Source organism: Musca domestica, unplaced genomic scaffold (genome assembly GCF_030504385.1).
Source record: "Musca domestica strain aabys unplaced genomic scaffold, Musca_domestica.polishedcontigs.V.1.1 11, whole genome shotgun sequence".
NCBI classification, from domain to species: Eukaryota; Metazoa; Arthropoda; class Insecta; order Diptera; family Muscidae; genus Musca; species Musca domestica.
The window spans coordinates 6341693-6413781 of record NW_026712133.1 but is presented as its reverse complement, the minus strand read 5'-3'; the positions used below and the strand labels follow the sequence as shown (position 1 = coordinate 6413781).

At 33.5% G+C, this 72089-nt stretch overlaps 1 long non-coding RNA gene across 1 annotated transcript; it reads right to left on the bottom strand.

Annotated features, from left to right (window-relative positions):
* Nucleotides 1–34776: 34776 nt before the first annotated feature.
* Nucleotides 34777–47182, bottom strand: LOC131806284 (uncharacterized). Its single transcript, XR_009343993.1, has 2 exons — nt 43766–47182; nt 34777–36425 (listed from the first exon to the last, which is right to left on the bottom strand). It is a non-coding gene; the product is annotated as an uncharacterized LOC131806284 (long non-coding RNA).
* Nucleotides 47183–72089: the final 24907 nt, after the last annotated feature.

Below are 72089 nucleotides of genomic sequence, written 5' to 3'. Positions count from 1 at the left end.
AAGATAAATTAGTATTACTCTAAATATAATTTATGCTTTATTAGGTTTCTTTCTTCTCATCGACAAATTACCTTTTGGTATGTGATAGTGGCAACAGAGGCCGCGTGTTTATGCTTCCGTTTCTACAAGACAAGGAAACGCAATGGTTCTGAGTGACCGCTGAAGGTCCCATGTCTATCTACAACTACATATACAAATACAGACAAGTGAACGCAGAGGTTCTATGTGATCGCAGATGATTCCTTGCCTCTTTTATTATAACTACTTCCAATGAGAGCAAACCGACAACAACCAATGCCCAGCGGCGATCCCCTCACTACGGTCACCGCTGAGGGAGTTGTAGAGGAGATGCCGTGCGCCAGTCAGCATCCGTGATTGATCGAGCAAGGGAAGTTGTGGTGGAACGTATCGAACTTATACAGAGGCCGTGATTCAGAGGCAGAATACAACATTATGAGTGTTAATAGAAATCCATTGTATAAAATTTTTATCAATATTAACGCAGAAGTCCTTGCAATTCTTATTGTGCGGATAGAATTAAAAATAATAAATCTTCTGTGGAGTATGCAGTAGGGTTCTTGTAAATAAATATTAAAAAATTAAAGAAAAACATAAAATCGGCATATACATTTAATATGAAATTTGGTATGGATTCTCCGTTGTAGTTTGAGTTTGAAAAAAGAAAAGGACTTGGATATGTTTACTAAATAATAAATGCACTAAATATGGAAATGGGAATTGAACCCGAACAGTGTCCAAAAATATTGGTATAGATGTAATTTCGAGTTGAGATTAGATGTAGTTTCGAAAATATGTACAATAATTGTTCGTATAGCATTAATTTTTGTACAATTGTTATTGGGAAAACTATAGAGTTAAAAGTATAAAATGTAATAGAGTATTACATGCTATAGGGTGGTAGTTTTGAAAATTCGTCCAACAAACACTAAATTGAATGCCCTTAGCATTTGATGAGTACATCATGCATATTGATGGTGCGATTTCTGAATAGATACAAAAGAAAATGTTTGTTGAATGTGAAAACACATATACATATATATATATATATATATATATATATATATATATATATATATATATATATATATATATATATATATATATATATATATATATATATATATATATAGTAGTTTTTAAAACATAATACTTCACAGATCTGGGTCACATAAGTCCGTTATATCATCGTGTTTAATTAGATTTTTCAATTCTCAATTATCAGTATTATAAAGCAAGTCGTAGCAATATTTTCCAATTCAAAAGTAATTTAGAATTCGTAACTTTTAGAAGATCATGTTATAAGGTATCTAGTTTTTACCAGTCGATTAAACTATATCTGTCTATGTATGCGGCCATTCGTTGAAATCGCAATAAAGGCGAAATATTTAGGTTAATCTTTGAACTACAATATTCCTAGTAAGTTAGAATATACCAGTTTCGTTTAGGTATAATAATACCACTAAAAATCCGTCTTTTTGCATATTTTTGTTACAATTTCTACCGAATTATATAAAACTTGACATTTAAAGTTTTCGGTATTGTGAAATCAATAACTGGCTACTATCGTTTCCCCATTAGGCATAGCCTAAATTTAAAAGTACGGTGAGATTTTTAATGTTTTCATGCTTTGAAAAGTATTTTTAGTTAAAATTAAAAATTTTGGTTTGTCAACCATATAACGGCATGTATAGAAGATATGCAAAATTTCTCGATTTTTTCGGTATTTTCAATAAGAAATTTAAATTCCAAAAGGCATTTTGAAACAATTCTACACACAACTCCATATCAAAATAGTTTCGTCAGTCAAATCGGCCCAGCCATTCTCAACTAACTTGTTACTATCCTTTTTTAAATTTTTACATACAGATTTAAAGAAGTAGGTGTGGGCAGTTCCTCTGACCCCAAACAGATACCTAGGGTTGGAAGGAGAGTCAAGATTACGTCATATACTAACTGTGGAACAGATATCCTCATGATTTTGGCAAATATTAGGATATTAGGTAAATCAAAAATATGGGCGTAAAATTGGGCGTGGTTACTTTTTCTTTGAACAAAAACCTAACTCGGGGGTAGAACGAATATTTAAAAAAAAATTATCCATATCCATATATATAGATTAAAAAGTAGACGTGGCCAAATAAATGCTTAGGAGCGGCCAAATAAATGCCTAGGACTGGATGGAAGGTCAATGGTATCTCGTATAATATTTTTCAAGCCGATGTCTTTATTATTTGGCATATATAAGGATTTTGGATGGATCAAAATAGTGGGCGAAAAAGTAGTCGTGGTCAATATTTTTTTCTTAAAAAACCTAACTCGGGGTATGACGAACGTTTGTACAAAAAATTATGCAAATCGGTCCAGCCGTTCTCAACTGATTCCATTACCAACGAACAACAACTGATTTTTATATATATAGATAAGATATAAGATATATACATAATTATACGACGCCAAAGGAAAATTGCCTTTAAAAAAATAAAATAACAAGGATGTAAATTCTTTGCAACTTAATTTATTCACGATTGAGTAAATGTTCCTATGAATCTAGACTGTGTGTTCTTGGCTGTTAAATCAAGACTGTCTTTCCTGGATGTTAAATCAAGACTGTCTTTTATATAATTACATTTTAAATCAGTACTGTTTTTTGGGTTATAAATCAAGACTGAACTTACTTAAAATCTAAACATATATTTAATGTTTCGCCGTTTATAGCGCCAGCTGCTTTTCCTACGCCTTCAGCAATAACAACGGCAAAGTTTATGAATTTGAGTTGATTCTTTCTTACTTTTGTGCTTACATAAATTTGATTCTTTGGAATTTAGTTTTGAGATTTGATTCTTTCTTACTCTTGTGATCAAATAATAATGCCTAATTCTTATTTTCTATGTTGTGTATGAGGCTGGATAAGTTGCTAATGATAGTGGATATTCCCCATCCTTAAGAGAATTGCATGTCCTCGTGCGGGTAATTTAGGATATAATGTAGGATATCTTGATTTTTTTTCTATATAATTAGTAGCTGTATTAACATTATCTTCATTGTCTTTAGTCTGTTATGAATTTAACAATAAAGTTTTTAGGTATATTTTTAAACTTATATATAACGAAAGTTAAAATAATTAATATGGTAATTACCAGTGTTGTTATTGTTATATTTTAAAACAAATTACTCTGTCTTTGTTTCTCTTTCGAGACGAGCTTAAGGATCTGAAATTTGCAGTGAAAAGGAAAGCCAGATAGACACTATCACACACTCACCACTATGTGATGCGTTTCGCCGTTGGTTAAGCGGTTCATCAGGTATATTTGGTGTGGATGATGGCTTACAAGGGCCGTTCTCTGGAAAGTAGTATTTATTTCGAGATTATTGTGATTTAGCATATGCGAATTAAACACTAGAAACTCTCCAATTTCGACTCAAATTCTATTAGCAGATCTTTTTCACAGCAAAGTTTGTTCTTGTATTGATGGATTTTTTGTCCACAACAACTACATTGCTTTCAATGCATACACTTGTTTAAGTGCTGCTTTAGGAAGACGGGTTAATGACTCAGAACGTTGAGACGGCAACTTCTAGTTGGCTGCATACCGAGAAAAAACAAATAAATTATTCTTTTCAATATGTGATTTTTTAATTTCCTTTGCTTGTACATATTCTAGAGGTTCTAATTTTATTATATATTTACTGAAGTAAATCTTTTGCATGTGATCTAAATGTGTGTGAGAAATTATTATTTCATTTATCTGAATAGTACAATTGTTGGATCTTATCATATTATTTCCTTCAATAATTATAGTTCTGTTTAAACAATCTTGTTTTAATATGGTTTTTGGTATGTTCCAGGTTAAAATTACATTTGGTTTTACAAATATGGTATCATAGTTTTTATTTGTTTTTAAATACATGCATGCATGCTTTCTGCGTTTGATTGTTGTAAAATTCCTGTTAAACATTTTTTATCAATTCTTTATTATGTACAGAATATACTTTGTTATCAAGAAGAAATTATTTATTATTAGTGGCTTCTATTTAAATATTACTGTTTTCATCTGGGTATGGTATTATTTGAAAAATGTGCCCTTCTTTACTATTTTTGGGTATTTGAGAAAAGATTAGAACTTCATTATTGTCTATTTTTAACCATGTTGATGTTTTTATATTTAATAATTTGTCTGATGTAATATGCTTTATTTTGCTTGTTTTAATAATTTTGGATTGGATATTCCCAATCTAGTCAGTTGCATTCCTAATTCAATATCTTCTACATATTCCACGAACTGTTGTATTTGAAAAATTAACAAGTTTATTTTGGGTTCTGTTTATTCTTCATCTTTTAATCTATTAATTTTATTAATTTCTTTGTTAATATTATCAATTATATGATTTAATTCATTATTTTGCATTGTATTTTCTCTTATATCTTCAATTTTGTTTTGTAGTTCTATTTTGTCTTCTTCGTCTAAAGTACCAAAGAAAAAGTTGTACATTTTACCTATGAAATGTATTAGTCCTCTCTTATTACGTTTAATGATTCTAATACCATTCATTTCTCTTTGTAATTTTCCGACTAACATTTTAATTTGTGGTAAAAACCCAAGTTCTTTTATTTGTTGTAATAAATTGTTACATGTTTGTTCCGTGTAACTTATATTTATAGTAAGAAAATGGTATTCGTAATCAATAGGAATTTCCAATTCACCTGTTTTCGAAATGAGGTATCCATTTCTGGCTACAACTGGGTTAATCTCCAAGTTTTGGCCTTGAAACATTTGTGTTAATATAACTTTGATGATAGTCATTAAAGGGTTAATCATGATTTTCCTTATTTGGTTGCTGGTCAGAGCTGGAATTTTTGTATTTGCTTATATTATTCTTCTTTTTCTTTTTAAACTTTGCTTTGTAGTGAAAAAATTTTGGACCTCTATTAGTTTCTTCAAAATGCTTGCTCTTCACTTGTCTTATATTATTCGTTTTCATAAATGGGTTAGTAATTTTAGCTTCCCTATAGTTAGTATCTATTTCGAATTCACTTCGTTTTTTATACAAATTATTAATTTTATCAATCTTATTTTCCTGTGTGTTATACTAAGGTGTTCCTGCATACATAAAAATGTCTGCTGGTGTATTACCTGTTGTATTGTGCTTAGTTTTTAGGTTGTCAATATAAAGAATTGTTTCAAATTTGGTCAGTTTATTTTCTTCATTATTATCTTGCTATTATCCTGAGTTTTTCATTTACGGTTTTGTGAAATTTTTCTATGTCCGAAATACCAGTTATGCTGGTTGTGGCTTCTATTTTCACATTTTCTGAACTCAACCATAATTGTAAGGCGGCACACATAAAAGCGGAATCTTTATCTGCTTTTATCTTAATGGGTTTTCCCATATCATTAAAGATTTTAAGCATCGCTCTTTTAGTTTCTAGCCAATCCCGACTGTTAACTTCTACCAAGGTGGCATATAATGCTTTGTATTAATTGTTGATAGTCTGGGTAATAATATTTTTCTTAAAAGAATAGTATTGACTTTTCAATACATGGATGCAAAAGGTCAATGTGATTCCTTATTACTTCCTTAAACTCTGCGTAGGACTGACTGTCAATCAAAGTTTTAAATGACCTCATTATCTTTGTTTTAAAGTTAGCGTTAATAATTTCCTTGAACGCATTTTGAAATAGTATAATGTCAGAATCGCTTTCGAAATGTATTACGCTGGTTTTTGTGCAAATATATTCTTTTATTAATTCCTTTGCATGTGCTTCAGTCATTTCCTTATAAGTCATTGTCAAATTGGGTTTATGGAAATACTGTAAAGATTCTACTTTGTCGTCATTCGTTTTATAAATTGCATTTGTCTATTAAAATAGTTTATCGGTCGTTTTGTTATTTCTATTAAGTTTCAGATGCCTAATGTACAGTAGCTATTGTGGCTATTTCAATACATGAGGATTCACCTAAGAAATTTTCTTCTATCAATGCGTCAGCTATGTGATTTTCTTTGCCGGGTACGTACTTGACATTTAGCCCAATTTTCCACCTTTGCAATTTCATATTAGGTTATTTTATATTATCTAACCAAGCTAAGGATCTCGAACTTTCTACCAAACAGGTAGGACCTAAAATATTTAGCTTGGCTTGCATAACATATTGGTTTATGTCCCTGCGGGAAAAAACAGCACCGATTGCTACGTTACCTGCATCAGTAGTCAGTGAAAATTGCTTATTGAAATCCTGGTAAATTAAAATATGGACAGACATTATTAATATTTTTATCCTCTCAAAGGCAGCTTCATACTTTTCCTCTTGGTTATCAACTATTTCTCCTATTTTTAGTTTCTGAGTCATGGGTTTTGCTATTTTGGCAAAATTTGGTATAAATTTTGCGGTAGTAACCACAAAGACCTAAAAATGACTGTATTTCTTTTGGATTTCTTGGGAATAGGAAAGTTTATTATGGATGTAACTTTAAAGTGTTAATTTTTATATATTCTGTCGTTATTACGTGTCCTAGGTAATTATTAATTTCATTATTCCCAACTAAATATTAGCATCATTATTATTAAATTAATTAGTTTCAACCACAATTATAATTTATTATAAACATCATTATTATTTACAACATTTTTATAAACACCAAAGAGCTACATTCTGATTGACATGTTATCGATTGCGTAATTGTAGTCGATGTAATTTGGAATATATGTTGTGAAACTTGACAAATTTTGGGTAATTATGAAATTTATATATGTATAGATAAAAAAGTATATGCAAAAAAAAAATAAAATGCATAAAAAGTATCAATCAGAATGTGAATAAAAATATTATGTTTAAACAAAATAACAATAATAAGGAGTACTTTTTCGAAAAAGAGGACAGCTATAAATATTTTGGAAAATTTCATTAACTCATCAGAAATATTGAAATCATCAGAGAAATGGGTTGAAAAGGTTACACCAACATCTCACAAAAGAAGGAAAACATAAATAACTCCACTTCCAAGCCAAACTTTACGTAATCATTTGTGAACTGTTATCTTCTAAAAATGTGCATTAAAGGGAAGGAAACGAATAGTGAAGAAGAAGCGTGAATTGGAAGATAGGAATAGAGAAGTAAGTAGGTTTGTATCCACGGTGTAATTAGCATGTCGTCCTTAGCCATTTTAAGCTTCTGGCTAACTGAAGAATGACCGCTGGATCGGTTTCGGATAGGGTAGACAAGTCGGGTAGAATTTGCCCAGTAGCCGCTATCTCACTCCGTTCTGTTGAAATCTCCCAAGATAATTTTTATGCAGTATTTGGAAGAAGTGGCATAAGGGTGGCTTTACTGAACTCTCAATCTCTAGATCTACTGACTCAGATCCGCGTCAGGCCAATTCATCAGCCGATTCATTGCCAGATGTGTTGCAGAATCCAGGCACCCTACAGATTTTAACAAACGACTTAACCTTTTCCAGAGCATTCCTGCAATCGAGAACTTGAATGTAAAGAAGGATTTGAATGTAAAAGAATGTAGAGCCTTCAGAGCCGCTTGACTATCGATATATATAGCTAACGGTATATCCAGTATCGCTCGCTCCTCGATATTCCTCTTCCAGTTTAGTTTCCGGTCTAGGATAATACGGATGTATTTAGCTACGGTGGAAAGGCTTGGCATAACACCAGCCAGCATTGGTAGCGGAAAATCTGAGATTTTCCCCTCCTTGTAAAAAGTACGAGCTCAGTTTAAGATAGGTTCACGTCAAATCCGTCATAACGTGCCCATCTTGAAAGTTTACCTAGAGCTCCCCGCATAAGGTCTGAAACCGTTTGCGGAAAGTTCCCAGCAATCAACAAAACCACATCGTCAGCGTACGTAACGACCTTTGTTCCGCCGTGTTCCACCTCGATTAAAATGTCATTTATCACCAGAAGCCAAAGTAGTGGTGACAGAACCCCTACTTGCGGAGTTTTCCTAACAGAACAATCCCCGATGCTTGAGTTGATGATTCTGCTGCTGAGCATAACATCAATCCATTAAACTAGGAGTTGTGGTATACTAAGCTTTGTAAGAGAACTATGAATTGCCTCGAGTGTGACATTGTTGAAAGCCCTCTCTATATAACCCACGACGTCGTGTTGCGCTGTTTCAACAGATTTGCCTTTCATATAGGCATGTTGAGCTGTGCTCAACGAGGTCAGGGGTATCATAGATCTAATCTCAATGTCTATTAGTCTCTCCAGCGTTTTCAAAGAAAGGACGAGAGACTGATAGGCCTGTAGTCCTTTGGAAGTACATGACTTGGTTTCCCAGCCTTGGGAATATTAGTGACTGTAACTTCACTCCACAGTAATGGAATGTGAGAGAGACGCAGACGAGCCTTAAAAGTCACCTCCAGGAATGGTATTATTACCGTCGATGCATGCTGTAGCATGTCGGGAATAATGTCATCCGATCCCAGTGACTTGAAAGGTTCGAATGAGTTTATAGCCCACAAAATCTTGGGACCGCTTACAATCCTCTCAGTCAGACTTACATCCTCCGCCAAAGTTGCTGACTCACCTTATTTTTGAATATATTGTGTTCCTGGACAAGGCCTATGTCAATTTCAGGATTGCAATGATGCAGATTAATCTGCAGCTGCTGCTTCCTGTCTCCAACTGCAGCGGCGTTAGACGGAATCTCATCCACCCCGTACCGAAATGCAGTTTCCCCTCACGAGCCTTAAGGTATTAATGGCTAGCGGTATCAATGGATACCTTGATGACCAGACCTCCTCCTTCTTTACTTGAACGGACTAGTCGCTAGTGGTCCGTACTGAGATTGGGATTTTGCTTTCCCAGTATTATTTGCACACATGCCGGGTCCACCGAAGGTGGTGGCACCCATGCTGATAATACCTTTCTACTGGGTATATCCTTCAGGGATACAGCCGCTATCGGGCTTCCTACCCAAAGTCCGCGAAAGCCAGCCATGGTCATTAGGTCTTTTTCAAATTAAGCGAGTATCAAATCTGCATGTCCCCATTCGTTATCATCAGCTGCCATCTGGTCATTGATTTGGCCAATTGTGATGCCATAGTACATATTTCCTGTTCCTCTCCAAATGAGGACTTGCCGGCGGGAACATGTTCATGTCGTCAAACTTCTGAGTAAAAACAACTACACACAGGTCACAATTTGGATAAAATAGCAAATATCTTTTTATCTCGAGAATCTTCTAATCATCTTCACACCATTTAACTTCACTTTCGTCAACCATGGGGCATGTAATATCGCCCTTTGCATCTTTCCACGGCTTATTGTATATATATATATATATATATATATATATATATATATATATATATATATATATATATATATATATATATATATATATTTATCTATTTATTTATTTATATGTATCTGCTTTGAATAACCTCCATCGTGTGGAAGGAATTTAGAAATACTCAAAAAAATAAAATCCTTAAAAAATTCTGTTCATTACCATATTCAAATTGGAAACTTGAAACTTATATTATAAAAATATAGTATATAGGGAGATACTATTATATCGGAGCTGTACGAAGACCTGGACCAGCATAGCCAATATTCTGTGATAGGCTGTAGCATCCATTACAAACTTCAAATACGACATCTGCAGCAATTTCGGTGGGTATTGTACCTAAACTCGTCAAAATACCGAATATAGGGATATTCGGATATGTGGGGCCTATACCTGGTCCTGCATAGACAATTTTCCCTCACAGACTGTAGTTCCCATTACGAACTCTATGTACGTAATTTGAAACAATTCCGGTTAATAATGTAGCTAAAATCATCAAAATACCGAATATAGGGCTGTAGCGTTATATGTGGCCTATATGAAGACGTGGACCTACATGGACCTTTAACGAATAAAAATGTGTGCAAAATTTTAGCCTTCTCTCTAATTTCGTTCGAAAGATAGCGTGATTAAAACAGACAGACAGTCGGACGGACGGACATCGCTAAATCGACTTAGAATTTGGCTGATCAAGAATATATATTTAGTTTGTTGGGTCTGAAAAGAGTATTTCGAAGAATTACAAACGGAATGACAAAGACCATAGTATGGTGGAGGGTATAAAAAGTAATATGATATCCTTACTCGAATTTTTGGAAGAGTAGAGTCACCAGAGAAAATGAAAATGTTCCATCAAAATGCATTAGAATTGCTCTTTCTCACTCTTCAGGTAGAACCCATTACGAACTGAGTACAGAATTTTAGACAATCCAGTGTAAAAATTTTGTGCATACCAGACAACGGCAGGTAATGTTATAGGGGTGCTATTAGTAAATGTGGATCTATATAGACAATCTCCGAGTACCAAATTTAAACATAAAACGCGATCAAAACTGTTTATATAACTGTTCCCGAAGATAGAACCTGTTCAAAACTGTGAGTACCGGATTTTAAACAATTGTGTTAAAAAAGGAATGAAAATCATCAAAATACCTCATATGGGATGTACTGTAATATTGGGTATATAAGAAAACGTGAACCTTTATGGACAATGAGGCGGAATCCGTTGCAAATCCTGAATACTGAATGTAAAAGAATAAAAGAGGACAAAAAAGTAACAACCAAAAAACAAAAAAATTTGCAAGAGAACAAAGAGTTTCAAACGAATTTTATAAAGGTCTTTTGATAAGTAAATTAGATCAAAAAGAAAGCTTTTTAACCTTGGCAGATTATTTCTGCGCAACATTTGCATCGGCTAGTCAATTTCAAAATGTTCGACACGTGAATATATACAAAATTTTTAAAACTACAGCAAAAGTTGAAAAGTTTTAATATTAGAAAATCCATGAAAGTTCAGCAGCAGTGGAAAAAATCCTCGTGTTACCGCATAAATTAATGGCGACGAGTTCACAGAGCTGTAAGTCGAACTAAAATACTTCAGAAGGGGAAAATGAAGAGTGATTAAACATGGAGCTTTGAACGACAGTTCAATTTCCATAGTTTGGAAAAAGTAGCACTGGAAGCTGAGGAGTACAAAACTTGTATATCCTACATTTGGTTCGACAACAAATCAGATGCCCCCAGAAACAATAAGCCGTGGAAAGATGCAAAGGGCGATATTACATGCCCCATGGTTGACGAAAGTGAAGTTAAATGGTGTGAAGATGATTAGAAGATTCTCGAGATAAAAAGATATTTGCTATTTTATCCAAATTGTGACCTGTGTGTAGTTGTTTTTACTCAGAAGTTTGACGACATGAACATGTTCCCGCCGGCAAGTCCTCATTTGGAGAGGAACAGGAAATATGTACTATGGCATCACAATTGGCCAAATCAATGACCAGATGGCAGCTGATGATAACGAATGGGGACATGCAGATTTGATACTCTCTTAATTTGAAAAAGACCTAATGACCATGGCTGGCTTTCGCGGACTTTGGGTGGGAAGCCCGATAGCGGCTGTATCCCTGAAGGATATACCCAGTAGAAAGGTATTATCAGCATGGGTGCCACCACCTTCGGTGGACCCGGCATGTGTGCAAATAATACTGGGAAAGCAAAATCCCAATCTCAGTACGGACCACTAGCGACTAGTCCGTTCAAGTAAAGAAGGAGGAGGTCTGGTCATCAAGGTATCCATTGATACCGCTAGCCATTAATACCTTAAGGCTCGTGAAGGGAAACTGCATTTCGGTACGGGGTGGATGAGATTCCGTCTAACGCCGCTGCAGTTGGAGACAGGAAGCAGCAGATGCAGATTAATCTGCATCATTGCAATCCTGAAATTGACATAGGCCTTGTCCAGGAACACAATATATTCAAAAATAAGATGAGTCAGCAACTTTGGCGGAGGATGTAAGTCTGACTGAGAGGATTGTAAGCGGTCCCAAGATTTTGTGGGCTATAAACTCATTCGAACCTTTCAAGTCACTGGGATCGGATGACATTATTCCCGACATGCTACAGCATGCATCGACGGTAATAATACCATTCCTGGAGGTGACTTTTAAGGCTCGTCTGCGTCTCTCTCACATTCCATTACTGTGGAGTGAAGTTACAGTCACTAATATTCCCAAGGCTGGGAAACCAAGTCATGTACTTCCAAAGGACTACAGGCCTATCAGTCTCTCGTCCTTTCTTTGAAAACGCTGGAGAGACTAATAGACATTGAGATTAGATCTATGATACCCCTGACCTCGTTGAGCACAGCTCAACATGCCTATATGAAAGGCAAATCTGTTGAAACAGCGCAACACGACGTCGTGGGTTATATAGAGAGGGCTTTCAACAATGTCACACTCGAGGCAATTCATAGTTCTCTTACAAAGCTTAGTATACCACAACTCCTAGTTTAATGGATTGATGTTATGCTCAGCAGCAGAATCATCAACTCAAGCATCGGGGATTGTTCTGTTAGGAAAACTCCGCAAGTAGGGGTTCTGTCACCACTACTTTGGCTTCTGGTGATAAATGACATTTTAATCGAGGTGGAACACGGCGGAACAAAGGTCGTTACGTACGCTGACGATGTGGTTTTGTTGATTGCTGGGAACTTTCCGCAAACGGTTTCAGACCTTATGCGGGGAGCTCTAGGTAAACTTTCAAGATGGGCACGTTATGACGGATTTGACGTGAACCTATCTTAAACTGAGCTCGTACTTTTTACAAGGAGGGGAAAATCTCAGATTTTCCGCTACCAAATTGCTGCAGATGTCGTATTTGAAGTTTGTAATGGATGCTACAGCCTATCACAGAATATTGGCTATGCGGGTCCAGGTCTTCGTACAGCTCCGATATAACAGTATCTCCCTATATACTATATTTTTATAATATAAGTTTCAAGTTTCCAATTTGAATATGGTAATGAACAGAATTTTTTAAGGATTTTATATATATATATATATATATATATATATATATATATATATATATATATATATATATATATATATATATATATATATATATATATATATATATATATATATATATATATAGAAGTATAGAGCAAAATATTTGAGGCCCTTTGTGTTTGTTTAAGCTATATAAAATGGACCCAAAAACATTTGACCCGAAACCTCTTTTTGGGATTTTTATTTACCAACCAAACATTTTTCTAAGTGCAATTTCCGGCAGTGTAATTACTGACTAAAGCGCATTATCGTTACATGTGAGTTTAGGTTACTTTTAAGGTTTCGGAAGAATTTTGTGAAGATATGAATCCTTTTCTTTCTAAATTTTCAATTTGCTCCACTATTTGGTATAGTCCGCATATAACAGTGTTATTCATATTTGGTATTTCACTGATTGAAGTCCCAATGAATTTTGCATTTTCAGTTCTCATTGGATAGATTATTTCCATATCTAGTCAATTTCTTTCAGTTCTGGACTTCAGAATCGATAGTAATTCCTACATTGAAATCGCGGCAATATGACTTTAATTTAACTATCATAAATAAAGTTTCATCGATTTATTAAAGTTATGAACACCAAAAAGTATGTTAAAAAGTTGAAATCTTTATTGATTAAATTATGTCCGTGAGCCTCTTCATTCACCATCTGCAATTACTATAGAAGTCACCAAATTTAATATGCGTTTTTCAAACTTTGCAAAGCTTTTTATATTATTCGTAGAACGTTGGTCTTAGCAATATTTTCCAATTCAATAGTAATTTTAGAATTCGTAACTTTTAGAAGATCATGTTATAAGGTATTTAGTTTTTACCAGTCGATTAAACTATATCTGTCTGTGTATGCGGCCATTCGTTGAAATCGCAATAAAGGCGAAATATTTAGGTTAATCTTTGAACTACAATATTCCTAGGAAGTTGGAATGTAACAGTTTCGTTTAGGTATAATAATACCACTAAAAATCCGTCCTTTTGCATATTTTTGTTACAATTTCTACCGAATTATCTGTAACTTGACATTTAAAGTTTTCGGTATTGTGAAATCAATAACTGACTACTATCGGTTCCCCATTAGGCATAGCCTAAATTTAAAAGTATCTATCTAATTAAAAAAATGTTTGATTCATGAAATATATCATTTGATGTTTCTTTCCTTTATAAAAGTTTTCGTTGCAAATTTTCATAGAACAAGAATTGAGGTCGTGACGCGGAGTAGTTTGAACTGGGTCAGTAACGGCAGTATAATGTCGAGGGATACGTATTTTGATGGATGAACATGATTTGACTTTATTTAGTTTGATTCAGCTTGTTTATACTTAATATCAATTTACACATTTGGGTAACGGACCACCGACAACATGAATGAAGTCAGACTGATACACGTACACCAAACCCTCCCCTTTTTAGAAGAATGATGATACAAAATGAAATTGGATTATCATTCTTTAACATCGTTCTTTATATGCTTGGTATTTTAGTTGTATTGTATAGATTTTCTTATTCCTATTTTGCTTGATATTAACGTACATATATCATATTTTATTATAGTTAACATTTATATTTAAGGTATCTTGTATTTATTTTTTAAATATTGTTCTCATTTTTACAATACATTTTTAAAATAAATATTTTTAACATATTTTGAACACATTTGATCAAATGTGTTTTGTTTTTTATTTATTGAATGATTTTAATCTATCTTTATGAACTAGTTGTTGCTTTACTTTACTATTCTTCATTATACCCTACAACACTATGTGTTGGGGGTATTATAAGTTTGATTGGGCCAAAAATTATGTAACACCACGAAATATTGATTTCCCACATAGGAAAGTATATATGGATCTTCCTAGCTCGCCGAGCTGAGTCGATCTAGCTGTGTATGTCCGTCCGTCCGTCTGTCCGTCTGTCCATGTTAATTTGTAATCACTCTACAGGTCGCAATTATGGTCCGATCTTCACGAAATTTAGAATGGAGGTGGGGCTAGGGTCAGAATAGAACCCTATTTCTTTTGGTGATGATCGCATAATATTTAGGGGTTGAAATGGACCAAAAACTGAAAAAATTCCTGATTTTGCACATGCTATACAGGTCGCAATTATAGGCCAATCGACGCGGAATTTCGCATGTAGCTAGAGTTTAGGGCTGGCAAGAAGCCTACCCATTTGGGTGGTCATCGGATAATATTTAGCGGGTAAAATAGACCATATCTTTTTTGTTGAAAAAATTCAAAATTTTTTATTAAACCGCGAATATTTTAAATCCCGGCGAAATCACAAAGCCATGACAAGGTTACTTCTGATCTTTACATTGATGTTAACATCCAACAAAACGGATATATAGCAAAATATGTGCGATATATATGTTTATCAAAGAAGATATGCTTGAAAAATCTCTTATATGTCGAGAACGGCTGAACTGATTTCGACAGTTCTCATTAATTCAGAATGGCCTCTTGGCAGGAAACATAAAACGTCGAAAAAAATCGCATAAAAATATCTCTCTAAAGATGAAAATATTGATTTTGTAATATTTTCTCATATTTCTTCAATTTTGTCATATTTTTGGCATATTTCCATTTTGAATAAAACATTTGGTAAAATTTCTACAGCTAACAAAACTAAGTAGTTAGGAAATTAAGATATCATATACAGATCGCATTTGTGGCCCGATCCTAACGAAATTTTGCATGGAGATAAGATGAGGGTCAGAAAAAAAGCCTATTCTTTTTGGAGATGATCGCCATATATTTAGGGGTTGACATGGACCAAAAAACTGCAAAATTGTCAGCAGGTCGTAATTATGGGGGTTACCGGACATTGCAAAAGCCAAGCAGCTTTGGATGGCCATCCAAAAATATTCAATGTGTGAAGGAGTTTGCCAACTTTTATAGACAAAATACGAAAATGTCCATTCCAGTGACTTTTTGGAGAATTCACAAATACAGGAAAGACGCACTTCTGACTATTTCGTTAACGCTGATTTCGTTGAAGAATATAGTCAAATGTCTGTATCTCATATAGATGCGTTTCAGTCAAAAATCAATAATAAATATTAATCTTTTGCCACTTCTGAGAGATTATAGGTCTTTGGGAAATATTGGTTCCAGATCTAGAAAGACCATTTAAGTGCAACATCTACCAATAAATTGGAAATGAGCAAATTAGTTTAAGTTGCTATTATTCGAAAATTAGAGAACGAAACCTGATGGTTTTCTTTTATTATTTGTCACAATATCTTGTGGAATTCTTTCGAGTATCTCGCCTATATAAACTGTATCGTTTATTATAGTGTTGTAGGGTATTCAACGGTCGGCCCCGCTCGACTGTAGCCTTTGCTTACTTGTTTTTATATTAATTCTATCATTTACGTCAGTAACCGTATATGGTCCTAAATATTTACTCTGTAATTTATGTCCTACTTCATTCCTTAATAAAACTAAGTTTCCTATTTCTATATTAAACACATTTGTTGTTCTATCATATAAATTTTTCTGTTTTGTTTTATAATTGTCTATTATTAATTTTGTATGCTGTTTGCAATCTATATATAATTTCCTTTGCATAGTCATCTATATTATACAAAGCATCTACATTATCTATTTTTTCTAAATTTATTAATGGTTTATGGATTTTTCCATACACTAGTTCAAAAGGACAGTATTGGTGTACTGTTGATGGTTTTGTATTGTAACAATATTGGGAATATTTCAACCAAACATCCCAATCATTAATTTCTACAGATATATATGAACGTACATACTCGTTTAATGTTCTATGGCTGCGCTCTACTGTTCCCAGGGTTTGGTGGTGATGAGCGGTTGATGTCAACTTATTAATTTTAAGGTATTTACAAATATCTGTCATTAAAGCATTTCTGTATTTTTTACCTTGGACCGTTATGAACGTCTTCATAGGTCCGTAGTGCAGAATAAAATTTTCGACTATTGCTTTCGCTACCGTTTTTGAACTCTTATCACGAACTGGATTTGCTACAAGGTATTTTGTTAGATCACAAATTAATGTTATGGCATATTCGTTACCATTTTCAGTCATTGGGGTTTTTGTATGAGTAATTGTTTTCGCTGTTTGGCATTTTTTACATAATTTCTTATATCTTTTGTCATTTGTGGCCAGTAATAATATTTTCTTATTTTCATCAGGGTACGCTTAATTCTCGAATGGCCGCCTTCAATTGGATCATCATGGTATTTTGTCAGGAATTTACTTATATTGGACTTGTTATTCCTGTCTATTAATGTCACGTTTTGTAGTAGCGCTACTTTTAAATTTATCAGTATTTTATTTAAACTTTAAACTTATTTAAAAAGGCAGTTTCGAAAATCTGCTCGTTTCGTGACATTATTATTAATGACTTCATAGACATTGGGCTTATTATCATTATACTGTCCATTAATTTCTTTAGTATTACCTGCGCAGGTTTTTTATACCCTCCACCATACTATGGAGGGTATATTAACTTTGTCATTCCGTTTGTAACTCCTCGAAATACTCATGTCAGACCCAACAAAGTATATATATTCTTGATCAGCGTAAAATTCTAAGTCGATTTAGCGATGTCCGTCTGTCTGTCTGTCTGTATGTTGTAATCACGCTATCTTTCGAATGAATTGAGATATATGGCTAAAATTTTGCACACATGTTTATTTTTCCAGTAGGCAGGTTAAGTTCGTAAATGGGCTATGTAGGTCCACGTTTTCATATAGCTCCCATATAACGGTAACCCCCTATATTCGGTATTTTGATGATTTTAGCGACATTATTCACGGGAATTGTTTCAAATCTGGTATTTGAAGTTCCAAATGGATACTACACCCTAAGACAGAAAATTGTCTTTGCAGGTCCACGTCTTCGTATAGCCCCAATATAACGGCACCTCGCTATGTTCGGTATTTTGATGATTTTAGCGACGTTATTCACCGGAATTGTTTCAAATTTGGTATTTGAAGTTCCAAATGGATACTACACCCTAAGACTGAAAATTGTCTGTGCAGGTCCACGTCTTCGTATAGCCCCCATATATCGGCACCTCGCTATGTTCGGTATTTTGATGATTTTAGCGACATTATTAACCGGAATTGTTTAAAATTTGGTATTTGAAGTTCGTTATGGGAACTACAGTCTGTGACAGAAAATTGTCGGTGCGGGTCCAGTTTCGAATTTGAATAATGGCTTATGACAAACAATGCATATGTATGTCCACGTCGTATAGACCCCAATATAACGGCTATATTCGGTATTTTTAAAATTTTAACAGAATTTTTTAAGGATTTTATTTTTTGAAAATTTCCAAATTCGTTGCAAATGGTGGAGGGTATTAAAAGTTCGGACCGGCCGAACTTACTGCTTTTTAATTTGTTTCTAATTTTTAGACGATCTTGTCATTATCTTCATGATATTATTTACACATTTTACATTCAATTCAAAGTTATGCTTATATGTGTAGCCTGATTTTAATAGTATATTAATTTTAATATTTAAATTTAATAGTATTAATAGTATAATAGTGCACGCGTGGTGGTTCATATTGCAACAGTCCAGAGTGGACGCGTGCCATACGACACCGAGAGGTATTTGGGTAACGGACCACCGACAACATAAATGACGTCAGTGACCCATCGATGGGGAATAATATCAAAATAATATGCGCTGTTAACATTTTGATATTGAAATGGATGAAGTTAAATAATATAGACATATATGATGCACGTACACTATTGCAGAACACTACATTATGGGTGTTCATAGAACTCCATTGTACAAGATTGTTATCATTATTAACGCAGAAGTCCTTGCAATTCTCATTGTGGAATGGAATTAAAAATAATAAATCTTAGGTGGAGTATGAAATAGGGTTCTTGTATATAAATATTAAAAAATTAAAGAAAAAAATAAAATCGGCATATAAATTTAATATGAAATTTGGTATGGATTCTCTGTTGTAGTTTAAGTTTGAAATGCCCGTCCGTCTATCCGTCTGTGGAAATCACTCTAGCTTCCGAACGAAATGGAATAGGTTGATAAAATTTTACTCAAATGTATATTATGTCCGCAGGACTTTTGGTATTGAAAATGGGCCATGTAGGTCCACGTCTTCGTATAGCCCCCTTATAACGGTACCTCCCGATATGCTGTATTTTAATGATTTTAGCGAAATTATTCACCGTATGTGCTTCAAATTTGGTATTTGGAGTTCGTAATGGATACTACAGCCTTAGACAGAAAATTGTCTGTGCAGAATTTTTAAGGGATTTTATTGTTTTTGAGAATTGCCAAATTCGTTCCAAATGCTGGAGGGTATTCAAAGTTCTCGTTATCGTAAGACATTCAGAGTTATTAGAAAACTTGTTGTGTGTAATAGGAATGTATTAAGATTTTGGGGATTTTATTTTCAGTTTGTTATTTGTTAGCTCTTTCTAAACATCCATTACTCTCAATGCCCTGCTTTGCTAATCAATTGGATTGAGCATATATAACTGACATGATATGCATGTGTTTGTAGTTGGGAATGCTTCAACACTTCAGGCAGATCATTTATACAAATACAAACAGCAACGACACAGATCGGATCTTTGGTGTAACAATAATATATACGGGAATAGCTGTTTATTAAATTTATATAATCCAATATCCAATACGGAAACAAGGGACTCAGTTCTAGTTGAATGAACATCTGAAATGAAAGCCTTATCTAGGCTAGACGAGAAATGTCAAATGAATATTATAGATCGAATTAACGCAAGAGACTTTGGTTTTTTGTGTTGAAATGAACACCGAAAATTATTAATTATCTAACAACCTTTGGAAACTCTAATTTATTCAAAAGACCTAATAATTGACTTACGCATTTGAAAATTTGCCTCATAGGTGCTTGGATCTGAAAGTCGATGTCTGTTATTGACTTAGTATTGATCTGATCCAGAACCTGCAAGAATCTACTATTTTTTCAATATTTTTCGATGTCATATAGGGAAAGTCGGTTATCGTAGTAAAAAGTTTTATATTCCTACAGTTCTAAAACAGGTATTTCATCATGCATGAAATTTTTTTTCATAATTATGAGCAAAGATATTTTTTATTTCAGATTTCTATAGAAATCAAGTTGAAAACACTTAAAATTGTAATATATCACTCATGAAACTTGGAAATAACAAATATCTGCAGAAAAAAATTTAAATGACCATGGGTATATGAAAAAATGTGTCTAGTGTATCGGAAACGAAAAATTACGACTCCAAGTGATGACATTTGAAAGCATCCGTTATATTTTTATAGCCTCATAGTATGGAGGTTATATTAAGTTTGATATTCCGTTTGTAACATCTCGAAGTATGCATTTTAGACTCCACAATGTATATATATTCTTGATCAGCATAAAACTCTGTGTCGATCTAGCTATGTCAGTCAGTCAGCCAGTCTGTGGAAGTCACTGTAGCTTCCAAACGAATTGAAGTAGGTTGATAAAGTTATACTCAAGTGAGTTTTAGGACTTTTGGTATTGAAAATTGGTTATATGGGTCAACGTTCGGGTATGAACCCAATATACCTGTATCGGCATATTTAGCTGAATTTGCTGCAAATTGGGAGTATGTGTTCCTAGTATGTAAGAACAATCCTTGAAGAGAACTGTTCACATAGGTTCAAGTTTTGGTATAGACCCCATAGAACTGTACGTCCAGATATTCGGTATTTTGATTATTTGTATCTCAGTTTTCACTGAATGGTTTAAAATTTGGCAATAAATTATTAAGTTCGTAATTGGTGCTACCTCATATGACAGAAAATTACCTGGACAGGTCAGCACCTTCGTACTGCCCCAATATTCAGTATTTTGATTATATTAGCCATATTTCTCAAAATAATAATATAGTTCGTAATAGGAATCACTTTCTCTAATTGGCTGTAGAGGCCCACGGTATTGTGTAGGCCCCAAAAACTGGCCTTTTAGATATTCGGTATTTTGAATAAGTTGTGGTGTTTGGAATTGTATAAAGTGTGTTATTTGGAGTTTGTAAAGGGTACTACCTCATGTGATAGAAAGTTGTCTTTATAGGTCCACATTTTCGCATAGCTCATATATAACTGTACCTCCATATATTTTATATGATGACGATTTTTGGCCCACCTTTCACCAGAATTATTTAAAATTCTTAATTTGGAAAATTGCCCGTACAAGTTCACGTCTTCGTGTAGCCCCCATATAACCGTACCTGCCTGTGTATCTGTGTGATATTGCGGAATCGTTTCCGAAAGCAGCCCGATTCATGACCGTATTTACAACTAGTCTTATTCTAGTAATATTTGTCGGATGGAGGTGCTGATTTTGCTGCGACCTCCATTCATATCACGGACAATCTGATTAAATACGTGTACATCGACTTACGTTTGGAGACAAATAAACAACAAAGATGTCTGAATTAATCCTATTCAAAAGTTATTCTCTTTTATGATTTTCCCACAAATTTTTGATTTTTTAAATATCACTTTGAATTTTCAATAATCGTAATGTGATCAGCTATATACGACCATGCGGTTCAATAATAACAGGATAAATGTCGCAATTACTCAATATAAAATAACAATGCAAAAAGGTTCCACTAAGCATATTCCTTTTTTCCATTTTTTATCAAAAAACTAATTTCGGTCTTTTCAATTCCGCGACTTTTCTGGAGGCTTTCTGCCACTTTTACGCTGAACCTTCCAACATTGATATTTATGAATCCGATCTCTTCATAAAGATCAAAAATCTAAATTGCCACATAATGCACATAATACACATTTTCAGCCTTCATTGTAAATTTATATCACATATTAATAGTAAAAATCTAAAAATTTTTGATTACTAATGAGGATCACATTGAATTTCCTTCTGGCGCAGTGTTACTTTTTACTTATTATATTTTAATTATGTGTTATTTTCTTTTGATAAATTTAATATTTTTTTAATGTTTTAATAAATTCATATAATTTAAACAATTATGTGTAAATAAATCAAATTTTAGTAAAATGTTTACCACTTTTATGAATACATGCTTTTTCACCATGAAATAGCAAATGTGCGCTACTTCGTTATCAAAAATCCGAATACAAAAGCTCTGCCACGTTGCTTAATCTAATGCGATATACGCATATGAGAAAATCGTTAAAAATTGACAATTTATTTTTTTATGCGTGTTTTTCTTGTACTTTATATAAGAAATTTGTTTCTTATATGCATGTATACAGGTACACCATAAAGCAGATTATTAGATAGTATTATTTTGGTGCAGTGCAGATAGCGCACTTGTCGCAGTCACTGTTCAATTTTTTATTTTTTCGTGCAAATAGATCACTTGTCACGCTTGCCATATAATGTCGAGCGATTAAAAATACGTATGTTTGATGGATGAACATGAATTGACTTTGATTCAGCTTATTTACACTTAATTTCTATATACACATTTTACATTCAATTTAAAATTATGTTTATATGTGTAGCATGATTTTAATAGTATGAGTGTACGCGTGGTGGTTCATATTGCAACAGTCCTGAGTGGACGCGTGCCATACGACACCAAGAGGTATTTGGGTAACGGACCACCGACAACATAAATGAAGTCAGTGACCCTTGGATGGGGAATAATATCAAAGTAATATGCGCTGTTAACATTTTGATATTGAAATGGATGAAGTTAAATAATATAGACATTTTTGATACACGTACACTACTGCAGAATACTACATTATGGGTGTTCATAGAACTCCATTGTATAAGATTGTTATCATTATTAACGCAGAAGTCCTTGCAATTCTTATTGTGCGAATGGAATTAAAAATAATAAATTTTCGGTGGAGTATGAAATAGGGTTCTTGTATATAAATATTAAAAAATTAAAGAAAAAACAAGTTAAAAAGCAGTAAGTTCGGCCGGGCCGAACTTTTAATACCCTCCACCATTTTCAACGAATTTGGAAATTTTTAAAAAATAAAATCCTTAAAAAATTCTGTTAAAATTTTAAAAATACCGAATATAGCCGTTATATTGGGGTCTATACGACGTGGACATACATAGGCATTGTTTGTCATAAGCCATTAAGCAAATTCGAAACTTGAAATAAACGGCGAATAATGTAGCTAAAATCATCAAAATATCGTATATAAGGAGGTGCCGTTAAATTGGAGCTTGGCGAAGACCTGGACCAGCATAGACAACTTTCTGTCACTGGCTGTAGCATCTATTACGAACTTCAAATACCACATCTCAAACAACTTCAGTGGGTATTGTACCTAAAATCGTCAAAATACCGAATATAGGGAGGTACTGATATATGGGGCCTATACGAAGACCTGGACCCGCACAGACAATTTTCTGTCACAGACTGTAGTTTCTATAACGAACTTCAAATACCAATTTTGAAACAATTCCGGTGAATAATGTCGCTAAAAGACGTGGATCTGCACAGACAATTTTCCGTCTTAGGGTGTAGTATCCATTTTGAACTTCAAATACCAAATTTGAAACAATTCCCGTGAATAATATCGCTAAAATCATCAAAATATCGAATATAGGGAGGTACCGTTATATGGGGGTTATATGAAAACGTGGACCTACATGGCCCATTTACGAACTTAACCTGCCTGCTAGAAAAATAAACATGTGTGCAAAATTTTAGCCATCTATCTCAATTAACTCGAAAGATGGCGTGATTACAACAGACAGACAGACAGACGGACATCGCTAAATCGACTTAGAATTTTACGCTGATCAAGAATATATATACTTTGTTGGGTCTGATATGAGTATTTCGAGGAGTTACAAACGAAATGACAAAGTTAATATACCCTCCATAGTATGGTAGAGGGTATAAAAAAATCGGCATATAAATTTAATATGAAATTTGTTATGGATTCTCTGTTGTAGTTTAAGTTTGAAATGCCCGTCAGGATGGATACTACAGCCTTAGACAGAAAATTGTCTGTGTAGAATTTTTAAGGGATTTTATTGTTTTTGAGAATTGCCAAATTCGTTCCAAATGCTGAAGGGTATTCAAAGTTCTCGTTATCGTAAGACATTCAGAGTTATTAGAAAACTTGTGCGTAATAGGAATGTATTAAGATTTTGGGGATTTTATTTTCAGTGTGTTATTTGTTAGCTCTTTCTAAATCATCCATTATTCTCAATGCCCTGCTTTGCTAATCATTTGGATTGAGCATATATAACTGGACATGATATGCATGTGTTTGTAGTTGGGAATGCTTCAATACTTCAGGCAGATCATTTATACAAATACAAACAGCAACGACACAGATCTGATCTTTGGGGTAACAATAATATATACAAGTTGATGATGGTAGATTAAATAACTTATATATGAGCTTGTAGGCCCAGGTGTCGTAAGGATTCCTGTTACAGCGCTTATATCTTTCTTGTCTGTTTTGGCGAGAGAGTTCGCTATCTCATTACCTCTAGTTCCCGCATGATCTGGTACCTACATAATGCGTACTGTGCTGGATTGGGAATATCTGTTTATTAAATTTATATAATCCAATACGGGTTTTAAATTAAAAAAGAAACAAGGGACTCAGTTCTAGTTGTATGAACATCTGAAATGAAAGCCTTATCTAGACTAGACGAGAAAATTTGCCTCGTAGGTGCTTGGATCTGAAAGTCGATATCTGTTATTGACTTAGTATTGATCTGATCCAGAACCTGCAAGAATCTACTATTTTTGCAAAATTTTTCGATGTCATATAGGGAAAGTCGGTTATCGTAGTAAAAAGTTTTATATTCTTACAGTTCTAAAACAGGTATTTCATCATGCATGAAATTTTTCTTCATAATTATGAGCAAAGATATTTTTTTATTTCAGATTTCTATTGAAATCAAGTTGAAAACACTTAAAATTGTAATATATCACTTATGAAACTTGAACATAATAAATATCTGCAAAAAAAAATTAAATGAGCATGGGTATGTGAAAAAAATGTGTCTAGTGTATCGGAAACGAAAAATGACGACTACAAGTGATGACATTTGAAAGCATCCGTTATATTTTTATAGCCTCATAGTATGGAGGTTATATTAAGTCTGATATTCCGTTTGTAACATCTCGAAGTATGCATTTTAGACTCCACAATGTATATATATTCTTGATCAGCATAAAACTCTGTGTCGATCTAGCTATGTCAGTCAGTCAGCCAGTCTGTGGAAGTCACTGTAGCTTCCAAACGAATTGAAGTGGGTTGATAAAGTTATACTCAAGTGTGTTTTAGGACTTTTGGTATTGAAAATTGGTTATATGGGTCAACGTTCGGGTATGAACCCAATATACCTGTATCGGCATATTTAGCCGAATTTGCTGCAAATTGGGAGTATGTGTTCCTGTATGTAGGAACAATCCTTGAAGAGAACTGTTCACATAAGTTCAAGTTTTGGTATAGACCCCATAGAACTGTACCTCCAGATATTCGGTATTTTGTATGTATTGTATAAAGTGTGGTATTTGGGGCTTGTAAAGGGTACTACCTCATGTGATAGAAAATTGTCTTTATAGGTCCACATTTTCGCATAGCTCATATATAACTCCATATAACCTCCATATATTTTATATGTTGAAGATTTTTGGCTCACCTTTCACCAGAATTATTTAAAATTCTTAATTTGGAAAATTGCCCGTACAAGTTCACGTCTTCGTGTAGCCCCCATATAACCGTACCTGCCAATATTCCGTATTTTGTGTATCTGTGTGATATTGCGGAATCGTTTCCGAAAGCAGTCCGATTCATGACCGTATTTACAACTAGTCTTATTCTAGTAATATTTGTCGGATGGAGGTGCTGATTGTGCTGCGACCTCCATTCATTTCACGGACAATCTGATTAAATACGTGTACGTCGACTTAGGTTTGGAGACAAATAAACAACAAAGATGTCTGAATTAATCCTATTCAAAAGTTATTCTCTTTTATGATTTTCCCACAAATATTTGATTTTTTAAATATCACTTTGAATGTTCAATAATCGTAATGTGATCAGCTATATACGACCATGCGGTTCAATAATAACAGGATAAATGTCGCAATTACTCAATATAAAATGACAATGCAAAATGCTTCCACTAAGCATATTCCTTTCTTCCATTTTATATAAAAAACTAATTTCGTTCTTTTCAATTCCGCGACTTTTCTGGAGGCTTTCTGCCACTTTTACGCTGAACCTTCCAACATTGATATTTTTGAATCCGATCTCTTCATAAAGATCAAAAATCTAAATTGCCACATAATGCACATAATACACATTTTCAGCCTTCATTGTAAATTTACATCACATATTAGTAGTAAAAATCTAAAAATTTTAATTACTAATGAGATTCAAATTGAATTTCCTTCTGGCGCAGTGTTACTTTTTACTTATTATATTTTAATTATGTGTTATTTTCTGTTGATAAATTTAATGTTTTAATAAATTCATATAATTTAAACAATTATGTGTAAATAAATCAAATTTTGGTAAAATGTTTACCACTTTTATGAATACATGCTTTTTCACCATGAAATAGCAAATGCGCGCTACTTCGTTATCAAAAATCCGAATACAAAAACTCTGCCACGTTGCTTAATCTAATGCGATATACGCATATGAGAAAATCGTTAAAAATTGACAATTTATTTTTTTATGCGTGTTTTTCTTGTACTTTATATAAGAAATTTGTTTCTTATATGCATGTATACAGGTACACCATAAAGCAGATTATTAGATAGTATTATTTTGGTGCAGTGCAGATAGCGCACTTGTCGCAGTCACTGTTCAATTTTTTATTTTTTCGTGCAAATAGATCACTTGTCACGCTTGCCATATAATGTCGAGCGATTAAAAATACGTATGTTTGATGGATGAACATGAATTGACTTTGATTCAGCTTATTTACACTTAATTTCTATATACACATTTTACATTCAATTTAAAATTATGTTTATATGTGTAGCATGATTTTAATAGTATGAGTGTACGCGTGGTGGTTCATATTGCAACAGTCCAGAGTGGACGCGTGCCATACGACACCAAGAGGTATTTGGGTAACGGACCACCGACAACATAAATGAAGTCAGTGGTCCTTGGATGGGGAATAATATCAAAGTAATATGCGCTGTTAACATTTTGATATTGAAATGGATGAAGTTAAAAAATATAGACATTTTACACGTACACTACTGCAGAATACTACATTATGGGTGTTCATAGAACTCCATTGTATAAGATTGTTATCATTATTAACGCAGAAGTCCTTGCAATTCTTATTGTGCGAATGGAAGTAAAAAATAATAAATCTTCGGTGGAGTATGAAATAGGGTTCTTGTATATAAATATTAAAAAATTAAAGAAAAAATAAAATCGGCATATAAATTTAAAATGAAATTTGGTATGGATTCTCTGTTGTAGTTTAAGTTTGAGATGCCCGTCCGTCTATCCGTCTGTGTAAATCACTCTAGCTTCCGAACGAAATGGAATAGGTTGGTAAAATTTTACTCAAATGTATATTATGTCCGCAGGACTTTTGGTATTGAAAATGGGCCATGTAGGTCCACGTCTTCGTATAGCCCCCATATAACGGTACCTCCCGATATGCGGTATTTTGATGATTTTAGCGAAATTATTCACCGTATGTGCTTCAAATTTGGTATTTGGAGTTCGTAATGGATACTACAGCCTTAGACAGAAAATTGTCTGCGCAGAATTTTTAAGGGATTTTATTGTTTTTGAGAACTGCCAAATTCGTTCCAAATGCTGGAGGGTATTCAAAGTTCTCGGTATCGTAAGACATTCAGAGTTATTACAAAACTTGTTGTGTGTAATAGGCATGTATTAAGATTTTGGGGATTTTATTTTTAGTTTGTTATTTGTTAGCTCTTTCTAAACATCCATTACTCTCAATGCCCTGCTTTGCTAATCATTTGGATTGAGCATATATAACTGGACATGATATGCATGTGTTTGTAGTTGGGAATGCTTCAACACTTCAGGCAGATCATTTATACAAATACAAACAGCAACGACACAGATCTGATCTTTGGGGTAACAATAATATATACAAGTTGATGATGGTAGATTAAATAACTTATATATGAGCTTGTAGGCCCAGGTGTCGTAAGGATTCCTGTTACAGCGCTTATATCTTTCTTGTCTGTTTTGGCGAGAGAGTTCGCTATCTCATTACCTCTAGTTCCCGCATGACCTGGTACCTACATAATGCGTACTGTGCTGGATTGGGAATATCTGTTTATTAAATTTATATAATCCAATACGGTTTTTGAATTAAAAAAGAAACAAGGGACTCAGTTCTAGTTGTATGAACATCTGAAAAGAAAGCCTTATCTAGGCTAGACGAGAAATGTGAAATGAATATTATGGATCGAATTAACGCAAGAGTCTTTGGTTTTTTTGTTGAAATGGACACCGAAAATTATTAATTATCTAACAACCTTTGGAAACTCTAATTTATTCAACAGACCTAATAATTGACTTACGCATTTGAAAATTTGCCTCGTGGGTGCTTGGATCTGAAAGTCGATATCTCTTATTGACTTAGTATTGATCTGATCCAGAACCTGCTAGAATCTACTATTTTTGCAATATTTTTCGATGTCATATAGGGAAAGTCGGTTATCGTAGTAAAAAGTTTTATATTCTTACAGTTCTAAAACAGGTATTTCATCATGCATGAAATTTTTCTTCATAATTATGAGCAAAGATATTTTTTTATTTCAGGTTTCTATTGAAATCAAGTTGAAAACACTTAAAATTGTAATATATCACTCATGAAACTTGAAAATAACAAATATCTGCAGAAAAAAATTAAATTGAACATGGGTATGTGAAAAAACTGTCGGAAATGAAAAATTACGACTCCAAGTGATGACATTTGAAAGCATCCGTTATATTTTTATAGCCTCATAGTATGGAGGTTATATTAAGTTTGATATTCCGTTTGTAACATCTCGAAGTATGCATTTTAGACTCCACAATGTATATATATTCTTGATCAGCATAAAACTCTGTGTCGATCTAGCTATGTCAGTCAGTCAGCCAGTCTGTGGAAGTCACTGTAGCTTCTAAAAGAATTGAAAATTGATGAAAATTGATTATATGGGTCAACGTTCGGGTATGAACCCAATATACCTGTATCGGCATATTTAGCCGAATTTGCTGCAAATTGGGAGTATGTGTTCCTAGTATGTAGGAACAATCCTTGAAGAGAACTGTTCACATAGGTTCAAGTTTTGGTATAGACCCGATAGAACTGTACCTCCAGATATTCGGTATTTTTTGATTATTCGTATCACAGTTTTCACTGAATGGTTTAAAATTTGGCAATAAGTTAGTAAGTTCGTAATTGGTGCTACCTCATATGACAGAAAATTACCTGGACAGGTCAGCACCCTCGTACTGCCCCAATATTCGGTATTTTGATTATATTAGCCATATTTCTCAAAATAATTATTTAAAGCTTGGTATTGGTAGTTCGTAATAGACAGATAATTGACTGTAGAGGTCCACGGTATTGTGTAGGCCCCAAAAAACTGGACTTTTAGATATTCGGTATTTTGAATAAGGTGTGGTGTTTGGAATTGTATAAAGTTTGGTATTTGGAGTTTGTAAAGGGTACTATCTCATGTGATAGAAAGTTGTCTTTATAGGTCCACATTTTCGCATAGCTCATATATAACTGTACCTCCATATATTTTATATGTTGACGATTTTTGGCCCCCTTTCACCAGAATTATTTAAAATTCTTAATTTGGAAAATTTCCCTAACAATTCACGTCTTCGTGTAGCCCCCATATAACCGTACCTGCCAATATTCCGTATTTTGTGTATCTGTGTGATATTGCGGAATCGTTTCAGAAAGCAGCCAGATTAATGACCGTATTTACAACTAGTCTTATTCTAGTAATATTTGTCGGATGGAGGTGCTGATTGTGGTGCGACCTCCATTCATATCACGGACAATCTGATTAAATACGTGTACGTCGACTTAGGTTTGGAGACAAATAAACAACAAAGATGTCTGAATTAATCCTATTCAAAAGTTATTCTCTTTATGATTTTCCCACAAATTTTTGATTTTTTAAATATCACTTTGAATTTTCAATAAACGTAATGTGATCAGCTATATACGACCATGTGGTTCAATAATAACAGGAGGAGGAGGCTTTCTGCCACTTTTACGCTGAACCTTCCAACTTTGATATTTTTGAATCCGATCTCTTCATAAAGATCAAAAATCTAAATTGCCACATAATGCACATAATACACATTTTCAGCCTTCATTGTATATTTAGATCACATATTAATAGTAAAAGTCTAAAAATTTTTAGTGCAGTGTTACTTTTTACTTATTATACATTAATTATGTGCTATAATTTAAACAATTATGTGTAAATAAATCAAATTTTAGTAAAATGTTTACCACTTCTATGAATACATGCTTTTTCACCATGAAATAGCAAATGCGCGCTACTTCGTTACCAAAAATCCGAATACAAAAGCTCTGCCACGTTGCTTAATCTAATGCGATATACGCATATGAGAAAATTGTTAAAAATTGCCAATTTATTCTTATATGCGTGTTTTTCTTGTACTTTATATAAGAAACTTGTTTCTTATATGCTTGTATAAAGGTACACCATGAAGCAGATTATGATGTACGATAGTATGTACGGCTTATATGGTATGATGGAATATTCGATTTGTCGCAAACGTAAATTGAGGCACTGGCAAAATCTAACCATTAAAAATAATTTTTTCTAAATTGTCGGTCATAAAATTTTACATGTGTACAATTTAATGATCTTGTGCGCTGTCGCATATGATAATCACCTACACATTATCATAATAAGGGTCATAAACCACACACACACAGATATCGATGCGCCAGTAGTTGATTTTTCAGCCAAACCATTCGATTGTGTCTCTCTTCTCATTTACACAAATATTGTCAGCGTTCTTATATTAAATTATTCTGAGTTTTTTTTTTCAGATTTGGTGCTTTAAACCATTTATTTATTATAAGCTTGTTTCTAATATGAAATTATTTTTCTTGGAAAATATGAAACATGGCTTGGTGTATAAAAAAAATTTACATCCGTTTTTTTTTTCTGTAGAATGTGCTTATATGCGTGGTTTGCTGTATAACGTTTTCAATTTATCAGATACTGTTGTTTCTACCAATTTCTTAAAGTTCGTCGTATATTTAAAATACATGTATGTTAAACATTTAATTTATAATGCTGCGTTTTATTAATTATCATTGAGTTTATACAACCAAAAATTTAACGCTTAATATTAAGACAGATCTACTAGGCAGTCGCATCGACCCAGCTGGTGGCACCATTAAATATCAAAAATAATTGCAGCACAGAATTTGTTTTTTTTTCTTCATACCCAAAATTTTTGTCTGTAATATTAGTTTTTTTTTTAATTTCCCCTGTGTTCTCTTTTATATATAAAACGATTGCTTTTTCCACATTTACAAGCATGTTCGACTGTGACCAGGTAGACCAAATTATAAACAAAAATTTTGTGTCTGATTGGTTGAATCAAATTTGCCTAGAACTGAAATGCCAAAGTCGATTTTTTTTTTCTCTTGGGATGCTAATTTTGACATTTCTTTTATTTATTTCTTCCTGCACAACAATATTAATATCTTATAAATTACAGTACAGGGGACAAAAATTATAAACATTTCCAACTTAGACTAAAGTAATAAAATACATAATTTGGCCAATGTATGGTATTTTTTTTTTTTTTAGATATTCGGTATTTTGAATAAGGTGTGGTGTTTGGAATTGTATAAAGTTTGGTATTTGGAGTTTGTAAAGGGTACTATCTCATGTGATAGAAAGTTGTCTTTATAGGTCCACATTTTCGCATAGCTCATATATAACTGTACCTCCATATATTTTATATGTTGACGATTTTTGGCCCCCTTTCACCAGAATTATTTAAAATTCTTAATTTGGAAAATTTCCCTAACAATTCACGTCTTCGTGTAGCCCCCATATAACCGTACCTGCCAATATTCCGTATTTTGTGTATCTGTGTGATATTGCGGAATCGTTTCAGAAAGCAGCCAGATTAATGACCGTATTTACAACTAGTCTTATTCTAGTAATATTTGTCGGATGGAGGTGCTGATTGTGGTGCGACCTCCATTCATATCACGGACAATCTGATTAAATACGTGTACGTCGACTTAGGTTTGGAGACAAATAAACAACAAAGATGTCTGAATTAATCCTATTCAAAAGTTATTCTCTTTATGATTTTCCCACAAATTTTTGATTTTTTAAATATCACTTTGAATTTTCAATAAACGTAATGTGATCAGCTATATACGACCATGTGGTTCAATAATAACAGGAGGAGGAGGCTTTCTGCCACTTTTACGCTGAACCTTCCAACTTTGATATTTTTGAATCCGATCTCTTCATAAAGATCAAAAATCTAAATTGCCACATAATGCACATAATACACATTTTCAGCCTTCATTGTATATTTAGATCACATATTAATAGTAAAAGTCTAAAAATTTTTAGTGCAGTGTTACTTTTTACTTATTATACATTAATTATGTGCTATAATTTAAACAATTATGTGTAAATAAATCAAATTTTAGTAAAATGTTTACCACTTCTATGAATACATGCTTTTTCACCATGAAATAGCAAATGCGCGCTACTTCGTTACCAAAAATCCGAATACAAAAGCTCTGCCACGTTGCTTAATCTAATGCGATATACGCATATGAGAAAATTGTTAAAAATTGCCAATTTATTCTTATATGCGTGTTTTTCTTGTACTTTATATAAGAAACTTGTTTCTTATATGCTTGTATAAAGGTACACCATGAAGCAGATTATGATGTACGATAGTATGTACGGCTTATATGGTATGATGGAATATTCGATTTGTCGCAAACGTAAATTGAGGCACTGGCAAAATCTAACCATTAAAAATAATTTTTTCTAAATTGTCGGTCATAAAATTTTACATGTGTACAATTTAATGATCTTGTGCGCTGTCGCATATGATAATCACCTACACATTATCATAATAAGGGTCATAAACCACACACACACAGATATCGATGCGCCAGTAGTTGATTTTTCAGCCAAACCATTCGATTGTGTCTCTCTTCTCATTTACACAAATATTGTCAGCGTTCTTATATTAAATTATTCTGAGTTTTTTTTTCAGATTTGGTGCTTTAAACCATTTATTTATTATAAGCTTGTTTCTAATATGAAATTATTTTTCTTGGAAAATATGAAACATGGCTTGGTGTATAAAAAAAATTTACATCCGTTTTTTTTTCTGTAGAATGTGCTTATATGCGTGGTTTGCTGTATAACGTTTTCAATTTATCAGATACTGTTGTTTCTACCAATTTCTTAAAGTTCGTCGTATATTTAAAATACATGTATGTGAAACATTTAATTTATAATGCTGCGTTTTATTAATTATCATTGAGTTTATACAACCAAAAATTTAACGCTTAATATTAAGACAGATCTACTAGGCAGTCGCATCGACCCAGCTGGTGGCACCATTAAATATCAAAAATAATTGCAGCACAGAATTTGTTTTTTTTTTCTTCATACCCAAAATTTTTGTCTGTAATATTAGTTTTTTTTTTAATTTCCCCTGTGTTCTCTTTTATATATAAAACGATTGCTTTTTCCACATTTACAAGCATGTTCGACTGTGACCAGGTAGACCAAATTATAAACAAAAATTTTGTGTCTGATTGGTTGAATCAAATTTGCCTAGAACTGAAATGCCAAAGTCGATTTTTTTTTCTCTTGGGATGCTAATTTTGACATTTCTTTTATTTATTTCTTCCTGCACAACAATATTAATATCTTATAAATTACAGTACAGGGGACAAAAATTATAAACATTTCCAACTTAGACTAAAGTAATAAAATACATAATTTGGCCAATGTATGGAAAAGAAAAAATTTAATATTTATATTAAGTGCTTGTTTTGATGTTTTGAAAAAAAAGAAATTAAGCCTATTTTTAAAGATATACACGTTGCAGATGCTTTGTATGTCAGATGGAAGAGTATTCCAGAGACGAACTGTTCCAATAAAGAACTGGCATTCAGAAACCCAGCTTTTCCTTCAAAAAGGCGTCATCTTTTTACCTCTGTTGGATTAGCTAAATGTTATTCTAATGAAGAGATATGCTGGAGTTTGTTTAACAATAATCTTGTGTTAACACTTCTACACAAGATTATTGTTAAACAAAGCTTTCGTTTGAAGGGGTTTTTAAAACTAATGCCGTATAAAGAGCAAGAGTATTGTGACACGTGTTGAGTTCTACACAGACCGAAGACATAACGCGTAATGCGGTTAAAAGCCACATTTAACTTTCGTCAACATATGGAGTCACAGTTTGCATAAAGTTCAGAGCCATATATCAGCCCATGTAACAAGAGAGTTTTAGCCAAAAGTCGCCGAATATGAAGAGGCGTAAACGAATGCGTTAACCATAAGGTTCGTCGTTTTCCATAGGTTTGTCCAACCACATGGTTAATGTGGTTAGTCCAAATTATACTAGAGTTAAAAACTACTCCCAGCTTTTTGGCATGCGTAACAATTTGTATTTTTTGATCATTCAATAAGATATTTATATTTCTCAGTTGCAGTCTTTTATTTTTGTGTATGATGAGGCATTTGGACTTACGAGGATTCAAGAGGAGAACATTTGCTCTAGCCCATTTACAGCCCTGTCGAGATCCTCATTTAAATTAAGTATAGATTGTGTTTTTAGGCTTACCTTTTTTGCCTTGAGCCTTCTTAAATTATAAGAAATATTTTTCTTTTAATTTTTAGTTCTTTTATTTGGATTTTGGGGTAGTGCAATTTTAGATATAAAATAGTTTTAAGTTTTCACTAGTTCATAAGATTTGCTTTATTTAGATAATTATATTTAGTTTGTAATTCAATAGGTTTTAAGTTTTATCTTAATTATAAGTTTTAAGTTAGCAGGTAAGTTTTAGCAATTAGTTTCACAATTATTCTTTTTGTTGTATATTGTATGTTGTAGAAAGCTTTTGTTTAACATAGATAATTTTGTAATATTCTGTTTTTTTTTTGTAATTTTGATACCTTTTGTTGTATTTCAATGTTCACTGGTTTTTGTAATATATAAATGTTGTTAGTTTTTTTTTCCTTTTATTTTTGCACAGACACTTGTCACTCGGGGGGGAAACTTGCGCTCGCGACGGTAATTGAAAAAGAACAGATTATTGCCAAATTTGCATCGTCACATCAAACCTGTTTTGGCTGTTGACGATGCTTAGTTATTAGAATTCAGCATTGGAATTTACCGGTGGCTGCATAAATGTATGTGTGTATGTGTATGTATTTACATTATTTACATCATTTTGTTATGATGCCATTTATGCGGCCGCCGGTAAATGCCCAACCAACAGTGTTGGGCAAATTAATAGCAATATTATGAACATTTTCTGGGCCCCGAATGACAAGTGTAAGTATTCATTTCTAATATACCATAAGGATCTTCGGTCTTCAGTTCCTCGGCATGTTCTTGATTGGCCCAGCAAACACGTAGCCCAGTTGTGTGTTGTAGGCCAGGACATCTCCAATTCCAGCTGCTGTACACCCATCTTTCCTTATGGCGGAGTACGTGTCCGCTCCCAGTTCCACATCGATCGGACTATTTCCTCTGGGATCAGGGTCAGCTAAGGCGTAGCTCGTGAAGCATCTAGTGGGGTCTTCAAGTATTGGGTCCGAGTAAATGCGTCTTGGGAGATCTTCGATAATTACGGCATTTACCTTCAGACTCCAAGTACTGTTCGTGCGGCGGGGCGAAACTGTGAAGGTTGTGAATCGCTCCCCTTTGTAGCTCCGCGACTGCAGACCCAGGCGACGGAAAGCTGCATATGAGATCTTGGACATCGTCGCCGATTGGCTAACTATGGCCCGCAACATGCTGAAACCCTCCATACCCTCGGCCGTTATGCGTCCCACGCGAAAGCTGGGGTGGTGACGGCTTCTATATTTAGGGATACCTCCTCCAATTGAGACGCCCCGTGCAATAGGGTATGGTGCCGGTCGTTGCATCTCCGGCAACCAGTTAAAGACGGGCAGTCGGGGGCCAAATGACTTCTCGCCAGGCAATTTCGGCAATACCCCCGACGCTCCACGGTCTCATATCGCTGGAAGGGCGTCTGCCGGCGGAACCTCTCACAGGCACTGAGGGCATGGTCTTCTTGGCATAGTCCACATGAGTATTGCCAGTAGCTAGGTCTTTCTTGGCGTTGGCGGGGTCTTACGTCGGATCGACTTCTCTGTCGCCTTTCAGGGGATGTGGAACTGGGTCGATGGATGGGCCGTATGGGTCGATTGGCGCTTCTTGCTGTGGGACGGGCAGGTGAGTCTGGGCTACGGTTGCGATCGTCCAGACGGCAGTCCTGGTTGGGCAAGTAAGCGGCCATATCTGAAAAGAAATTAAGGCGAGTACTAAATTCTTTTTTGAGTGAGAATCCGACTAGTCAGTCGGAAAACAATTTGACAATTTTTGTAATGGGTCTGCTAATGTTGCCACTTGCCGTCCGTATGTCTACAACCCTGGTATTTTGGTCACTACCTGGATACGTTTTTTCGATCCGACCTAACTTCCATTCGTGCGGAGCCAATCTATCATCTTTTACGACAACTAAATCTCCTTCTTTGATGTTCTCCCTTTCATATTTCCACTTAGTTCTTCTGTGAAGTTCGTGAAGATATTCTAATTTCCATCTGTTGCAAAAGTATTGTGAAATAACTTTGAGTCTTTTCCAACGATTGACTAAGCTTAAATCTGTATCTGAAATGTCTGGTTCAGCTGGGGTAAGAATAGGTGTTCCTATTAAGAAATGACCAGGTGTCAAAGGGGAAAGGTCGTTTGGGTCGTCGCTAGCAGGACTTAAGGGTCGTGAGTTAAGACAGCCTTCAATTCTTGATAAAATAGTTGTAAATTCTTCAAAAGTGAAATTCATTTTTGGGATACTTTTTCGCAAATGAATTTTAAGCGATTTGACGCCAGCTTCCCACAAGCCGCCCATGTGCGGAGCACCAGGAGGAATAAATTTCCAAGTAAGATTTTGAGTGAAATTATTTTGAATTGTGCTATTTTGAATATTCTTCATGAAAGCTAATCTATCTCGCTTTAATAGATCAACCGCTCCCACAAAGTTAGTTCCGTTGTCCGAAAATATACAAGACGGACAACCTCGCCGACTAATAAACCTAGAAAAAGCGGCAAGAAAGGCATATGTCGACAAATCGCTTGTGGGTTCTAAATGTATAGCCTTCGTGGCGAAACAAACAAACAGGCACACGTAGCCTTTTGTAATAAAGCAGGCTCTTCCTGAATAACTTTTAATGTTAAAGGGTCCTGCAAAATCTACCCCTGTGTTTGTAAAGGGTCGAGAAAGAAAAGTGCGTTCGGGTGGTAGCGAAGCCATTATTTGAGTCTGGGTTTGTTTTTTTGTGAATTAAGCAGATTCGACATTTTCGTATGGTTTGTTTGATAAGCGACTTGAGTCCAAATATCCAGAATTCGGACCTTAATACTCGGGTCATTAATTGATTACCCCCGTGTAAAGTAACCTTATGAGTGAATTCGACTAATAATTTGCTAAGTTTTGCGCCATGTGGTAATATTATTGGGTGACGTTCGCTATAGGTAAGGGCTGGCGATTGTACCAATCGGCCATTTGCTCTAATAATACCCTTTGAGTCTAGAAATGGGTTGAGTGTCAACAGAGGACTTGAAGGAGAAATTTGAGTCTTTTTCATAAGTGCGTTGTATTCGTCTGCATATACGAATTTTTGGGTACGAATTATACACGATCGTTTTCCATCTTGGATTTCATCTGATGTAAGGTCTTTTGATGAGGTTCGAAGGTGTTGCCTATTTTCTCCAGTATTTTTCCAGAGTCTTAGGGCATATGCGTATGATCGATAAACTTTAGATAAAGAGGAGAAATTTTTTAAAGGGTCATCTCTTTCAGCGAAAACAGTCATAACTTTTGCCGTTTTGGCTTCCAAATTTGTGTCATTTGGGATTTCATATGATGGCCAACGGTCTATTGGCATTCTGAGCCATTGAGGTCCCTGCCACCAGAGATCACTAGTCTTTAGCTCTGCAGGCGAACACCCACGGCTCGCAATATCAGCTGGGTTATTTTCCGAATCAACATGTCTCCAATTTTCTTGTCCAACATTATCAGCAATTTCCGAGACTCTATTTCCAACAAATGTGCTCCAATGACAAGGAGGCTTTTTTAACCATGCTAAGACGATGGTAGAATCAGTCCAAAATTGTGTCGAATATTTTGATATTTGTAGACTATTTACAATGGATTTTGCTAATTTTGAAAGTAATACTGCCCCGCATAACTCGAGTCTGGGTATTGATAATTTTTTAATTGGAGCGACACGAGTCTTTGCTGCTAGCAAGAATGTATGTGTGGTATGGTCAGTATTTTCTACCCGAATATAAAGAGTGGCTCCATATGCGCTTTCTGATGCGTCACAAAATCCATGAATCTCTACAGAACCATCTAACGTATATTGAATCCATCGAGGAACTCTGAGATATTCAATATCTTTGCTATTTTTGACAAAATTGTTCCAGTTCATTTGAGTTATTGACTTTAATTGATCATCCCAGTCAATTTTGTCTAGCCAGATTTGTTGCATTATTAACTTAGCTACAACAACCACCGGTGCCAGCCATCCACATGGTTCAAACAATTTAGCTATAGTTGATAAAACTTCTCTTTTTGAATAAATATTTTTATTTTCCATTGAGGGTGGTGTGAAAGAAAAATAATCGCCTGAGATATTCCATCGAATTCCAAGGGTCTTAGTTGAAGCATCTTCGGAAATGTCTAGCCAATTGAGTGGTAGCAAATGTTCATGTGGAATATCTTGTATTATTTTGCGATCATTTGATGCCCATTTCATTAGTGTAAAACCGGCAGAGTCTAAAGCAGCAGTTAATTCTTTTCGAGCTTTTATTGATTCATCTTCAGTGTGACCGCCAGCTAATACATCATCAACATACAAATTATTCAAAATTATATTTGCGGCTCTAGGGTATGATTCTTTTACATCTTCTGCTAGTTTAAGAAGAGTTCTCAATGCTAAATATGGTGCGCAGTTAACTCCAAATGTAACTGTTAGCAGCTCATAATCTTCTACTGGGTTTTCCGGAGACTTTCTAAAGAGAATTCTTTGATATTTCGTTTGCTTTGAATCCAAAAGTATTTGGCGATACATCTTTGTTATATCTGCATTGAAGGCATATTTAAAAAATCTCCATTTTAGAATTTGTAGTACCAAATCTTGTTGTAAAATGGGTCCCGGAAACAATATGTCATTGAGACTTGTTTTGTTTGATGATGGGCAAGAAGCATTGAAGACGACTCTTAACTTTGTCGTGATTCGATCTGGCTTAATTACTGCATGATGTGGTAGATAATAATTTGGCATTTTATCTATTTCATTCGGATTGATTTTCCTCATATGACCAAGTTCTAAGTATTCTAGTATTGAGGCATCATATTGTTCTTTGATCTCTGGTGTTTTCATAAGTTTTTTCTCCATTCTGTAGAATTGAGCTAGGGCGATGTTTCTGGAATTCCCCAATTCCTCGCATTTTTTGAATGGGAGAGTCACCACATATCTTCCATCCTTGTTCCGTATTGTTGTTTCAATGAAGTTTTGTTCACAAAATTGGTCTTCTTCTGACCGTAAAACTTTTTTAGGGGTCTCTTCCACCTCCCAAAAACGTGTAAGTACTTTCTCTATTGAAGTTGTATTTAGAAGTGATATTTGTTTTCGTTGAAGGATGCTTCCTGGTATGGGTCCTCCAACTATCCATCCAAATTTGGTTTTTTGTGTTAAAATTGATCCAAATGTTTTCATTGGAGTTCCAATTGTGAATATTAATGGTCCTATGTCCATTCCAATAAGTAAATCGATTGGTTGACTAACGTAAAATTTCGGGTCAGCCAGTTCTAATGCTGTTACATCTCGAAGTTGTGATTCATCTAAGTTTTGTGGTGGTAGATTTGAAGGTAAGTTCTTTAAAACTGGAGCCCAGACTTCCAGTTTAAAGCTAGGGTCGTATTTGGATCTCATAGTAAACAAGCAAGATTTTGTTGAAGTCTCAGAAACAAATTGACTTAAGCCAGTGACATGAACTAAGTTATTCCGTGTAGGCAACTTCAAAAAGTTTTTCATCTTTTCCGAAATAAAGGTGGATTGTGATCCTGAGTCTATTAGAGCTCGGGCATCGTAAAGTTGTCCTTTGGTTTCAATTTGTACTATTGCTGTGAAGAGTAGTGTTCCTCCAGATTGTCGCTCACAAATTTGCTTATCTTGGAGGGTCAAAGTAGTAATAGTAGTTGGTTCTAGGTTTGTAGTGGACTGTATTTGATTTGTAAGAGCGGCAGCACTAGTACTAGGTCGTGCTTCCACTCGAGCTAGGTATGAGTTAGTTGTTTGGGTTTCCGTTCCCTTGTGTAACAAAGTGTTGTGTTTCATAGTACAAATACGGCAGCCAAAGCGACTTTTGCAATCCTTTACTCCGTGATTTGATGACAAACAATTGTAGCATAAGTGTGATGTTTTCACGATGTGAATTCTGTCATTCACACTCTTTTTCAAAAATTCGCTGCAATCTCTTATGAAATGATTTGATTTGCAGACTTGACAAGTTTGAGTATTTTTCTGTTTATTTTGTTGAGGTAATATTACATTAGTAGGTCTTCCTCCAAAGTTGTTTGTATTTTTTGAGACATTTGTCTGAAATGTTTTCAAAAATCTAGGCGTGTGATTGTTAGTTGGTTTTTGTTGAGCAAATTTCGATGTAGAGGGCTTTATGCTACCAACTGATTCCAAAGTTTTGAATTTGTTTGTTAAGAAATCGTCAAACTGTTCCCATTTTGGAATTTGTTTACAATCGCTTAATGAGTTCTCGAATTCTTCTAAAAAGCCTCTAGGTAATTTTGTTGAACAAATGTATATTAAAATCGGATCCCATCCTTTAACGTCGACATCAAGTATCCCCAGTGTCTGAATGCTGCTATTTACCGTGCGTTGTAGTTTTTGAATAGAGTGACTTGATTCAGCAGAAACTCCAGGTAGATTAAAAAGTGTCTTGATTTCTTCATTAATTTGCATTCTTTTATTCTGGTAACGATCTGTGAGATTTTTCCATGCTAATGTAAATCCATCATTAGTTAGTGGGACATGTGAAATAATTTCTGTAGCTTCTCCTGCTGTCTTTTGCGTTAAATGGAATAATTTTTCGACATTGCTTAATTTTGAGTTGTTTATGTAAATTGCCGAAAATAGATCTCTGAAAGTTGGCCATTCTCTATAACCACCTTTAAATGTGTCTGTATCGCATGGAGGTAGCCGCGATACATTAGTAAAATCCACTTCCCTTCCTTGTTGTGACATCTCTGACTCTCTTTTCATTTTTTCCTGTGTCTTTTCATCCAAAAGATTTTGAATTTGTCCATTTATTGAACTCAGCGCTTTTTTGTACGATCCCATGGTATCCATATAGTGCTTCCTCAGTTTATTTTTATCGATCGGCTTTCCTTCCTCTTCTGGAACATAATCCCGACAGTCTATGTAGGCTCTCTTGACCTGGTCCCATGCAGAGTCCAACTCCATTCGTGTTGTTTCCAAAGTATGTACCGTGTCATCAGGTTTGGTTATTGAAAAAATTGAAATATAATCCAGAAGATCGTTGACGCAATTTGTGAATTTATCGCTTAACGTTTTATCCATTTGAAAACTGAGCGTTAACCTTTACGAAATTTTGTTGTTTTACAAAAAAGAAAAGTTGCCCAGTGAAAAGGACTAACTTGGTTTAGAATTTAAACTTTTATCCAAATTTTTATTTCTAAAATGAGGATAAGTTTCTTTCTCCAATTGTTGTCGACGAAAACGATCTTATCTTATTGGTTTGAGTCAAATTATATTTCGTTTCCTTCAAAAATTTCAAAATTTTTGAAAATTTTCAAAAAATTTCCTTTGTATTAGACGCCGGACTGAATTGATTAAAAATGTTTGCTGGGTTGCCAGAAGGAGTCAACTTTTAGCCAAAATGAGCAGAAAGGAAAATAAAATCTCTTAAAGTCCACTTACAGGAGGATTTTATTTTTGCAAATCGAAAAATAATCAAAAGTTTTTAAAACAAAATTGTGTAAACGAGAATTGCAAAGGAAGAAATTACCAGAGATGTTTTGCTGCAATAAACTATTTTTTCCAAAAAAAAAAAACGAGAGTCTTTTTTGATAGTCAAAGAGAAGTTTTATTTTCCAAGAAGTTTCAGAAAATCCAAAAAAAATTTCAACGAAAGAAAAAATGTGTGTTGGGTTGTCGAACAAAAGTTTCAAAATTTTTACTTAAAATCGCTTAATATCCTATGACAGGAGGATTTTAGTTTATAAAAGCCAATAACTTTGATTATTGCTGTGAAAATTTGTCTGATTCAACAAATTTTCTAAATTCGCCAAATTTTTCGATAAAATTCGCAACGAGAATTAGAGAAAATTATGTATGTATAAATCCAAATATTTCAGCAGAAATATTTCAAACAAATAATTTGGGTCAAAAAATCCAAAAATTTGAGCAAAAATTTCCAAAAAAATTGATTTGGGTCAAGGTCCAAATATTTCAGCAGAAAATTTTATGTCCCAGCAGAATATTGCAAAAGAAAATAATTTGGGTCAAAATCCAAATATTTTCAGCAAAAAATTCAAGAAAGTGTAAAAAATGTCAATGAAGAAATTTTTCCCAAAAAGTTGTCGTGTTATGTGTCACAAAATCAAAAAAAGTATACCAGCAAAATATTTCTGCGAAAAATGCAAGAAATTAATTTTGGGTCACAGAAAAATTTTTAAGCTCCTTAGAGCAATAGATATTGTGCTAAATGGGAAAAAAGGTTAAAATTAGAATAAAAATAAAAATTGTAAATATATGGGATCGATTTTATGTCTGTCCACCAGACTCCGATATAAAATTTGTTCTCCAAAATTTCAAAAAAATTTGTAGTTTAAGTTTCAAATGTATGTCTGTCCACCAGACGCTTGCTTGTTTGCAATTTTTTTTCTCCAAAAATTTCAAAAAATTTGTAGTTTAATTTTCAAATGTATGTCTGTCCACCAGACGCTTGCAAAAATTTCAAAAAAATTTAGGTTATTTTTTGTCTGTCCACCAGACGCTATTTTTTAAACGGGTTTTATTTACTCGTTTATGTATTCGGGTGACGCCAAATTTTTCCAAAAAATATGGCGACTATATATTGCAAGTGACGCTTTTTTTCCAAAAAATTGTATATAGTTTTTGCAATATGGCGTTTATATGTTTGCCAAGTTTAGTGACGCCAACTTTCCAAAATTAAAAGCTTATGTATTTGTGTCAATATGGCGCTTATGTATTCACCTGAACTCCACGTTCAGAAAATTCCAAAATTTTTGTATATATATATTTGTATATGGCTGAAAATTCCCGCTATTTTTGAAAAAAAATATGTGTCTTTCTGCTTTTTTCTTTTTTTCCGGGTCAATAGCCAAATGTCTGTCCACAAAAATGGCTCCAAATGGAAAATTTCGTTCACTGTGTCAGAGTGGGCAACTAGCAGCTTTGAATATGTGTCAAAGTTATCTTGCCAAATATGGGAATATGCGGGTCAATGCAAATATTGAAGATTTGCCTGCTCCCGAAATGCCCTTTTGTGTCAAAAAAGAAAATTTCACGAGTACTCACTTTGATCTTGGGTTTTGGGTCTCGGTTGTTGTTGTTGTTGTTGTTGTGCTGCGTGTGTCCGTCCTACTGCTGGCTCCAAAATTCTCCTTGTTGTGGTTGTTTTTTGTGTCACTGTATATTGTCTTTCGTGTATCACTGTGTATAGTCTCTTTTGTTGTAATTTTTTTTGTAAATTGTATATTTTTTTTAAAATTGAAGAAAAAATTAATTTTTCTACAATTTTAAAAATTTTATTTTTGTAGCACTGTGTAGCTTCACTTTTGTTGCACTGTGCAAAGTCTATTTTTTATTAATTATTTATTTTTTTCTCATTTTTCTTCTTTTTTTTTTAAATTTAATTTTTTTTTCTTTGCACTTATTTTTTACACCCACTGTTATTTTTCACTGTTCTTTTTTCTCACTGTTCTTTTGTTTGTCCGTCCACTCACAAATTGTTCTTTTTTTTTTTTTTGTTTTTAATAACTTAAAAAACTTTCACTTTTTGATCCGGCTCTGGAGGACCAAATGTTTTTAGGCTTACCTTTTTTGCCTTGAGCCTTCTTAAATTATAAGAAATATTTTTCTTTTAATTTTTAGTTCTTTTATTTGGATTTTGGGGTAGTGCAATTTTAGATATAAAAAAGTTTTAAGTTTTCACTAGTTCATAAGATTTGCTTTATTTAGATAATTATATTTAGTTTGTAATTCAATAGGTTTTAAGTTTTATCTTAATTATAAGTTTTAAGTTAGCAGGTAAGTTTTAGCAATTAGTTTCACAATTATTCTTTTTGTTGTATATTGTATGTTGTAGAAAGCTTTTGTTTAACATAGATAATTTTGTAATATTCTGTTTTTTTTTTTGTAATTTTGATACCTTTTGTTGTATTTCAATGTTCACTGGTTTTTGTAATATATAAATGTTGTTAGTTTTTTTTTTCTTTTATTTTTGCACAGACACTTGTCACTCGGGGGGGAAACTTGCGCTCGCGACGGTAATTGAAAAAGAACAGATTATTGCCAAATTTGCATCGTCACATCAAACCTGTTTTGGCTGTTGACGATGCTTAGTTATTAGAATTCAGCATTGGAATTTACCGGTGGCTGCATAAATGTATGTGTATGTATTTACATTATTTACATCATTTTGTTATGATGCCATTTATGCGGCCGCCGGTAAATGCCCAACCAACAGTGTTGGGCAAATTAATAGCAATATTATGAACAGATTGTCTTGCATGATTCACATTGGTGCTTAGGAATATTTGTACATCATCGGCATACATGTGCACACTGTTGTGGATTATTTGGCTGGGAAGATCATTTGCCTACATATCCTGAGATGACGAGGACCTACTATAGAGCGCTGAGGGGCGCCCTACATATAGCCAATGGTGTTGAAGTGGACCCTCCAGAATATACCAATTGTGAGCGGTTGGACAAGTAAGATTTTATAAGATTAGTGGAAGTGTTGGAAAAATTGAAAAGACGCCGTAGTTTGATGCAAAGGTTAATGTTATCGACAGTGTCAAAGGCTTTTGTTTGGTCTGGAAACAAGCTTTATTCTCTTCAACACCACGTCTGATTGACTCTGAGACTTCTTCTAACGCAGTGATACAGCTGGGCTCAGATCGGAATACTGATTGCACGTGAGAAAGCCATGTATTCTGTTGAAGGTGTTCTGACATTTGGATGTGGATGAGTTTCTCAAAGACTTTAGATACAAAAGGTAATATAGCTATGAGCTGGAAATCCGTGTTATATTTCGGGACTGGAATAACTTTTGCCTGTTTCTAGATAGTGGGGAAAGTATTTGTCGTCAAAATGGAATTGAATAAGTGGGTAAAATAAGGTAGAAGAAAAGGAAGTAGTAAACGAACAAACTTTGGATCAATGCCACCTTAACCAATGGCACTAGACTTAACACTACCAAAGCTAGCTACGACTTCATCGCTAGTGACACAACGGAACTCAAAAGATGCCTCATCAGATAAGGTATCTTTAGTTGAACTGGTAGAACTGTAAAAAGTAGGGTCTGCTGGAATAGTAGGATATATTATTAAGATCATTTCATCACAGTGAGTAGAGGCAGATACGCTGGGCTTTCCAACTCCGATTTCGTGAATTAGTTTCCACTTACTCTTGGAGTCCAATGCTGAATTAAATTTAGTGGAAAAATATTCTGTTTTGGCAAGATTGATATGGTTGCTTGCTCTCCTTCGGTCTAAGCGGAATTCCTCATATAGTTCTGGAGTTTTATACCGTTTCCATCTTTTATAAGCTGTGTCTCTATCAGCAATAAACGCTTTGATAGTGTTTTATTTCTATTATCAATACGTTTAGCCTTTAGTGGAACCATATCATTATAAAGAAACAGAATGTTTTATTGCAGGAATTTTGCTTTCTGATCAACGGAAATGAAATTATATATTTCATCCCAATTAAGGATGCGACATTTATTTTCCAAAACTAAATGGTCCAGTCTATTGTAATCACGGAATGAATAAACTTGTTCAAGAGGCGAAATATTAAATTTGTATATAAGAAATATCAGGTCATGCTTAGAAAAACATGACGCAGAAATTTGATCGTATAACAGATTATTATGGTTATTATTTAAAAAATAAATCCAGAAGCGTATTAGTATTTGAGGAGAAGTGAATAGGACGAAAATTGTTTGATACGTACAGGCCTAATGTTTGTTTGTCAATGTAGTATCAGTGAGTAAATTTGAATTAAATTCCCCTGTGATAATAACTTCATGAAAACCAAGAGTAAGGCAAAATCAATATTATTATTAGGTCGATATATACAACCACTTAACATCTTTGTATTACTAGCCTTAACCTCAACAAAAACATGTTCAATTTCATCACCACATTCCGACTTTGTAATGAATTTCTCTGTCTAACCTTAATACAGAATAGCCTTTTAAATTGAATAAGGTATATGATATGGCAGAGTTTAGGTATATGATATGGCAGAGTTTAGTTCAGTACCTGAGTTTTCAAATAAGTACTTTAATTCGTCAACTTTGTTCACAATACTCTGTGCGTTAATATGACAAATTCTAATGCCTTCTTTTTGCTTTGTTAGAATTCTGACTAGATTGTATGTTGCGTCCCTGGATTTAGTATCTTGCCTAACCAAGGGCATCGTTTTAGGGTGCACTAATAATACAGCAATCAGCATCGTGTATATATGAAATTAAAAAGAATAAATAAGAGTATGAAAACATAGACTGTTTTAAGATTAAGAAGTGACTTATATGAGGTATATTAAGAATTATAGGGATTTTAAGAATATGAAAAAGAATGATAAAAATTGATATGCTTATTATAAGGAAATTATAATATTCCAATTGTGGGTGAACTTTATTGTAAACACTTTTACTACAAGATTTATTGTTGTACGAATAAGAAGAAACATGGAAAAAAACATTGCTTGTCTACACACATATATATATATATATATATATATATATATATATATATATATATATATATATATATATATATATATATATATATATATATATACATATATATATATATATATATATATATATATATATATATATATAGATATATATATATATATATATATATATATATATATATATATATAAATATGCATAATCAGCATAAAATTCTGGAGCGTAGATCCTTAAAATTTAGCAGAACAGTTTGTATTGTGTCTAGCACTGTAGGTATTGAAAATGAGATATATCGGTCACGTTTTGGTATAGTCCCCATATAACGGTATTCAGTATTTTAATGATTAATGCCACACTTTTTCACGGATTTGTCTAAAAATCGGAATTTGTCATAATGGGTTCTAGCTTGCGTGGAAAAACATTGTATGTATAGGACCACGTTTTGGTATAGGCCCCATATAACAGTACCTAACAGCACGGTTGGTATTGAAAATGAGATATATCGGTCACGTTTTGGTATAGCCCCCATATAACGGTATTCAGTATTTTAATGATTAATGCCACACTTTTTCACGGATTTGTCTAAAAATCGGAATTTGTCATAATGGGTTCTAGCTTGCGTGGAAAAACATTGTATGTATAGGACCACGTTTTGGTATAGGCCCCATATAACAGTACCTCCTGATATTCGGTATTTTGATGATATTTGCCATATTTTTCTATGGATTTGTCTAATTTTTTTTTTTTGTAGGGTATAGTGGGTTTTAGCTCGTGTGGCGAAACATTGTACGTATAGGTCCATGTTTTGGCCTTGCCCCAAAACAAGGGTACCTGCCGAGATTCGATATTTTGATAAAAATTGGTATTTTTAGTTCATAACAGGTTCTAGACTGGTGGCAGAACATTAAATATTTAGTTCCACGTTTTCCTATAGCGCACATATAACGATACCCACCGATATACGGTATTTTTATAATCCTAGTCACATTTATCCCACACATTTATATTTGTTTCAAATTTGGTATTTTAGAAAATTTGATAGTGACAATCCTTTAAGTATAAAATTGTCTATAGAGGTTCCTGTTTTGGTATGGCCCCATATAACGGCCTCACTCACTTTAGGATATTTTTTGATGAGTTTAACTACATTCTTACTGGTATATGAAGTTTAATGTGAAACACGCTTGAATTCAGATACTTTTATATAAAAAGTTTTCCTTTACCCTAAGGTGGAGGGTATTAAAATAACTTAATGTTTGTTTACTCGTTTCATATATATGTATATCACATTGATACTAGCACGTTATTTGTTCAATGTTGCGTCATGTGGTACTCTACGATTTTTAGTACTCAAACTGTGGTACATTACAATTATTCTTGTACACCAGTACAGTATCACTAAAATATTTTTTTTGGCTTATATACCGGCTAAGAAATATTTTTATGATACTGTATAGGGACGGTTCATTATCTTAATGTTTATTTTCGAACGTTACAAAATACTCATCTGATGTGATAACAGCAAATATGTGTGTCTAATCGATAACCGACAGCAAGACAGCTGATGTTTGTTTTGGTTTTTCTTTGTATTAGTTGTAAAACACTGATTTTCAATGGGAACACATTTTTCACAAAATTTGGTTTAAAATAATGTTAATTTTCTTTCCAAACCCCACAATACACCAGTCACGAACTTGGCAGCCAAAATGAATATTATCGTGTGCATGTTGGAAATCTGATATAGCTTATTACGGGAGTTTGGGCTGTATGCAGATGTGTATATGTGGCGAATTAAAACACATATCTTCTGAAGAAATATGTACAAGCCAAATTCTTATCGGGCAACTTTTTTAAAACTGTTTTTACTCTTTGTCTGCCGGAAAAATTGTTTCCAAATTGGAGACAATCGTATATAAATGCTTAGAAGCCTTTTCCCCTCTAACGGTAATTCGACTTTCCATTCTATCCTGAACAATATTTTTAATTGTAGATATAACATATGACCTATTCCGATCTGTTACTTCTACTTAATTCGGCAGGAATCATTTTTTATTGACGTGGTCACTGAAAAAGGTAAATAACATGTTCGTCAGCAAAATTCAGCAGTTTGAACCTTTATACGCATGAAAAACTATGTTTTTATACAATTTTTTCTACACCACTAATCAGTATTTATATACAAGCAAATCGGAGCCAAGCTTATTACACCCTTAAGAAAGCTTACAAACTAATTTCACAGAAACCGACGCTTTAAATTTCCAAATATCATTACAACAAGAGACTAACACTAGAGATGCTCCACATAAACAGTCTCCCAACAACAACAAGAATAAACAGCAAAACAGACACCGACAACACAGCCTACTGCTACAGGCAAATCACACGGGGTAGAGATCGTGCAATAAATCAATACTAACCAGTGCAATAATGTAAATTGACGGAGTAGAAAGTTAATTATAAAAATTCATTTTAGTATTTATAAATATGTAAGTGATCTTTGTTAATATACCTATTAGTATTAGAAAAAACTGTGATATAGTTAATAAGTCGTACTTTGCTTATTATACCCAACTCCACAAAGTTGTCAGGGTATTATGTCTTTGCGCATTTGTTTGTAACAGGCAAAAGGAAACGAGATAGACCCATAGTTCCTTTCGATGATCTGCATAGAATCACTTTCTGAGTTGATTTATACAAGTCAGTCCGTCTGTCCGTCCGTCTGTCCATTTATTCTTGTGAACAAAATGCAGGTCGCATTTATTATCCGATTGAGATGAAATTTTAAAAACAACATTTGTTTGGCCCAGGCACAAACCCTATTGAAATTTGTAGATAATCGGTAAAAATTTTGATACAGCTCCCATATATATCTTCGTCCGATTTGCCTTTTATTGTGCACCAAACGGTCAATATCAGCCCGAATAGTATGGATTTTGCAAATTAGGCCTGAAAATAAGTATGCCAAATTTGATCGAAACCGGTTCATATATAGCTATAGCTCCCATATATATTGTTCATCCGATTTGTTATTTTTGTCCTCCGCAGCCGTAATATGCACTCTGTAACAACAAGATTTGGGGAAATATATCAAATGCAGCTCAGAAATACCTTTGCTAAATTTTATCCAGATCGGTTCAGATTTGGATATAGCTCCCATATATATCTTTATCCGATTTTAAATTAATTTTGCACCAAATGGGCAATACAAGTCCGAAATTAAAAGATACAAATTCTTCGGCATATTTAGTGCTTTGAATTTCAAATTATAATCATAGGGTGTATGATTGAGTTCTCCCATAAAAACTTTTAATTGTTATGCGGAGCTCAACTAAATTAGCAAAGTGGTGTAGGGTATTATAAAATCGGCCCCGCTCGACTTTAGGACTTTCTTTACTGGTTTTTTTTATTGTAGAACTATTTCCCTGATGATGAAATTCATTTAATTTCGAAATATTGGAATATTAAAATAAATACAACAACAAAGACCTCAAGCTCGAACAACACTTGTTTCATATCCTTTCGCAATATTTTAGACAAAAATACTAATTCCATACAATTGTCGGATTTAAATCCATATATAGTAAGAAATACTTGAGGCACCAATACCAAAACTCATATTTCGTATTTTTGACGTCATCATTGCACCTATATGCATCTGTTATAGACTTTTATTTTTTATTGATTTGTCCCATTTTTAGCCACAGCGGAACGATTGGTTTCAAAATATGAGCGACAGCAGTTTTGAAATGCTTGTTTTAAGAAAACATTTAAATAAAATAACGACTCATTACGGTAGTCATAAAAATAGCTTAACTTGATATTTTTCAATAGAACTAATTTAAAGCAATTTCTTTTACTTTCCACCTTGGAAAGGAGGGTACATTAAATTTGTCATTTCGTTTGAAACATCACTGAATATCCGTCGTAGGCCGCACACATTCATGATCAGCATAATATTCTAAGACCATTTAACGATGTCCGTCTGTCTGTTGGAATCTCGACAAATTCCACATTAGTTGACGTAGTGTTTTGAAATTTGGCACGATAGTTTGTATTATGTCTAATTATGTCTAATTGTTTTTACCAATGGTTGAGGGAATTAGAAGTCCTCCGGGCCGAACTTAATGTTTTTTACTTTTTTTAAATATTACAAAATTTAGTTATGTTTCTCATACCCCATAATTTAGTGATGCTGCAATTAAAATTTCACTACCACCAAAATTTAGAGGTAGTGTAATATGATTTTTCACTACAACTAAACAGTGACTCATCATTCATCTTTAAAATAGCGAATATTGGCAGGTTCCCATAAATGGGGGCTATACGAAGCCCATTGGATCTATATAGGATTTTTTTGACATAGAAAGTTGCACTCATTGCGAACTCCAAACTCCGAATTTGAAATAATTCTAGTGAAAGGTGTGACACTTATCATTAAAATACTGAGCACAGACGTATGGGGACCATATAAATCTTGGACCATATGCTATTACGAACTGCCAATTTACAGTATCATATTATAAATTCGCAAACACATTTTGTTTTCATTATATATTTTATATGAATTAATTTTAATTACAGTTTTAATACCTTGCACCATATCATGAAAGATATTATAACTCTGCTATAAAATGCTATTTATATGGACTATTTCATATTAACGTCTTATAAAACTATTAGTCATCTTTTAAATATGTCTCTAAATTTTTCAAAAGCATGTGCCAAATCTGATTACATACAATTTTGAACAAAATAGATTGGAAAGTCAGACATAAAATATATAAATATAATTGGAATCATCTTTTGAATAGAAAAATGAGAGTCAAGATAAAAAGCCTAATTTCAGAAGGAATAAAACTTGACAATGGAATTCCACAAAGAAAAAAATTTAAGTTTCGCAAAACGTAGACTTCTACGCATATGCAGATATCAACATTAACTCTTTAGTGACTGACATTGAAGAGGGGTGTGAGTAATTGGGCGAAGCGCATCTTTAATAAATTTGTTTCATTTGCTCATAGATAGGAAGAAGAATTATTCTACTATATGAATATTTGACTAATTTCTGATACCATATATTAATGGTCTAAAATACTGGGAATAATCTTCAACAACTATATAATTGGAATAATCACGTAAATTGAAAGCCAGAATATTGTACCCAATAAAAGTTCATAGTTTTTGTAGGTTATTGCTTTATATGCAACAATTCAGTATGCAAGAAATAAAAGCAGAAATTGTGCTATACTTACTGACGTCCTGTCTAACTTAGTTAAATTTGATACCTCAACAATACCGAACTTTATATTCAATTAGGAATATTGTTATCCATCAAAACCCTAAATTTAAATCCGTTTGGGAAGTTTATAGATTATATTATATATTATACTAATAAACAAACGTTGTTCTTATAAAAACAACAATAAAGGGATAAAGCCAGACCATTTTGCAACAACAAAAAAAGATTATCGATTGCCACAGAAATTCTTCTTTTTAATAAATCTAATACTGGTACAAATCACTAAACTCTGATAAGAGCTGCATACTTGACTTGACTATTTTGACATATGAGACTGTAACCATTCGCTTACGTATTGCTTACTGCAATTGATCACATAATAGACAAGCAAAAGAATAAGCTCCGTTGTAATTGCAAACCTACACCTGCTTGCACACAATACTTTTAACATAAAGCTTAAATATTGTTAAGAAAAATATCTAAATAAACTCCTTAAAAGTTGTAACCTTTATTTTTCGATCAATATAATTTGGATGAGTAATTACTATAATTTTAAGGTAAACAATAGAAATTGAGATGGAATGCAAATATATGTAGAAATAAATGCAGAAAAAGATGTAATAAAACTACCCCTTACCAATTGTAGTTTTACAGTTTATATATAAGAAAGCAAACTTACCAAAATACAAATTCTGGAATTTCCGTAGCCTTTCGCAACTTACATTCCAGTCTTAATGTAGATCCTTCGTCGATGTGTATATCTGGAGATCCTGTAATTTCAGCTTCAGCTTCTGTAATAAGTATAAATATATATATATATATATAGACTATGATTTTAGATTAAAATGTGTTGGCATTTTTTGATTGTTTTTTTTTTTTTTTTTTTTTTTGAGATATGGTAGATAGCTTGTTGTTGCAAAACAAACAGGCTTAATCCAATTATTGTCGTTTTACAAAAATAGCTTTTTTTATTGGTTGAGGATGATGGTCATGGTTACCTGGGGGTAATGCAGAAAATACCATGATTTCGGAAAAAGCCACCAATCCTCATCAGTTCCCTTGGTTTTTGTCTGGGAACATTCTCACCAAGAGTTATTTCAACATAACTCTTATAATAAAAGAGTAAAATGTTTGTGCGTTTGATTGTTTTTTTTGTTTCTAATTGATAGACTCGAAAACCGTTAAATTTTTTTTCCTCACAATTTTCAAGTATACTACATCGCCTGAAAGTTACATAAGCAACATACATTTTTGAAACTTAAATTTAATCTGGAGATATAGCATCACAATGGGAGGTACCCAAAAAAAAAATAGATTTTGTATGCATACATCTATTGATCGGTTATAGATACAGTCGTTAAATTTGGAATGTAACGGAATTTGGTAAAAAAACTAATTTTTTCAAATTATATTGAAATAGATTCAGATTTGGTTATTATTTTAATAAGAAACATATACCCACCACGTCACATAAACCGAGTGATTTGTTTTATTATATATAAATAGATTTAGATTTGGTTATTATTTTAATAACTAATAACTAAAGAAAAACACAAGAAAAAAATACTGTATTTTTAAAAGCATTACAATAAATATGCATTTTAATTTTTATACCCTCCACAATGAAGTGTATTTTAGCTTTGTCATTTCGTTTGTAACTCCTCAAAATAATCATGTCAGACCCAAAAAAGTATTTATATTCTAGATCAGAGATTTATATATCTAGAGATTTATATTATATAGATTAGAGATTTCCGCCTGTCTGTTGCAATAACGCTATATTTATATTATATATTTATTTAAGAAAATTTCATCCAAAATATCGTTTAAATGAAAACCGTTTTATAGGAGACAAGGACCTACGAAAAACGCTATTTTTCATGTCAATACTATCATCAAAATAACGAACAAGTAAAAAAGCAGTAAGTACCCTCCACCATTTGGAACGAATTAGGACATTTTCAATAAGTAAAAATAAAATCCATTAAAAAATTCTGTTAAAATCTCGGAAGGTGCCTATATATGGGGGGATAAATGATATTGTGGACCTATATAGACAAATCTATGTCTAGGGATAAAGTACTCACAAATAACTCCTTGCATAGAATTTACGACAATTGCGTTTAACAATGTGGCTAAAAAATGGGGGTACCGTTATATGGGGGATATACGATATCATGGACCTATATAGAGAACTCCCTGTCAGGGGGTAAAGTGTTCACAAAGAACCCCTTGTGTAGAATTTCAGACAATTCCGTTATATAGGGAATATACGATATCGTGGACCTATAGAAACAATTCTTTTTCAGGGGGTAAAGTACCCACAAAGAACTCCTCGTGTGGATTTTCAGACTATTCTATTAGAAAATGTGGCTGAAATTATCAAAATACAGAAAAAATGTGTGCAAAATTCTAGCTTTCTATATCAATTCGTTCGAAAGACAGGATTATTATAGCAGACATATGGACATAGCCATATCAGCTCAGAATTTTGCACTGATCAAAAATATATATATTATGTTGGATCTGACATGAATATTTCGAGGTGTTACAAACAGAATGACGAAATTAATATACCCTGCATAGTATGGTGGCTGATTTTTTACTTGTTTGAGTTGTTTTTCTGGCAACACATTTTTGTTTTGATAGTCGGCACTTTTGGGATTTTCGATTTTTCAATCTTTCAACATTCTGAGTGAAATCTTTCAATTGCAGAAAAATAAAGTTGTTCAGATTCCAAATTTTGTTTACTTTTCGATATAATAAACAAAAATTGAATTTTTTTTATTAAATTGAAATTAAAAATTTGCAATTTTTACTAAAATAGTAGTTTTTTGCCAGTAGTCTGCACCATTTTCCAATGCTCGGTATGTCTATTTGCCAGTAGTCGGCATATGATATTTCTGTAAAAAAAAAATATTATTTTGTATATTTATACCCTACAACAAATTTTGGGGGTGTTGGGGGTATTATAAGTTTGATTGGGCCAAAAATTATGTAACACCTCGAAATATTGGTTTCCCACATAGGAAAACATATATGGCCGATAATCGCCGAGCTGAGTCGATCTAGCTATGTATGTACGTCCGTCGATCTTAATTTGTAATCACTCTACAGGTCGCAATTATGGCCCGAAATTTAGAATGTAGGTGGAACTAGGGTCAGAATAGCAGCCTACCGCTTTTGGAGATGATCGCATAATAATATTAAGGGGTTGAAATGGACCAAAAACTGAAAAATTTTCTAACTTTGCAGTTGCTCTACAGGTCGCAATTATAGACCAATCGAAGCGGAAGTTAGCCTGTGGCTTGAGCTTAGGGCTGGGCACAAGCCTTCCAATTTTGATGATCATCGGGTAATATTTAGTGGGTGAAAAAGACCACAACATTTGCGTTAAATAAAAGTAAAATTTTCCATTTAATCGCGAATATTTTAATCCCGGCGAAATCATAAATAGATGAAATGATTAATTCTGATGGTAACGTAGATGCTGATAGAAAATATGTCGGATCGCGAATATTTTAATCCCGGCGAAATCATAAATAGACGAAATGATTAATTCTGACGGTAACGTAGATGCTGATAGAAAATATATCGGATATATATAGCGAAATATATGCAATGTGTATATAGAAAGGGAGGGGATGTTAGCTAGAATGCTTATATCTCAAGAATGGCTGCGCAGATTTTGACAAATTTTGTCAATTCAGAATGCCCTCTTGGCGGAAAAGAATAAAATCTAATCTAAAATCTAATAAAATCTAAAAAAATCGCATAAAAAGATGGAAATAATTATTTTAGTATAGATTTTGTAGTGTTTTGTGACTTTTTTTATTTTTTCATATTTTTTATCGCATGCGATTTTTTCAATATTAATATTTTTTCACCTTACAACACAGGTTGGGGTTATTAAATACAGGCTGCAATTATCGTCCGATCCTCACGAAAATTTTCACAAGGATAGGGTTAGGCTCAGAGGGGCTAGGCCTATATTTAGGGGTTGAAATGGACCAAAAACAGAAAAATTCGTGATCACACAGTTGAAACCAATCGACACGCCTGAGAAGAGAGTTATGGACAGGGAAGTGTTCTAGCATTTGGGTGACCATTTGATTATCTTTAGCTGTAAAATGGACCACAATAACTAACAGCACGACGGAGTGCGTAAATATTGGGCAAATTTTTGTGGTCAAAATGCTAAGGGTAATATCTGGGTAAAACTCCATGATATAATTTCAAAAGCGAAATCTTCCGAAATGGAATTGGACACAAGGATCTTCTAACATATTGTAGTGTTGTAGGTTATCACATGGTCGGCCCCGCACTTTGCTTACTTGTTTTTTATTTCAAATAGTATAAATCAATGCTATATTACTAATTCACAGTTTAATCCAGAATTTGAAATTAATTTCGTTTTTAAATAGTGTTTAATTTAACTATCATTCTAAATCAAATATAGGTAGAAAATCGAGAATAGTATGGTTACCTTCAGTAACGTAATGATTTTCAATTAAATAAACAAAGAAAAAATTATCTTTCTTATATGTGGAATTTGTGAATTGATCTTTGTCCTTTAGATAGCCAACATTTTTTTCAAAAAGACACCGCTATCTAAAACGTCAAATCGCTGATTTGAAAAAAACTACTCAATTTAGAAAAGTTGGTCAAAAAGCACAAAAAAAGCAACTGCCGACTCAAAACTATTTTTTTATTTGAGTAGGTTTTTGGATTATTTTTTAATATTTTTCTCAAGTTTTGGTGAAATTGGTCAAAAATGATATTTTTCAGTAATCGGCACCCCCTGCCGACTACTGGCAAATCTCTTTTATTCTTTTCCTAGCGTCGGCATTAAATAATACAACAGAAAAATGCTTGATTTGTATGTTTTATGTTATAAAATGATCTTTAGACTGTTATTTGCTATTATAAAATATTTCTGAAAGTATTAAATTTAATTTACTTAAATCGATTATTAAGTTAACGCCACCGCTAATTTTTATACCCTCCACCATACTATGGAGGGTATATTAACTTTGTCATTCCGTTTGTAACTCCTCGAAATACTCATATCAGACCCAACAAAGTATATATATTATTGATCAGCGTAAAATTCTAAGTCGATTTAGCGATGTCCGTCTGTCTGTCTGTCTGTCCGTCTGTCTGTCTGTTGTAATCACGCTATCTTTCGAATGAATTGAGATAGATGGCTAAAATTTTGCACACATGTTTATTTTTCCAGTAGGCAGGTTAAGTTCGTAAATGGGCCATGTAGGTCCACGTTTTCATATAGCCCCCATATAACGGTACCTCCATATATTCGATATTTTGATGATTTTAGCGATATTATTCACGGGAATTTTTTCAAATTTGGTATTTGAAGTTCAAAATGGATACTACACCCTAAGACGGAAAATTGTCTGTGCAGATCCACGTCTTCGTATAGCCCCGATATAACGGTACCTCCCGATATTCGGGTTTTCGATGATTGTAGCGTCATTATTCACGGGAATTGTTTCAAATTTGGTATTTGAAGTTCAAAATGGATACTACACCCTAAGACAGAAAATTGTCTGTGCAGGTCCACGTCTTCATATAGCCCCCATATAACGGTACCTCCCTATATTCGGTATTTTGATGATTTTAGCGACATTATTCACCGGAATTGTTTCAAAATTGGTATTTGAAGTTCGTTATAGGAACTACAGTCTGTGACAGAAAATTGTCTGTGCGGGTCCAGGTCTTCATATAGGCCCCATATATCTGTACCTCCCTATATTCGGTATTTTGACGATTTTAGGTACAATACCCACTGAAGTTGTTTGAGATGTGGTATGTGAAGTTCGTAATAGATGCTACAGCCTGTGGCAGAAAATTGTCTATGCTGGTCCAGGTCTTCGCACAGCTCCAATTTAACGGCACCTCCTTATATACGATATTTTGATGGTTTTAGCTACATTATTCGCCGTTAATTCAAGTTTCGAATTTGCTTAATGGCTTATGACAAACAATGCATATGTATGTCCACGTCGTATAGACCCCAATATAACGGCTATATTCGGTATTTTTAAAATTTTAACAGAATTTTTTAAGGATTTTATGTTTTAAAAATTTCCAAATTCGTTGAAAATGGTGGAGGGTATTAAAAGTTCGGCCCGGCCGAACTTACTGCTTTTTAACTTGTTTCTTTTCAAACAAGCACTATCACACGCGTTGGACGACACTCACTGACGAAAACCGTTATTCTCTCGTAATAAATGATCGGAGATCATTTTTTATAGAAAGAGAGCAGAGAACACTGTCGACGTTTTTTTACAATTAATTCATTATTTTGGCAATTCTATTCTTAGTTATTTAAGTTTAAATTTCAAAACTGAGACATGCCGAACTTAGGCGTACTTACCCTATTAATTTAATTATAATCTTTAAATCTGGAATTTCAGTGTTAAAAATTCTGTCAAAAATATTTATTGGTGACTTCTGAATCAAGTTTTCGATACTAGTTTTATAAGAGAATGTGGGCAATTATACTTATTAATGCAAAAAGTGACTGTGTTTTCCGTCAAACTTTTCCACATTCCGGATTTAGAAAGCCACTCGGCAGGGCTATCGGCAGATTTGAAGATGCTATTCATTGTTGTGTAATTTTGATTTTTGTTTTGTGTAATTTTGGCTTCTATATTTGATTTTGATATTTTGTAGTTTTATAATCCTTTTCGGTTCCTAGTTTGGTTTATTCTGTTTCATTTATAACCGTCAGTAGTTGTTGTTTCCTTATATGTTATTTTATAACTTGTTTTATTTCATTCCTTAGTTAGTATTTTTCCACATAGAATATTGTTTACTATTTTTAATTTTTACTTAATTACTAAACATAGTTCACTATGTTGTCGTGTAATCCAGAGATGACCGAATTGAGTTTACGACGATTGCTCAACTTAATTGGCTAGGGGAAACCGGCTACAATAATTAGCAGCCGGTTAAACAATTAGGTACATTAATATACACAACATAGACATACAGCTAAAATTATTTCTGGCAACTGATTCTGCATTTTAAGAGCTCAATATAGATTTTTTATAACATGCAATGGTTCAGATAAAAACATTCTATTGTATAATTTGTTATATTCATCACATAAAGATCACAGAAGCTCATATAACTCTAATTAGATTTTGCTATCGTCAATTTAAGAAGTATGTAAAACCGCGCGCAACGCGTAGGGACATGTACGTTTATTTTACTTACTGGACATTCAGAATGAATTCGACCACACAAGAGCTCTACAATTAAAGTGCATCTAAGCATTGTACAATGACGGAAGATCTATAATTTTCATAAGGAAGAAGTGTTTTATTTGAATTTTACATATTCTATCTTGTGTGGTTATAAAATTTAGAAGATTTTCCAAAAGACTTTTAGTTTAATTTAATTCGTTGGTTCATTTTCTGTTGAGCTTACAATCTCATAACTTGGTGGCTGTTTCCGAAACCTAGGTATTCATTGCCTTCCCCCCTGGTAAACATTACCATATTTCTAAACTAATAAACAACTATAATGGGATTCAGCCTAACTATTTTGGAACAACAAACATGCCTAGACTGTTCTAAATATGTTTAAGTTTAGAATTAAGGCCCCTAAAAATGTTGGTACAGTACAGATAAAGAATCTATTAGTTTTTTTATTAGTATCGTTATATGGGGGCTATACGAAGACGTGGACCTGCACATACAGTTTTCTGTCTTAGGCTGTAGTATCCACTTCGGACGTCAAATACCGAGTTTGAAACTAATCCGGTTAATAATGTCGCTAAAATCCTCAAAATACCGAACATCGGGAGGTACCGTTATATGGGGGCTATATGAAAATGTGGACCTACATGGCCCATTTAGGAACTGCTGGCCTGCCTACTGGAAAAATAAACATGTGTGCAAAATTTTAGCCTTCTATCTCAAATCGTTCGAAAGATAGCGTGATTACAACAGACAGACGGACAGACAGACGGACGGACATGGCTAAATTGACTAAGAATTTTGCGCTGATCAAGAATATATATACTTTGTTGGGTCTGACATGAGTATTTCGAGGAGTTACAAACGGAATGACAAAGTTAATATACCCTCCATAGTATGGTGGGTAAGGAAAATATAGCACTTTGCTATACACGAAAACAACACAACTAGACGCTACAAGACTCTTAACCGACGTAGTGTACCTTGGACCTAATCGTGCAGACTCAACAAAAATTTCAATAAAATTTTTTCAACCTACTTCATTTTCCATTTTCACAGACGGACAGCGGACATACTACTTTGTGAGGTCTAAAATTTATATTTCGAGATGTTACAAATGGAAAAACGAAAAACCTTCCATACTATGAGGAAGGGTATAATAATGAAGTAAAAATTAAAAACAGTAAGCAATATTCTATGGGAAAAAATTATAAACCAATAAATAAATTCCAAGAACTTATAAAATAACATATAAGAATACAAAGGCACAAAAAACAATAATTGAAACAAAATATATAAAACTACGAAGTGGATAGCTTTATAGAATTGCAAAAAAACATTATCATGTATAGAAATCAAAATTAAACCAAACCAAAATCAAACTACCAGATTCTTTTTTCTGAAGAACATTGTATAAAAATGACACAACTAGGAGCAGCTTTTATCACTCCACCGTTTGCTCTTGCAGATAACGGTGTCCCATTTGATTTCAAACCGAAAATATGAAAAAGTTTTACGGAAATTCACAGTCACTTTTTGCATTCATAAGTAAAATTGATTACATCTATACCGTAAGCTATATTCATCGGTGTCTCAGCAGCGACGTAATTTCAACAATAGGAATCAACATAAATAGCTGGAAGGCAGATCCTATTAAGTAAATTGGAGTTAGAAAATTACTTACACAAGAATACTGTACTCTAGATTGATAAACATTTATGTCAGAATTTTTAACACTGAAAATCCAGGATTTGGAATTTATTTATTCATTTATTAAAAGGACGAAAATTTGAAGCAAAACAAAATTGTATTACCAGAAAAGCAACTCAAAAAATATTCAATCCATATCATTCAAAACCATATCACAAAATTTTAACTATTCTATTATGTACTTGTAATTCATCCAAATTCACAGCCTTACTATAATACAAATCTACATACATACTATACATAATAATCCACGGCCATTTTATACCACAAATCCCCATCCCATTATAATTACCATTCTAGAACACCTACTCCCAATAATCGCGCTAGTCCTTATTATCCTTTCAACGTAAACGTGTCTATTAGGGTTACGCCAAGGCAACAACAAAATGTATTTGACCAAACCCGCATTATTAAAAGTTGAAATCAACAACACAATGCAAACACGTCTTCAACTTATCAGCTAATTAAACGACCCAGACCATCCGCTAGCGGCCAGAGTAAATCAACAACTTATAGTAACCACATTTGAGGGAAATGATTTATAGATACCGGAACTAGACCTTGATTTCAAGAAATTGAAATATTTAATACCAGAAGACCTCATATTGAAAATACCAGATTTTAGAAAAAAATATATTGCCTACAGATGGACATAATCTCAGTTGCACAAGTAGAACAATAAAGGAATACGAGACAAATTACAACACGCCTTAAAAATTTAAACGACACATATTAGCACAGATCTATCACAAATCAGCACAGTTTAACTTTTTACACGGGTTTATCAAGTTTACAGTAATTTAAATTTCACCCTCTTCCTGTAAACTGATTAATCTGAAAATTTGTATACACTTTGGATTTTGGGGACAATTCGTTATCAAAAAGGGCTTGACAAGAATACATTGCACTATACAACCTCAATATTTAAGATGGGTACAGGCATTAAATAAAGAAATTCCATCTGTAATTAGGTATCTGATTAATCCAGCCTGAATCCGCCAAATCAAGATTTTGTATCGCGTTGAAAACTGTATGGCATTAGGTGGATAAAAATTATATGTCTTTAGCGTTTTCCTCTCAAAACTCAGGCGCATCTTGTTGTACATAGTCTTGCCCCATCATTGGACCTCTGGGGCCGACCCTTTGAATGTCCATTATTCGTGGGAACAAAATGGTACAAAAATATAAAATATACAAACACAAATAAAACAGAAATAGCAACACAACGTAAACTAAGGTTTAAAAAGCGAAATAAAAGTATAACTGGTATGTTACAACTGTCCGGAAACTATTTGCGAATAACGAGGCAACAATGGCATCAGGGAGTATTTTTAATTGTCAGCGAGTTTCCATGGTGTTTTATCAAATGCTATGCATAATTGAAGCAAATAAGGAACTGTGAAAATGAGTTTTTAGCTGAGTTTTTGAATTTTTAGCTGAGCCCGGTGCGCTTCGCTACCCCTTTGATTTCATATGCATTCAAAATTTCATATACGAATATTTTTATACGTAAACAAACAAATAGCTCAGTCTACCAACGCGTGAACATGCCAGGAACAGCTGACTATGAGAAAAGCAGAAACATGCCAAAATTTAGTACTCGTACACGAAGGTTTTGTCATTCGGATTTATTAATTTCATAGCATATGCCAAGCGTGCAGGAAACTGCGATCTTCTTAAGTTGAGTGGCATTTCTCTTGCTTTAGAGTATTAGAGGTAGCAACATACTTCCCCGTAATAATCGTATCAATGCAAAGGTGTTGTGGGTCAATTGCGTCACACCTTGCACATTAAATTAAAATTTGGTGCATTAAATATGTAAATTGGTCGATAATACATATGGAAGCTATATCCAAATCTTAACCAATTTCTTATAAATTTTTCAAATTTATTATTGTAACCAAATTCCGCCACACATTCTGAAGTTCATTGGAATCGGACATATATATCGTGTTTGGTACATAACATGCATGAAATCTGCCGAAATATATATATAGGAGCTATACCCAAACCTCAACCGATTTTGGTAGCAAATTACGTGTCTCTTTCTCAATTTCATTGGAATCTGACATACATATCGAGTGGTGCGCATCAAATATATAAAATCGGCCGAAGATATATATGAGAGCTATATCCAATTCTGAAGCCATTTGAATATAATTAAATAAGCTTATTTTTGATCATTTTATTTTATTTGATTGATTTTATTTTTTTATTTCGATCGAAATCGGTCGAAAATATATATGGGAGCTATATCCAAATCTCAACCAATTTCGATATAATTTGGCAATCAGTTGAGAACGCCTGAACCGATTTGCATAATTTTTTTGTACAAACGTTCGTCATACTCCGAGGTAGGTTTTTAAAGAAAAAAATATTGACCACTTGACTTTTACGCCCACCAAATAATTTGCCAAATAACGAAGATATCGGTATTAAAATTATTACACGACATACTGTTGACTTTCCGTCCAATCCTAAGTATATATTTGTGGGGGGGGGGGTTGTGTTTTGAGGAACTGACCACGCCAACTTTTTAACTTATATACAAACAAATTGTTGTTCGTTGCCCCCTTTCAAAATCCTCTAATGTTGGTAATTTGAGATTTTAGAAAAAAAAAATCTTTCAAATAATTATAATTATAGGACCATGCTTCATTATAACTCATATTTGAAGGTATCCGGTGATTTTAGCTATTACCAGGATCTTGGTCACATTTGTCAATTGATTTAGCCCTTATTTGGCATCTAGCTTCTTGTAGAAGACCTCTTCGCGGAAATTTTTCAATTTCAATGTCTCGGAGAAGCGCTCATATAAAAGTACCTCCTGATTTTACCTATTTCGAGGGTTGATTATATTTATACCCTCCACCTTGGAAAGGAGGGTATATTAACTTTGTTATACCGTTTGTAACATGTCTAAATATTCGTCGTAGACCCCATAATGTATATATACTCATAATCAGCATAAAATTCTAAGTCGATTTAATGATGTCCGTTAGTCTGTCTGCCCGTCTGTCAGTCTGTTGACATCACGATACAGGCTACATTATTTGACGTAGAGCGTCAAAATTTAGCAGAATAATTGTGTCTAGGATGGTTGGTATTGAAAATGACATATATCGGTCCTCGTTTTGGTATAGTCCCCATATAACGGTATCTCCCGATATTCATGGGTTTGTCTGAGAATTTGTATTTGTAGTTCATAATATGTCCTAGTTCTTGTGGCGAAACATTGTATGCATATGTCCACGCTTTGGTATAGCCCTAATATAACGGTATCTCTCGATATTCGGTATTTTGATGATTTTTTGTCACACTTTTTTCACGGATTTGTCTAAAAATTGGAATTAGTTGGTCATAATAGGTTCTAGCTCCGTTGACGAAACATTGTATGTATAGGTCCACGCTTTGATATAGCCCCAATATAACGGTACCTCCCGATATTCGGTATTTTGATGATTTTTGTCACATTTTCATACGAATATGTCTAAAAATTGGTATTTGTGGGTCATAATTGGTTCAAATGTTTCCATTACCCTAAGGTTAAGGGTATGAAAAGTTCGGCCCGGCCGAGATAAATCAAAATAGTGGGCGTAAAAGTAGGCGGGGTCAATATTTTTTCCTTTTATCGCGAAATTTTTTCAATTTAAAAACTATACAGAAGTGTACATTTTTTATTGTTTTGAATTCTGAATATATAATATCAAAAATGAAATAGTACGCAATACGCTGTTAAATGGCGATCTTTCATGTCTGAAATTGGCATTTGGCTTTCAACTCCAGGATCTACATCGTGCTTCAGCTGTAAGATGCGAACACATTTAAACAAACAAAAATAACCGACAAAACGTTATGGTGCTCATTTCAAAATAATATACCCTCCCTAATATACCCTCCTTTCCAAGGTGGAGGATATAATAAGCATTGAAGACTAAAATTACGGGCCGGCAACGCGGACCGGGCCAGCTAGTGTATTATATATATATATATATATATATATATATATATATATATATATATATATATATATATATATATATATACATATATAAATAATATATATATATATATATATGTATGTACATATATATTCAATTGTTGTTCGTTAGTGATGGAATCAGTTAAGAATGGCTAGACCGACTTGCATTATTTTTTTGTACAAACGTTCGTCATACCCCGAGTTATGTTTTTAAAGAAAAAAATATTGACCACGCCTACTTTTACGCCCACTATTTTGATTTATCTAAAATCCTTATATTTGCCAAACTAATGAAGATATCGGTTTGAAATTATTTCAAGAGGTACTATCCAATCCTAAGTACTTATTTGGGGGCTGAGGAACTGACCACGACTATTTTTTAATCTATCTATCTATCTTATATATATCTATAAAAATCAATTGTTCTTCTTTGGTCATGGAATCAGTAGAGAACGGCTGGACTGATTTGCATAATTTTTGTACAAACGTTCGTCATACCCCGAGTTAGGTTTTTAAAGAAAAAAGTATTGACCACACTTATTTTTACGCCCACTATTTCGATTTATCTATAATTCTTATATTTTGCCAAAATAATGAAGATCTCGGTTTGAAAATTATTACACGAGATACTGTTGGCTTTCCATCCAATCCTAAGTACTTATTTGAGGGCTGAGGAACTGACCACGCCTACTTTTTAATCTATATATACAAAACCATTGTTGTCCGTTTGTAATTGAATCAGTTGAGAATGGCTGGACCGAAATGCATAATTTTTATACCCTCCACCTTGGAAAGCAGGGTATATTAACTTTGTCATTTCGTTTGTAACATCCTTAAATATTCGTCTTAAACCCATTCGTCTTAACCCCCCATATTCATAATCAGCATAAAATTCTTAGTCGATTTAACGATGTCCGTCTGTCTGTCTGTTGAAATCACGATACAGCCCACATTATTTGACGTAGAGCGCTAAAATTTAGCAGAGCAATTTGCACGGTGTCTATGATGGTTGGTATTGAAAATAAGATATATCGGCCCACGTTCTGGTATAGTCCCCATATAACGGTACCTCCCGATATTCGGTATTTTGATAATTTATGCCACATTTTTTCACGGATTTGTCTGAAAATTGGTATTTTTAGGTCATAACGGATCCCTGAGCGTGTGGCAAAACATTGCATGTATAGGTCCACGCTGTGGTATAGACCCCATATAACGGTACCTCCTGATATTCGGTAATTTGATGATTTTTGCCATATTTTTTACGGATTTGTTTGAAATTTGGTATTTGTTGGTCATAATGGGTTCCAGCTCCGGTGGCGAAACATTGCATGTATGGGTCCATGATTTGATATAGCCTCTATATAACGGTACCTCCCGATATTCGGTATTTTGATGGTTTTTGCCACATTTTTTCACTGATTTGTCTAAAAATTGGTATTTGTGGGTCATAATGGATCCTAGTACGTGTGGAGAAACATTGTAATTATAGGTCCACGTTTTGGTACCTCCCAATATTCGGCATTTTAATGGTTTTTGCCACATTTCTTCTAATGTTTCTTTTACCCTAAGGTGGAGGGTATTAAAAGTTTGAACTTTATTGTTTTTTTACTTAATTGTAGAAACGTTCGTTATACCCCGAATTAGTTAAAAAAATGGTGACCACGCCTACTTTTACGCCCACCATTTCGATTTATCTAAAATCCTTATATTTGCCAAATAATGAAGATATCGGTTTTAAAATTATTACACGACATAATGTAGACTTTCCCTAAAATCCTAAGTATTTATTTTGGGGCTGAGGAACAGACCACGCCTACTTTTTAATCTATATTTAAACCAATTGTTGTTCGTTGGTAATTGAATCAGTTGAGACCGGCTGGGACTATTTAGGTTTTTATCCAAAGAAAAAGTGACCAATATATATATATATATATATATATATATATATATATATATATATATATATATATATATATATATATATATATAATACACTAGCTGGCCCGGTCCGCGTTGCCGGCCCGTAATTTTAGTCTTCAATGCTTATTATATCCTCCACCTTGGAAAGGAGGGTATATTAGGGAGGGTATATTATTTTGAAATGAGCCCCATAATGTGTTCGCATCTTACAGCTGAAGCACGATGTAGATCCTGGAGTTGAAAGCCAAATGCCAATTTCAGACATGAAAGATCGCCATTTAACAGCGTATTGCGTACTATTTCATTTTTGATATTATATATTCAGAATTCAAAACAATAAAAAATGTACACTTCTGTATAGTTTTTAAATTGAAAAAATTTCGCGATAAAAGGATTTTTTCTTTTTTATGTTTATTGGCATATTTTACACATTTTTTTGCCAAGATTCCATTTCGAAATTGTATAAATTGTGAAAATCCGTCAAAACGTTCTTGAGTTATAAGCATAGTAACTAATAAACAAATTAAAAAAAAATCTTCAACTTGTTCGCTGGTTTTTTACAGCGAATATTTAAAGGTCCTTACGCCTACTTTTACGCCCACCATTTCGATTTATCTAAAATCCTTATATTTGCCAAATAATGAAGATATCGGTTTTAAAATTATTACACGACATAATGTAGACTTTCCCTAAAATCCTAAGTATTTATTTTGGGGCTGAGGAACAGACCACGCCTACTTTTTAATCTATATTTAAACCAATTGTTGTTCGTTGGTTATTGAATCAGTTGAGACCGGCTGGGACTATTTAGGTTTTTATCCAAAGAAAAAGTGACCAATATATATATATATATATATATATATATATATATATATATATATATATATTTATATATATATATATATATATATATATATATATATATATATATATATATATTTTTTTTTTTTTTTTTTTTTTTTTTTTGAAATGAGCCCCATAACGTTTTGTCGGTTATTTTTGTTTGTTTAAATGTGTTCGCATCTTACAGCTGAAGCACGATGTAGATCCTGGAGTTGAAAGCCAAATGCCAATTTCAGACATGAAAGATCGCCATTTAACAGCGTATTGCGTACTATTTCATTTTTGATATTATATATTCAGAATTCAAAACAATAAAAAATGTACACTTCTGTATAGTTTTTAAATTGAAAAAATTTCGCGATAAAAGGATTTTTTCTTTTTTATGTTTATTGGCATATTTTACACATTTTTTTGCCAAGATTCCATTCCGAAATTGTATAAATTGTGAAAATCCGTCAAAACGTTCTTGAGTTATAAGCATAGTAACTAATAAACAAATTAAAAAAAAATCTTCAACTTGTTCGCTGGTTTTTTACAGCGAATATTTAAAGGTCCTTACGAAGTTTGGTCCTTACTATTATTTTGAAATTTGATTCCATTGAAAAATTTTTCTCTATTTTAGAGATTTTGGTATGCAATAGGTTTTTTTTTTGATTTTTTAGCAGTTTTGAAAAAGTAATTATCTTCTAACTTTGGTTTGACAACGTTTAATTATTTAGACATCATCTATTCAGGTCCGCTACTCCATAATTGTCGTCGCTATATACTACCCAAAAAGACTACACATCATATTAGAACTCAAAAAAAAAAAAAAAAAACTACAAATGTACATTCCAAAATAGTAAGTCAAAATGGAAAAAAAAATCATGCAAAATAAAACCTAACTAATGTACACTTCAAAAGTCAAAATGAAAATTTTCAAAATTCACAATTTTACGCGATTTTTTTTGATTTTATCCTTTTTTGCTAAGAGACAATTCCGAATTTGTGTGAATCATTAAAATCAGATCAGCGGTTCTTGAGTTATAAGCGTAGCAACAAACACAACTATATTTTACAGGGTTGCCCATATTCGACGGACCCAACAACGCCATAACTTTTGACAGAGATGTCACATCGCATAATGACATACCGCGTTTGAAGCGTCAGTCCAAGCTAATTTTTACCATGAACCAATACACGCCACGCGAGCGCTCTGAAATAGTTGAAATTTACATTCAACAGAAGAAGTCAATTATGAAAACTCAACGTCCTTTTAAAACATTAAAAAATGTGAGAAGTGCGCCTTCTAAGGGACCGTAAATAAGCAAAATTGCCGTTTTTACGCCATTGAAAATCCTCAGGAGATTCAAGAAGTGCCTCTTCATGACGAAAAAGTCACAGTTTGGTGCGGCGTTAGTGCGAAAACGGTCATTGGGCCGTTTTTCTTCCAAAATGAAAATGGCCATGCTGTTACCATCAATCAGGAGCGTTATCGCGACATGATGACCAATTTTGTGATGTCAATTATTCGTCGAAAGCGTATGAGGCAGTTCTGGTTTCAACAAGACGGCGCTCCACCGCACACAAGTCGCATAACAAAACACGGGTCCGTCGAATATGGGCAACCCTGTATATATATAGATAGATTAGAAGTATGCGTGGTCAGTTCCTCAGCCCCCGAATAAATCCCTAGGGTTGGAGGGAAAGTCAACAGTATCTCGTGAAATAGTTTTCAAACCGATATCTTCATTATCTGGCAAATATAAAGATTTTAGATAAATCAAAATAGTGGGCGTAAAAGTAGGCGTGGTCAATATTTTTTTCTTTAAAACCCTAACTCGGGGTATGACGAACGTTTGTACAAAAAATTATGCAAATCGGTCTAGCCGTTTTCAACTGATTCCATTACCAAACACAAATTAAACAGAAATTGCAACACAACGTAAACTAAGGTTTTAAAAAGCGAAATCTTCTATATCTATAAAAGAGGAAAATGTTTGTACGTTTGTTTGTTTGTTTGTTTGTAATTTATGGACTCGAAAACTGCTGAATTGATTTTTCTGAAAATTTCCATATATACTGCAACATCGCCTGAAAGTAACATAGGCTATATACATTTTTGAATTTCCACTTGGAACTGGAGATATAGCATCAGAATCGGAGGTACCTCCCAAAAATTTAGATTTTATATGCACATATCTATTGATCGGTTAAAGATACAGTCTCCAAATTTGGAATGTGTAACGGAATTTGGAACAAAAATAAGTTTGCTAAATAATATTGTAATCGGTTCAGATTTGGATATAGCTCCCATATATATTTTCGACCGATTTCGTTCATTTGATGCCTCAAACACAATATGAATGTTCGATTCCAATGAAATTTGGAATATGTGACGGGATTAGACCCGAAAATAAATTTGTCAAATTATATTGAAATCGGTTCAGATTTGGATATAGCTCCCATATATATTTTCGGCCGATTTCAAGCATTTGATGCACCAAACACGCTATGTATCCCCAATTTCAATGAAATTTGAAACGTGTTATAGATTTTATCTAAAAAAATTTATTTCCCAAATTATATTGAAATCGGTTCAGATTTGGATATAGCTCCCATATACATTTTCGGCCGATTTCATGTATTTGGTGGACCAAACAAGATATGTATATCCAAATTTAATGAAATTTAAAATAAGTAACGGAATCGGGAGCAAAAATGAATTTTTCAAATTATATTGAAATCGGTTCAGATTTGGATATAGCTCCCATATATATTTTCGACCGATTTCATGTATTTCATGCACCAAACACGCTATGTATCTCTAATTTCAATGAAATTTGAAATGTGTAGCGGAAATTAAAACAAATATACATTTGTCAAATTATATTAAAAACGGTTCAGATTTGGATATAGCTCTCATATATATTTTCGACCGATTTCATGTATTTTATGCACCATACACGATATGTATGTTCGATTCCAAAGAAATTTGGAATATGTAACGGGATTTTGATTAGAAAATAAATTAGTCAAATTATATTAAAATTGGTTCAGATTTGGATATAGCTCCCATATATATTATCCGCCGATTTCACATATTTGATGCACATTTGACAAATTATATTCAAATACGCTCAGATGTGATTATAGCTCCCAAATACATACTCAGCCGATTTCACATATTTGATGCACCCAAAGCGAGAGAGACAAAATCTGGCACCAGCAAAAATTGCCAAATTATATTGAAATCAGTTGAGGTTTGGATATAGCTAACATATATATTTCGGCCGATTTCATACATATTATGCACCAAACACGATATATATGACCGATTCCAATGAAATTCAGAATATGTGGCGGAATTTTGTTATAATAATAAATGTGATAAATTAATTGGAAATTAGTTAAGATTTGGATATAGCTCCCATATATATATTCTCGGCCGATTTCACATATTTGACGCACCAATTTCAATTAAATATGAAAGGTGTGGCGGAGTTTGGTGTAAAAGTATTTTTTTTTTAAATTATATTTAAATCGGATCAGATTGGGATATGATTTTAATAAGAACCATTGACCCACAACGCCTTAGGCTAACACTAAAAAACAACACAACAATTTATTTGAAATACGCTTATTACGGCGAAGTATGTTGCTATCTCGAATTCACCAATTGCAATAGAAATGCCACTCTACTTAAAAAAATTGCACGCTTGGTATTTGCTATGAAATAAATAAATCCAAAGGACAAACCCTTCGTGTATGCATGTCATGTTACTGCTTTTGTAATGATTTTGTTTATTAACGCATTAAATTAGTGCAATATTTTTTTTAATTTTTAAATTTGTTTTTCTTTATCCAACATATATTCGTAAATAAAATTTTGAATGCATATAAACTCAAAAGGGGTAGCGAAGCGCACCGGGTTCAGCTAGTAAAAGTATAACTGGTATGTCACAACTGTCCGGAAACTATTTGCGAATAATGAGGCAACAATGGCA